Source organism: Argentina silus (assembly GCF_951799395.1).
Source record: "Argentina silus genome assembly, chromosome: 1".
NCBI lineage: Eukaryota > Metazoa > Chordata > Actinopteri > Argentiniformes > Argentinidae > Argentina > Argentina silus.
In genome coordinates this window covers 27,996,489-28,065,258 of record NC_139655.1, presented here as the reverse complement: position 1 = coordinate 28,065,258, position 68,770 = coordinate 27,996,489, and the positions used below count along the sequence as shown (strand labels likewise).

At 44.3% G+C, this 68,770-nt stretch overlaps 8 protein-coding genes across 11 annotated transcripts in view; 4 read left to right on the top strand and 4 right to left on the bottom strand.

Moving 5' to 3' along the window:
* Positions 1-11,401: 11,401 nt before the first annotated feature.
* mtrr (5-methyltetrahydrofolate-homocysteine methyltransferase reductase) lies at positions 11,402-29,671 on the bottom strand. 2 transcript variants are annotated; one of them, XM_083676009.1, is made up of 15 exons: positions 29,302-29,671; positions 28,955-29,099; positions 28,605-28,758; positions 28,319-28,436; positions 27,391-27,841; positions 26,187-26,300; positions 25,898-26,051; positions 25,621-25,709; positions 25,034-25,214; positions 21,622-21,664; positions 20,544-20,724; positions 20,151-20,269; positions 15,512-15,604; positions 12,521-12,700; positions 11,402-12,365 (listed from the first exon to the last, which is right to left on the bottom strand). In XM_083676009.1, exons 1-15 carry the CDS (start codon positions 29,394-29,396, stop codon positions 12,221-12,223), a joined length of 2,262 nt encoding a protein of 753 aa, XP_083532135.1. In that variant the 5' UTR covers positions 29,397-29,671; the 3' UTR covers positions 11,402-12,220. The 2 variants fall into 2 exon arrangements, 1 of the variants encoding a protein (XP_083532135.1); XR_014554385.1 differs by lacking the exon at positions 11,402-12,365 and adding an exon at positions 14,404-15,398 and having other exon boundaries at positions 12,579-12,700.
* A 644-nt stretch (positions 29,672-30,315) lies between these two features.
* On the top strand, positions 30,316-36,151 carry cct5 (chaperonin containing TCP1, subunit 5 (epsilon)). The gene is made up of 11 exons (XM_083672203.1): positions 30,316-30,540; positions 31,179-31,239; positions 31,671-31,835; positions 32,286-32,484; positions 33,081-33,273; positions 33,641-33,790; positions 34,001-34,120; positions 34,858-35,043; positions 35,212-35,349; positions 35,482-35,662; positions 35,831-36,151. Exons 1-11 carry the CDS (start codon positions 30,436-30,438, stop codon positions 35,956-35,958), a joined length of 1,626 nt encoding a protein of 541 aa, XP_083528329.1. The 5' UTR covers positions 30,316-30,435; the 3' UTR covers positions 35,959-36,151.
* Positions 36,152-36,590: 439 nt separating this feature from the next.
* On the bottom strand, positions 36,591-39,329 carry LOC310806193 (uncharacterized protein). Its single transcript, XM_083672218.1, has 5 exons — positions 37,823-39,329; positions 37,642-37,725; positions 37,474-37,536; positions 37,123-37,251; positions 36,591-36,976 (listed from the first exon to the last, which is right to left on the bottom strand). Exons 1-5 carry the CDS (start codon positions 38,073-38,075, stop codon positions 36,693-36,695), a joined length of 813 nt encoding a protein of 270 aa, XP_083528344.1. The 5' UTR covers positions 38,076-39,329; the 3' UTR covers positions 36,591-36,692.
* cmbl (carboxymethylenebutenolidase homolog (Pseudomonas)) lies at positions 39,037-41,418 on the bottom strand. The gene is made up of 6 exons (XM_083672228.1): positions 41,340-41,418; positions 40,626-40,840; positions 40,277-40,384; positions 39,897-40,039; positions 39,629-39,720; positions 39,037-39,530 (listed from the first exon to the last, which is right to left on the bottom strand). Exons 2-6 carry the CDS (start codon positions 40,838-40,840, stop codon positions 39,351-39,353), a joined length of 738 nt encoding a protein of 245 aa, XP_083528354.1. The 5' UTR covers positions 41,340-41,418; the 3' UTR covers positions 39,037-39,350.
* Positions 41,419-42,240: 822 nt separating this feature from the next.
* Positions 42,241-52,994, top strand: marchf6 (membrane-associated ring finger (C3HC4) 6). The gene is made up of 26 exons (XM_083668510.1): positions 42,241-42,616; positions 43,107-43,206; positions 44,730-44,803; positions 45,082-45,225; positions 45,860-45,932; positions 46,706-46,874; positions 47,005-47,200; positions 47,424-47,485; positions 47,732-47,764; positions 47,886-47,937; positions 48,052-48,110; positions 48,230-48,310; positions 48,549-48,617; positions 48,819-48,893; positions 49,074-49,208; positions 49,487-49,606; positions 49,852-49,952; positions 50,208-50,345; positions 50,524-50,749; positions 51,004-51,073; positions 51,292-51,473; positions 51,656-51,790; positions 51,968-52,057; positions 52,177-52,309; positions 52,419-52,554; positions 52,692-52,994. The coding sequence occupies exons 1-26, from the start codon at positions 42,598-42,600 to the stop codon at positions 52,774-52,776; spliced, it is 2,757 nt and encodes a 918-aa protein (XP_083524636.1). The 5' UTR covers positions 42,241-42,597; the 3' UTR covers positions 52,777-52,994.
* A 122-nt stretch (positions 52,995-53,116) lies between these two features.
* On the bottom strand, positions 53,117-54,324 carry LOC310803755 (arylamine N-acetyltransferase 2-like). The gene is made up of 2 exons (XM_083668626.1): positions 54,240-54,324; positions 53,117-53,986 (listed from the first exon to the last, which is right to left on the bottom strand). Exon 2 carries the CDS (start codon positions 53,982-53,984, stop codon positions 53,121-53,123), a length of 864 nt encoding a protein of 287 aa, XP_083524752.1. The 5' UTR covers positions 53,985-53,986; positions 54,240-54,324; the 3' UTR covers positions 53,117-53,120.
* Positions 54,325-55,507: 1,183 nt separating this feature from the next.
* Positions 55,508-65,215, top strand: LOC310807592 (palmitoyltransferase ZDHHC20-B-like; the record flags this gene model as incomplete). Of its 3 annotated transcripts, none has more annotated exons than XM_083674116.1 (14): positions 55,508-55,625; positions 56,878-56,904; positions 57,472-57,566; positions 57,743-57,863; positions 58,200-58,269; positions 58,441-58,473; positions 58,646-58,766; positions 59,425-59,460; positions 59,722-59,854; positions 60,120-60,246; positions 61,292-61,381; positions 61,544-61,668; positions 61,793-61,840; positions 62,059-65,215. In XM_083674116.1, 13 exons carry the CDS (start codon positions 55,508-55,510, stop codon positions 61,834-61,836), a joined length of 1,140 nt encoding a protein of 379 aa, XP_083530242.1. In that variant the 3' UTR covers positions 61,837-61,840; positions 62,059-65,215. The 3 variants fall into 3 exon arrangements, with proteins under 3 accessions (XP_083530242.1, XP_083530243.1, XP_083530244.1); XM_083674117.1 differs by having other exon boundaries at positions 61,793-61,866; XM_083674118.1 differs by lacking the exon at positions 59,425-59,460.
* Positions 65,216-67,936: 2,721 nt separating this feature from the next.
* LOC310804634 (organic solute transporter subunit alpha-like) overlaps positions 67,937-68,770 on the top strand; it is a 7,656-nt gene continuing 6,822 nt past the window's right edge. The window contains exon 1 of the mRNA XM_083669952.1: positions 67,937-68,234. Within this exon, the coding sequence (XP_083526078.1) occupies positions 68,162-68,234 (73 nt within the window). The 5' untranslated portion in view covers positions 67,937-68,161. The remainder of the gene's footprint in view (positions 68,235-68,770) is intronic.

Genomic DNA, 68,770 nt, shown 5'->3' with positions numbered 1-68,770 from the left:
ATTCAACTTAGCAGCCAAAAAACTATAAAATAAATAAATAAAAACAGGAAGTCACGCTGAGATAACAAAACTCTTTTCCCATGGAGACATTAGACGGTTTAGGAAGAAAAGAAAATGTTCTGCAAATGAAAATAAACACACACACATACATACACACATACACACACACACACACACACACACACACACACACACACATACACACACACACACACAAACACACACACACACGCACACACTCTCAAAGCATCTCTTACTTGTCACCTCATGCGCAGTCTTCTGTAATTGATACCTACTGCACTTCTCAGTCATGCATCAAACATTCAATATGCTTTCTATTAGCCTCAACTAAACATAAACACCCTCTTTGTCCAACTCCCAAAACAATATTACAAGGAAGTACAAGTACAATGAGCACCCAATTCATCATGCCCAGGTTGACCAGTGGTGGGTGGGCATCACTGTCATAGGGCCAATTAGCCGGGAGCCCATGATGAACAGTGCAGCACAGGGGAGAGGAGCTGAGCCATTAGGTAGGACTCATCATTAGCACAGAGAATAGAGCACAGGGGAAGGAATCCCCACTGTCTCTGGCACTGGAATATGCTGTGTCGACATGAGCTGTGTTATAGTGACAGTGACGCATGGGGAGGTTGGTGGAGGTAGAAATCAGAGGACGGGCTCATTGCAATGCATGGAATGTAATGCATGTGGAATGGTATCAAACATGTATGTAGGCCTATGGGTGTTGTATTTTAGCATCATCAAATGATATCTAAACCAACCAACTTTATTGCACATTGATCTGTTCTTTTTACCAGCTATTTTATTTTCCAAGAAAAAAAAAGTATATATCTTCGTAAATCTCTGAAAGTCTGTCTCTGTTCAAAGTCCTCATTAGCATCGAGTCATCTAAAGCTTCTTTGATGGTGGTGGACAGGAGGGTAGCCGGGAGCTGCCCTGCCCATAGCTGCTCATGACCTCATTTGGACCTGCTCTGTGCATTCGCATCAATACTGGAAAAACTTCCAGCTCAGAGACGAATGCATCTGGGAGCAGGAGCAGAGAGGTTTCCTGTTGAGAGAAATCAATACAACCCACAGAGAATGTACCTGAAGAGCGAGGGGCGTTGGAAGACTGTCTGGAAGCCTGTTGTGTTCTGGGGTCTGAGGACATTCCACAAGAGTCTTCAAACACTGCTTGGTTTTTGCCTCTTGTCCTTTATGCTTGATGACACACTCGTGCTGAGGGTGTGATGACCAAACGGCTACAATAGCCTCAGAAATGACTGAGGTGCTTTGCGCTTACCACGTAATCGCAAGGTTCCTGGTTCGATTCCGACCCTCAGCCTATCTTGCATGTCATCCCTCCTCTCTCTCCCATCCTTCCCGTCAATCTCCACTGTCTCTATCCCAATAAAGCAGAAATGCCCTAAAAACATATTTTAAAAAAATAAATAAAAATGGATAGTAACACTTAAGAAGGCAAGTGCTGTAGGTTGTCCTTTATAAGTGTCCTTTCATTCATCTTTTTTTTTTTTTTTTTTTTTTTAATCATTTGTCTATAAAGTCTCTCTGTACTACACTCACAGCAAATAGCAAAAAAAATGCTACAACGTTTGTCATCATCTCATTAGACAACAGCGCAAGTATAGGAAAAGTCATAAACCTGAATGGTCATACCTATAAACACGGTACTTATAAATCTGTCAGAAAGGGTAGCAGACAATGCATTCCTCTAGCCTGTTCCTTGGCTGGGCTCTACTTGGACTCTGAGTTGTTGTTTGGTGTGTGTGTGTGTGTGTGTGTGTGTGTGTGTGTGTGTGTGTGTGTGTGTGTGTGTGTGTGTGGATGTGATTAAATGTCGTTAGGCCCTGCAGGTCAAGGTGACGTGTAGCTTTCCCCCCTGAGACACAGGCTGATTAAAGGGGCTGTGTAATCTTTAATGGCTCTGTTGGCCAGCCATCCCTCAGTGGGCGTTTTGGCAGCCACCGGCATCCATTTTCATAGTCCTGTCATAGGCTGTCTGTCGCAGCGGTTGGAGGCTTGTGTTGTGCTGGCTGTTCGTTACGTGACTTGTGAAGGTCGTCAGATGATGATGTGTTCAGTCAACGTGGCACGGGCAGGGCAGCGGAGGTATGGTGGATGGATGGGGGGCTGGGGGGAGGGGAGGGGGGAGGGGGGAGGTGGGGGAGCGCCCTGCCAAAGAGATGGGGACAGAGAGTATGCTGGGAGGAGCGACCAAGGGCAGGGCGACATCGGACTGGCTCTCGATAATGGCTGTTTATTATTTGCAAAAACATTTGATTTATGTAATTAAAAATAGAGGGAAATGCTGAACAATATTTCTTGAGCTCCAAACTTACACTTAATCAAACGTCAACATCAAGTTAAAAATAAAGTGGTGTTAGAGAGGAGGTGTAAATTGCTATGGCTCACTTCCAAACACCACACACACACACACACACACACACACACACACACACACACACACACACACACACACACACACACACACACGCACACACTTTTCACACTCCTTTATTAATGCTGTTTGTTTTTCATCACCCTCTGAGTCTCAACCAGACGAAGACAGCGTGGTTTCAGAGAAGAAAGGGAGATTAGATCTGGAAGGGGGGGTAGGCCTGCCAGGCACACACACGCACGCACACACACACACGCACGCACACACACACACACACGCACATACACACACACGCACACACACACACACACACACACACACACACACACACACACACACACACACACACACACACACAAACACCCTCACACAAACACCCTCACACACACACACCCACACACACAGGCTATCACTCAAAGGGCCGTCATAGAGGATCTCAGTGGTAATTCAAGTAATTGCCTGCCTGCTCTGGAGTCTGAGTTTTAATCCAGCCCGACTAAATTTGCTCTCCAAAACGTGACATATTTATCTGCATGTCCCTTTTACATATGGAATGATATTGCTGGAGATACCATCACATGATCAGGTGATCAGATTGTAGTTGTTATTGTTCAATCGATTAGCTCAGTGTTTCCCAAATGGTGGGACAGTCTAACTGCTGGTACACAGCTAATTCTGAAATGTCTATTACAAAACTTACTTTTATAGACTATAATTAATATTGGGTCTATAACTAAATTTGAATTAATGAATTTTCATTTAACCTCTTCAGACCCCATTTCTAAGCCTAACAGAATAACTCCCTCCTACAAAGAACTCTCCTTTACCTTCAGGTGTTTCATGAAACTTAAATTTTTTGCTGACATCAGGAATAATTCCGTCTGACAGGCTGGATAAGGATGTTGGACCTCGCTTGACATCAAATTTCACAGCATAAAATTAGTCACATACATTTGAGTGCATTGTAATCCTCTTTTATCTCCAAGATAGGAATAAGTCCTCTTAAGTCTGGCGCAGATAATACAGTTCATCGGCAAGTCTGATTGTTAAAGGTGGCTAATATTTGTCTTCTATTATCATAAGAATAATTTCATAACTATTTCCGGCCGGATTGCCATCTCCTTGAGAAATTAGAGTTTCATTCTTCAAATCCTTTTTTGTCCTTTGCACAGATTCCAAGAGTTTGATTGAATTGAACAATTTACATAATGTTCCCCTAGGGGACACTCCAGTGTGGCAGTTTGAAAAACACACACATTCCTGAATCTCCCTCTGAAACACAGACATTGTACTCATGAAAGTCATCATCAATAATGAAAATAATTAATGAGATATTAATCGCCTCGATTTTAACTTTGAATATCACATCATTAACTAAGTGACAACCTAAAATATTCAAAACATTAAATAAAGAATAGATACTCTTTTGTACACCCAGGGACCCACCTCTGGAGTGAATTTTAGTATTCTATCACTCAGCCAGACTCTCCTACAGACACAGCATCAGGGTTTACAGAAGAGACAGTGGTGCCGGAATTACGACACAGATTTATTCTCCTCGTTCACTGCCTGAGGTGTGAGCGTTGAGAGACAATCAGAAAGTTCTGGTGTTTTGGGCAAAAGCCTTCATAACGAGCCGCATTGATATGAGATGGAGGGTGTGTTATTCATGAAAAGTAATAGAAGAACAATTTCCACGCCGCTGAAGTGGAAAGGCAGTGAGTGGTAATTCAGATGAAGAATAGTTTCAACATAAATTTCAGCCCACCTCACGGGGAGAGAGTCGAGGGAAAAGGGCGACTTCATTATTTCACCCCCCCCTATAATGGCACACTTTTAGAGCGAATCAAATGGGTGTGAATTTAGTACAGGTGGTGGTCTTTACAGAAAGGTTGAAATGTCAGGTAAAGTGAAAATTACACATAGCTGCATACAGTACATGTCAGTGTGAGGGACTTATTGATTATGGCTCTTATGGAATGTTCTTAATATCATTTCTCAAAAAGAACATGCTTTCAAGTTCATAACTTACATATGAGCTCTTGCTGTGAAGTTTGGCTCACTAGGCTTTGTTATCATACTCCTGGGACGTAGGCAGGGATGTATCTGCCCCTTTGCCCTGCATCTGCCCCTTTGCCCTGCATCTGCCCCTTTGCCCTGCCATTCACAAAGTGCCCTCCTGGATGGTGTTTTGATTTTTGTATCTATATTCTTTTTTTTCAATAGAGGGGTAGGCCCATCGCATCACAGTGCCACACCCCCTCCCCCCCCAACGAGTAATGGTCATGCTGATGTTGAAACCAATCGGCTTGGCAGGGCTCCAATAAGCCCTTGCAATTCCAGTAGTTTGTCACTGACCCCACTCACCCACTCACCCACTCACCCACCCACCCATCCACCAGCAGATAAGGAGTCTGAGCAATAACAGGCTGGTCACTTTTAGAGTCCCTGAACACAAAGCTATTTTCTTCTCTCATCCAGAGAGGCTCAACAATGGAGTGTTTAACCCAGGGCCAGTGATGGGATCAGGGACTGGGAGGAGATTGTGGTGGTGTAGGATAGGCCTATTACAGAATGTCCTTACACAGGGTTCACAATAGCATACACAATGGTTCTACCAAGGTGTTATGGAAACCGCCGACTCAACGAAGGCATTTTCAAGGCTATTGGGAGAAGCTGTGTTTTAGTTATTGAAGTGGTCAGTTACATTTACATATTTCTTCAGATAGCATTTTCAATACATCACACTGACCTCTAAACTTCATGGAAATATCCCTGTATGTAATGTATCATGCATACAGGAAGATTTCCATCAGGTTTAGAGGCCAGTGTTGTGTATTGAAATGCCACCTGAAGAAATATGTAAATGGTATAAACATAAGGTCGGAGGTTTTAGTACTTGGTTAGGCCCATGCATTGTAGTCATTATGTTGTCCCCGTTGATATTATGTTTTTCAAACTTCAACTTTCTGTACCACACACACCCACAGCAACACTAACATACACCGACACACACCGACACCGACACACCGACACACACACACACACACACACACACACACACACACACACACACCATGTAGGCTTTTGGGAGCCTGTGGGATAGAGGGCAAGTTGAGCAGTGACACCGGCAGCTAATTAGAGGCTCGCCTCATTAGTTCTCTAGTCTCCATCTTTGGCCCCAGCAATTATCCCTCGGAGGACGACAGCGGGACTCTGCTTCTCTGTTCTCACACACTCCCCTTACATCATTAAAGGCAGCACACATGTTTCGTGTGTGTGTGCGGGTGTGTGTGTGTATGTGTGTGTGTGTTTAGGGTGTGTGTGTATGTTTGTGTGTGTTTAGGGTGTATATACTGTATGCTACATACAGAGACTCAGCCTTTCTTCCCAACTAACTTTTTGTTCCCCAACAGGCAGATCAGATTTATGAGGGAGATGTGCTCATGGGCCTGCATCAGACTCTCTGATATCTGTCAGCAGCAGTGATCTATCAGTGAGCACAGACCTGCACACAAACGGCAGAATTACAGCGGTGGATGTGGTTGCTCTGAGGAGTACATCAGTGTGTGTGTGTCAGGTTGTCAGTGTTCTATCAGAGGGGTGAAACATCTCCCTGTGTGCGTGAGCACACTGAGAAATAAACCTGCTTCACTGTTGTGAGACTGGAGATTTGAGAGATATCTATGAAATGATCCACTAGATTTAGGAGATCAAGCCTAGGTAGGCCTTTAACCTGATACGCCGAAAAGCAAGCTTTACTCCAAACTATGTTTGATGCCATTCCTCATTCCATTCCATGCATTACAATGAGCCCATCCTCCGATTTCTACCTCCACCAGCCTCTCTTGGTACACAACCCTATTGGACATAGGGTTGTCCTTGTAGTTCCATATGCCATGTTTAGACATGGGTAAAATGGTGGTGTGGCACGAGACCAGCCTACGAGATACATTATTTCCAGAAGTCCTTTTCCTCCCAGTTTTTTGTTGTTGTTATTTTCCTTTTATTTGATACTCAACAGGATGAGATGTTATAACGATTGCTGTATTATCTATCATCTTGTAGCGAGATGCAATTTCACAACCACCTACCTTAGATGTAAAATGATTCATTCCCATTTGTACAATGTTTCTGGTTGTAATGGGTGTTGTGATCATGTCAACATATCTGGATTGTTTAATGGCCCAATCTCTCTGATGGACCAAACCCATCTCTCATAATGTGTGATGTAAGATCCCTTTGTGTGTTGGTACACACTGTGTGGACTATAAGCTGTGTAATTGTTTTCTGTATATATAGATTTTTCAATAAAGCAGTAATCACTGAGTGAAATCCCAACGGTGCCATTTTATGTGCTGTAATTTTATGGGGCTGTAGTTAATAACACTAACAGTTAACTCCTTTTTAAATGCATATTTAATGCATTATTTTGCCTTTGGGGAGAACCTTTTCTCATCTCTTGTATGTCACAGTGATCCAGAAGTGTGTATGTGTGTGTGTTACATTCCCCAAAACCAGCACCTAAAAATAAAGAAAACTAACACAAAAGGGGTTCACCATGGACCCACTAGATTTGACACAGATAAGGGCAGACTAAAAGAAATCCCAAACTAAAAGATCTTTGAAAGCAAACCAAACACATGGAAAACCAACACTCAGACGTAGCAAACCAGGTAACCAGAGGTGTTACAACGCATTCCTAGTTGCCCACGGCGCATGCAAGCGTCGGTGTGAAAAACAGATCTCTCCCACTATAATGAGTTTGTGAGTCCTAATCACCCGCGACAGGCAAAAGGCTCCGTATGCATCTAGGCTGTCAAGCGTGTTAACGGACGCTCTATTTCAGAGGTGGGCGTCACGTAGTTCCATCCACTGTGGTGTTGCTTGTTGTGCCATCTGACGGATCATATCAGGATAGCTTCCGTCGCTGACGCACGCAACAGAGTATATTAGGATGCGGTGATATCCTCCCAGCAGCTTGGGCTAGAAGGTCTGAACTAACCCCAGCTGAGCAGGTCTTAATTACACCAGCTGAAACACATAAGGAACTACAACAGCACAGCTGAAACACATACCGACTAATGAGGTGACTCCAACCAGTGTGTACCCCTAACTACACTCAATCTCATCACGAAACCCATACACGAAGCCATAACTGTGTGTGTGTGTGTGTGTGTATAATGTAGAGTGAGGGGTGATTTGCTAGGGGGGAGGTCTGAATGACGGTTAAGCGTCAAGGTGAAAAACAGATCTCTCCCACTATAATCAGTTTGCGAGTTTGTCAAAAGGCTCTGTGTGCGTCTAGGCTGTCAAACGCGTTAACGGACGCTCTGTCTCCATTTCAGAGGCGGGCGCCACATCGCCTTGCGGTGCCATCTGACGGATCATATCAGGACAGCCTCTGTCATTGGCAGCACGTCAACGCACACGGCAGAGTATATTAGGATGCGGTGTTAGGTTGTGTTGTCACACACCCAGGTTGCCCTCCTGCAGTGAGGTGACAGACTTCTTCTGGATTAAATGTGAGGGACATTTGCGTGCACTTATCGGCCTGTCTTTGCTTTTTCTCTCTTCTCTCTCTCTATCTCTTTCTCTCTCTCACTGTTTAAGCTCTCCACCCTGACCTCTCTCTTCTCTGTCCAACTCTTCCCCTCTTTAACTGTCTGTCTTTCTCTTCATGCCCCTCCCTCTCTTTCCCACTATCTCTCCTTCCTCCTCTCCCTCCAGTCACTCAGCTTCTCTCTCTCCCAGGTCTCTGCCCAGCATGGGGCAAGTGAGTGAGTAAACCTGACCATTAAGTTGGTCTTGATGAGTCCCTCTCCCCACGACTTTTACAGGTTATGAGGGCATGGCCAGGATTAGACTGGCTGGTTACCTACCTGCTGAGAGGGGAGGCAGCCACATCTAAAGCTCCAGGTTTAAGCATCTTCAACGATAGACTGTGTGATGAGCTGCAGGGGCTAAAGCAACACTTTGGTCTAACAGACTGTACACACACACAGTAGAACCTCTAAGTGTGTTGTTAGGGTTCTTGAAGTGAACTTTTGTATCAATGTATCAAGTGGAAAGCAGAAAAAATAACATAATTCACTGAATGAAATGTGGATGGATCTGTATTAGGCTGGTGACACTTCTCTTGAACCCTGTAAGAAGATGATTACAGTCTCAACACAAACACAATTACTGCCTCTCTCTCACTCTCTCTCTCACACACACACACGTACACACATACACACAGACACACACACTCCATCCTTCAGTCTGAGCACGTCCCTCACTGCCCAGCACACTCATCTCTAACAAATCCAATTAATCACTCATTTGCATAAGCCATTATAGCTGTCGGGACGGGGGAAGTCATAAATCTAGCCAAATAAGCATCCGTCGTCAGAAGTTTTGAGACGCTAAACAATTGATGTTCTTTTTTTGTCTTTGACTAATGAGGATTGAGTGTTTCCAGGGCTGCAACATTATTGAGAGTTGTGTCTGCTGAGTTTGGTGTTTTCCGAACCATTATGTAGAATTATGAATACTTGTAATGTGAGAGGTGTTTGTTTTCAGCCAAATAAGCATCCGTCAGTGAGATAAATTGTGATTTACCTCCTACTGGTTGTATATCAAGCAGCACTACCTGCCAGAACACATTACATGGATTGCCATGTAAAGTATTATACTGTATATAATTACAGTAGGAAGTATAGTTAACACCAAAGACATTCTTGAAATAAATAAAAACATTCTTTAAAATCTTAGAGCTGTTGAGACCATTGCATTGCTATTGAATTCATCCTCCATCTGCCAACATCAATGACACCAAATGTTTGCTCTGCTCGGCGTGAACCAGAGGTATTCATCGATAAACATGCGTCCACCGAACAATAAAAACGTTTTCACAGCGAGGAACAGGAAACTCAGGGAACTCAATAGAAGCACAACAAGCCTTTAAGAAAAACATGGATTTTTCTCCCACCCTGACAGATGCTGGAGTTTGTGTGTGTGTGTGTGTGTGTTTGTGTGCGTTTGTGTGCACAGTTGGGTCTCTCTGGAGCTAAGCTGGCTCTGGCTGTGTTTGTGTGTTTGGTTTAGATGATGGAGCAGACAGCACAGAGCTAACCCAGACATCCCCTGGTCATTTGGAAGAAAGAGCGTCGCCAGGAATTATAAAGCACACACAGGTGAGAGTTAGGCCCTGCAGTGAGATACAAGGTGTCTCTGCCAGCTGTAATAACCCACCCCAGTCCTCCAGAGGGACAGAAGTTTAAAACGGAATGAAAAACTTAAGCCTCCAAACCCAAGTTTCTCCTTTTTCATCAAGAAGTTTGCGTCAGTGACATTTTATATTGGAGGGAGAGAAAATTAAGGGATTTTTGTCTCACTGATTGTAGAGTTGGGAAAGAAATCATTGAGGCTAGAAAACCTGAATAACTTGGCAACAAAACAGTCCTACGTCACTTGGGATGCTATGGGTTTTGCATCAAAAAGTCAAAGCTGGTGTGTCAGATGTCTTCATATCTCAAAAGCGGTTGAAAGGCTGAAACTGTGCCCATATTCACCACCATCTGTTGCATAGATCTATGTATTTGGAGACATTGGCAGGCTTCAATCCCAGATGAATCTGGGAGAGATTGATCCCGTCAGCAGTGAGGAGATTCAGGTGTGGAAGGTTACTATGCACCCAGAATGTTCATTAGAAGTCTGCAGTGGCCTGTTACTGGAACCGCTTGTAAACTTGATAGAAACAAACTACATCCCCACACTGCCTCACTCAAAGAGTTCCACGTAACGACTCATTACCTTGGGCACACTTCTGCTTCATTTAAGGCGTTCATAAGAAGGGGGATCTATCACTGAACTATCCTCCACTCCACCAGCGCACAGTCCTCTGATTTAATCAGATTTCCCCTCGCTGTCTGCCGCTTACACTGCAGGGGATAAAGGCACCTTGAACCTTTTTAATTAAGAAACTGTAATTTAAAACCTCATCAGTCCTTACTGCTTGGCGGCCATGGCAGGTGAGGGGGATCTGCAGGGCTCTCTGTCTTCAGGTGAGGGTTTATTATTCAGCTGGGGATGATCGCATGCTAATAGGCTAGGTAAATAAGGTGGTTGCAAAGACTGATGCACCACTCCGAAACCACTCATCGACACTGTTCAGTGCAGGGGGCGTCGTTTTGTCAAAGACAAGGCCAAGAGACTTGATGAAACCTTTTTTCCCCTTGTGTATTGCACACTGGGTGACTTTGGCGTCATTTATTAAGTTTAAGCTTGTGTGTGCACTGGTGCTTGTGTGTGTCTGTCTCTAAAAGAGAAGAGCCTGTGATTTAACCTTCTCAGCTTAAGTACTTCCAAGAAGTTCTTCCGGCATTTTCATTCAGTCACAGAAACAACTTCATATCTCACGTGATGTCATGCAGCATCAAAATGCTTGTATCTTCATGTCAAATTCTAGAGGGCAATGTAGTCCTCTGGTAATCAAGGCCTTTCATCTGTGATCATATACAGTATGCCAATTGTGGTGGTTTTACCACCAACCTCAGGTTGAGGATGATATTATTGGTTATCATAGAGGGGTTTTTTGGGAGTTCCATCCTCATTACAAAGTGAAAAAAATAAAATAGTGTAAAATAGTGATTCATACAGTTAACTATCCTTACTGAGCCCAGGCTCAGACCATTAGACAATGGTTAAAGAGCCATATTGATTTGTCCTCCTTTGACACAGCAAAACAAGCTGCTGATTATGCTTCAACAGTGTCAAACTAATTATTCACCTCGGCACCGCCTCATGAATTGTTTTCTCTGACAGCAGATGTTGACTTGTTTACTTGGCGAAGCTGTATTGAGTAGGGTGTCATCCACTCATATAGTGCTGGCTGTGGAAATTGTAAACATGTTTTTCTTTTGCATCTTCACAAGACACTTTAAAAAAATAAATAATAAAGAGCAAGCATAAAAAGAAAGACTGCTGTGTTTGAAAATGTAATTCTGAAAAGACTCTCTGGGGTATTGTAGCATACTGGGACACCTTGGCGGAAATCCTTCAATTAACAGACTACGCCTTCATCTTCTGAGGAAAGTCACCTTGAACAATCGAATTAAAACAATCATTCCCAATCAATCAAAAGTCATTATCTCATCTTGTGTGTGTGACAGGATAACTTTCGTCCCCCAGATCACTCATACCACCATATAATGAGGGAAAACGTTTTCAGGCTTTTGAAGCAACACCAAATGTAAACTGCAAATGAACACAAGAGACAATTAAAATGTCCATCATTTGTTCAGCTCATGATACAAGGCACAGTTTCACTTGGCTGTTCATTACATTCGTTCTGGAGAACTTAATAGCCTAAGGTAACTTTACACCATCACTCCTTGCCATGCATCAATCGTCCAGAAGTCTTTTTGGTTTTTGGTGGTGGATAGGGGGAGACATTCCATACTAATAATATGTACCGTCACTGATAATCATAAATATAAAATATCAATTGTTCCCCATTATCTCCAAGTCTTTACAACTGATCCCATGGTTAGTACAGTTCAAGGAACACAGAGGTATACGAGTGTAGCTGGCAGTCTTGCATACATCCACAATAAAACAACAGCTAAAAACCCAATTGATAATCAGTCTGTGTGAGGAAAGAGTGCATTTATGCATTAGGCAAAGGAAAGAGTTGATCCCTCTAAAATGTATAGACTTTGAAATGTTGGTGGCATAGGATACACATCCTGCACCAAGGAGGGGGAGGAAGCTACTATTGGGACTGGCCCCGGTCTGTTATCCATTGGTCTCCTCAGCTCCAGATGTCCTGTAGATAGCGCTTCTCCTCTCTAAGTCCCGCTAACCTCTTCATAGCCTCCAGTTTATCCAGCTGCAGCTCGGCTCCTATCATCTCTACCAGTGTGTCGTTCACGTCTTTAGCCATGTTCTTAGCGTCCCTGGAGGAGAGGGAGAAACAGTGGGGGTTGAAGTAATCTGTCAATAAACAAAAACATGTTCTGTAAACACTTCTCTATTTACTGTTATGCATATCTCAGGTAACTGGTGAGCTGTGGAAATCGATTCTCTCGGAGGACATCAAAGCAGAGCTCACCCGCACACGTAGAGACAGCCATTTTCCCTGAGGAGGATGTTGGTGATGTGTTTGGCGTGGAGGAGCAGGTGGTGTTGGACGTATCTGGGGCTTAATGACTTCTCCCCCTGGCTGTCCCGTGAGAAACACACCTTCAGATGGGTCAGAGCGCCAGTCTCTACAAAGCCCTGCAGCTCCTCTCTGGAACAGACACACAGAGTCAGATCCAGACAGAAGAAAGGTTGTGAATAAAACTATTATTATTTCTTCCTTGTTTCAACCCTGGAGCAGTAACATGGCTGCCATTGGCATTGTGTGGTACTGCGGAAGAGCATCACTTTGTTTTTGGTTGAAATCACAAAGGCCAAACTCTCAGCCTCAGAATAACTCAAACCTCCATTCTCTAAAAAAGCAAAACACATGCCATGTCATTTGTAGACTTATCATTGGCATCTCTGTAAAGGACAGTCATTCAAATGAGGCCTCTACTGTACACATAGCTTTCACTATCGCCATCTCTGTGCCAAGGGCTTGAAACTGCTTTTCATATTCCATGGAAAAAAATAAAGATTGGGTTTAATAAAAATTGGACAGCGGTGGGTAAAAATCTAAGCACAAAAGCATTGGGCAACCGCTACATCTTATTTAATCCAAGAAGAAATGGAAAATATGGATTTCATAAGCAAGGTCGATTCTCCCTCTTACAAGCATATTTTTACAATCAATCATGTTAGCTTTGCCGTTCCATGGTGTAACCTTGCTCTCTATGACTGGTTGTTGCTTGCCAAGTCTGAGCACCGCTGTATTCCGCCTCCTTGTTTACAAGGCCTTGGGTGGGAGAGAAAAGGCTGGGGCTGCAAGGTTTACTGGAGCTCCAAGGCTTCAGGAGAATCATATTTAAGGTTTAGGAGCTACAGCTCCAGGCCAGACAGAGCTACCTTCATATGAGATGTAGCTCTGGGAACACGGTTGAAGGTCTTTTACCTGAAGAGCTTGGGTTTCTGCAGTAGCCCTCAAGACCAAGGAGTTTTCATAAAACATATATGGACATGACTGGAATAAAGCTGGTGTGATGAGAGAGATATTATTATTGCACATTTCTCTCGTTTTCATTTGATTGAATGTCATCCGTTGTTGCTACACTGGCAGTATTACCATGTTTATCATATAACCTTTATTTCCCTACGGAGACTCATTGTCAGCTAAGCTCTTTTTCTTTTTGGTGGCTCTGCAACCAAATCCCCTGATGGCCAAGATACTGAACGCTATGAAAGCAAGAGCACCAAAACAAGGGGTGGGGGGAGGAAGAGGAGAGTTGAACTGGACCTGAAGTGTCATCTGGGAATGTCTGAGCCCGAATCATAGATGGGCCCCCTGCGTGTCACAGTATGGTCAACATCCTGGTACCAGGGAGTTTTTGGTTCTGATACCCAGTTTAACCCTAGGCAGCTCCCCTGGCCTTGACATTGGTGTGTTTACACAGAAAACAACCCCAGTGATACTTCAGCAACCTCAGCAACCCACCTCCTCTCCACAGTGAAATCTGAATCCATAAAAAAAAAAGGAGAAAATCGAGGGAGAAGGCGGTAGAGAATGAGTGCAAACTACGGGGGCAGGGGTCTAGACTGAGCTGTGTGTCTGTCTCCTTGAGGAGAGCGTAGCTGACTAGAGGTCAGATTTGTCTCGCCCTCTCGCCCACAGATGTTAAGTGCTGGGGTTGATTAGGGTTGATGACGTGGCATGTTTATTTTGTGTTCAGAGAACATTCCGGACAGAATAACACTCATGTCAACATCCAAAGCTTATGACCCTTGAGTTATTTTTAACATCAAAAGGACAGCTTTATTTCTCCATCAGTTTCAGATTTCATACCCCATTCACGGCAGAAGCAGAGTTATACTTACAATACAGGACATTGAAAAATGTAGGGCACTTCCAACCAAAAACATCCTTCTTGCGCATGTCTGAATCCTCATTGAACACATCCAGCCTAATACAAACTTGCTTTCTTCCAGTAAAATGATTTGTAGGTGGTTGCGTATTTTGATTGAATAAGGCGCTTTATCTTTTTTACAGCTGACTCGACACGCATGTTGTATCAGCTTGGTCAACACCGTGGAGTGTACTGTATATTTGAAATCCCTTGTATATACACACCCATGCTGTGAACAAACCACCCTGGAGATACCTGTCAGAGAGAATGTAATTAGCAAAAAGGGAGAGAGAAACAAAGCAGAACAAAAGAGGATTCCTTTGATCTATTCCTTTATGACTGCAGAGACAAATCCATCTGGTAGGTTGTTACACTGATACACAGCTTGATTGGTGTACTGGCCTTCACTCTAAGCATTGTGTTGGTACTACTTCACTACTAGTCACTTGCAGAGTGAGTTTGGACAGTTTTAGAGCTGGAGTGGACGCCATGTTGCTTCCTCTGACCATTCATTCATTCCTTCATTCCTTCATGGCAACTAGGAATATCTGGATCCTAGTTACAATTCAATCAGTAAGGTACCGTTGAAAACACTGTTAATGGTCACTATTGCCCAGAAGGCAAACATAAACTGGATTATGTGATGAAGTCTTTGAGGATCATCATAATCCTTTTTAAGATTAGACTGAAATGGCCAATGAGCAGTGTTATACTGTATGCTTACCGTATTCCCCCTCCCTTCCTCATTACTCCCTATGCACCAGTATCTGTCACTCAGCCCATGTACTGAGGAGTGAGTTATATATCTCTGGCCATATGGGGGCAGCCAGGCCCCAATCATGTTATGTAATTCCACAGCTTTCTCAATCATGGCCGTCAAGGACAGAGAGGAATGGACGCGTTCCTGGAAACTGTGATGTCACCCAGCCAGGCTGAGACGCATTTGTTTACACAAGGTTCGGCATTCTGATTGGAGGAAAACATGCGAGGTGAATGGGATTGAGGGGATGATGTCTTCTTCAAGATGGTTGTTTGAGGAAAGAGGGGGCTGGCCCCATTTGAGGGCAAATGACACTCACCTAAACAGGAAGTCCTGGTGTTTGTGGCGGCAACCGAAGAACAGCCAGGTCTCACCAAATTCCTCCTCCGGGTTTTCCTCCCTTTCCTTCTCCCTGGAAGAAAGGAAAAAGAAGAAGGAGGGGATCTCAGTAGTCAATACAAACAAACGACAAGACAGGACAAAGAGCCCTTCCTCACAGCAGAGGTTAAATAGGCGCAGTGACACCGTTATCTACACCTTCTACATCAATACAGTAAGTGCCACAATTACCTAATGCATGGGAATGATTGCACTGCGGTGGGGATACGAGAATTATACTCTAAAATAAGATGGAAACAGTAGCTGAAATTGAAAGTAGAAATTGAGAATGCTCTGTGTGTGTGAGAGTGTGTGTGTGTGTGCGTGCGTGCGTTGGGACCACTGCTGTAAAAGTGATTCCTCTCTTAGCCAACGAGCCTGGCAGGGCTCCCAGAATCCTTTGCACTGCGGTGGCACAAAGACACAAGCACTGAGTAGAGCTGCTATCTACACAGCACACCTGCTTGGAGGGTGACAGTTCTCAACAGATAAGACACGTGCCCTCCGACCTTTACGATCCCATCAGTCAGGTGACCCCCGTAAAAGGGCAGGCGTTATCTCCCGTCCTCATCTGGACAGATTGAGGAATGTTCCAGAGAACGGACCTTTACAAAAGGTGGCCGGAGAGAGAGAGGAGCTCTGGGACAGAGATTTGTTTTCCTCTTTGTGGAGAGATGCTGCAGAGGCCCTCAAGAATAAAGATGCTACTTGCTGTGTTCCATACAAACCTATTCACACATCTGCTGAATGAGTCATGCTGGGGTCTATTCTCATTCCACGTGGAGTGTGGAAACACTTTCTGGTCTCCAAATTGCAACTGTTGACTCCTGAGGCTTCTTCAGCAGGGAGGATTGTTCACAACACTGCAGGTTTAGATGGTGGTGTAGGAAGTGGGTACAGAGAATTAACACTGACAATTTTTTATTCAAAAACATTTGATTAAATCCCACGAGTCCTTTCGCCTGACTGAACAAAGCGTGATCCAACCCTCATCAATCTTCTCGAAAGCCTATGCAGTGAGGTTCCAAATGCAAATGACGTATTTAACGAGAGAATGAAATACAAATTCCAACCTGTCTGAACATTGCGTTATTGAATAGGGAGTTTTCCGACCGCTGTCGGGACACACAGTGTGCCAGCAGCGCCACTATTAGCATCCTGCACCTGATTCTCCTATCTGCTAACAGCCTCCAGTAAACTCATTTTAGTGGGCTCCTCTCTTCTCTCTCCCCATCTGCCCTACAGGGATCAATACCAATATGAAAAACCTGGATTCCATTCAGCACCACCAAGCAGACCACACTGGCGCCTTGCCTGAATACAAATTACATCTTGCCACTCTTCCACGGTCCAGAATGCAGTCCCAGAGGTGAAACGGTGCATGATTCACAGCGCGCTCATTTGGGGTCATAAGGGCGGGGCAGTTGCCTTTTAACGCCTCTCTGATGAGCATAGGTGGTGGAAACTGTCATTCGAGCTTGGGCAAAGTCTTCATAAACACAGAAATTATCTTATTTTCTTCAATGCTTTTCTCTCTGAATGTGATTTGATGCTGGGAGTGGTGTTATGAGAGTCTTTAGACACTCTGACAAAGTGTGCCTCTGCACTGTAACTGCAGGCTTAATCACTGAGCTAGTATGATTACTTTGACTTAAGTGCTACTTCACAGTGGAACAGCATGCCAGATTTAGTGAGCATTCAATAGAATCTAAAGACACCGTGGAGAGAGTTGTTTACGAAGACAAAAATGCACAACCAACCCCGTCATCCAAAGAACAATGTCAATCTGACTTCCGGTTGATGAATGAAAATAGCATGTTCATACACAAAACTCTCTCTCACACACACACACACACACACACACCTGAATGAGATGACTAGTTGAATTTAGTAGGCTTACTCCTGTGTTAGAGAATAAAAGCAGCCTGAATGTTTTTCTGAACCACCTCACACTGAAACACTCCATCCGAACAAAAAGGTCATTTGACAGCAGTACAGTATGTAGTCTGAGGCCAAACCTAATCAGTTCCTTGATGCTCTCACAAAGAACTTTCCAACGTTAGTTTTGCAGTACAAAAAGTTTGAAATGCATGAAACAAAAGCCTTGTGCCTAAACCTAAACCCTGTCTGTTTCTGGTCCATAACAGGGGCTCAGCCAGCCTGATCTCACTCCATTACTCATCCTTAGTCTCAGACCCTACCAATCAATACCAGACAGACTGGGGTCTCCTGAAAATCTCTACACCACACCGCACAGGCTTTGACCTTTCAACTCTCTCTCTCTCTGTTTTCCACAGTTACAGAATTGGGTCTCATGGGGCAAATGCAGAAACCATGGCAAAAGGCAGACCCCCGCTGGCAATCCCACCCACGACACAAAGGATTAAGGAAGTAAGAAAGTCAGTAAGTAACTAAGTAAGTAAGTAACTAACTACAAAGTGACTTTTGAAAACATCCATGACAGATGAGGGAGGTGGAATGGCAGGCGGGGAGGGGAGGTGTGTGGGGGGGGGGGGGGGTCGAAGCGTCCTATGCTATTGTATTGCTAAAAGCCCCTTCAGGCTTTTGTGGCCGATACAGCATCATGCTGACAAAAATGGCGATTGTTATCTCTTATCAAAGCGCGACATCGGGGGTACAGCGCCTTGTTCCGAATCTCAAGTTAGGCTCTGTACAACACTCTCCCCATGACAGGCTTTTACAATCCCCTTACACAATACACACATGGCAGGGGAGTGAGGGAGGGAAAGAGAGGGAGAGAAAGAGAGGGAGAGAAAGAGAGGGAGAGAGTGGTGTGCTGCAGACACAGTTTCCTTCTCCTCCTGTGGTGAGGAGCTTTACCAAAAGGTAAATGCTTGTATACTTGCACAATAAAGGAGAGAATAGCAGTGGCGAGTGCTCTCAGGAAGGCAGCCTTTCTAAGGGCTTTCAGAAGTAAATGAAGACTGTTATGTGTGGATACTGTCCCTGATGTGTCAATCAGAGCCACCGTTAGTGAAAGAGTGTTTTAAGTGAATCACAGCACTGACAAGCTCAAGCCAGTTCAGGCAATACCACAAGTGGGAAGAGGACAGGAAAGAGCAGTCCATGTCACTAGGACTGAACCCCGTATCTCTGCCGCGACCTTGACAGTTTGGTGTAGTCGGCGAGCGGCGTTGACCGTGTCAGTGCCGTGACGCCAGCCATTCGTCAGCGCCGCTGCGTCTTACTGGTGCAGTCACCTCTCCCCACGGAGAGCCATCCGTCACCTTCCGCAACATTTATCACGCCGCAGTCAGCGCCGACACGTACAGCGGTGATTACCGACCGACGCAATATCACCTCTGAATACATCCCCCTCTGTGATCCGCACCGCAGCAGACATCAACAAACATCAGAGAGACAAGACAACTGAAGCTGACTGGAAAACAGCCTCGTTCATATGAAGTCATCCAGACACTGTCACTCTGGCTAAAGCCTTAGGGCCACTTTGTGACAATGACAAGTGCTACTGGGGTATTGGTCTGGGTTAACAGCATACTGTAGATCCACCTGGATAGGGCCTCATTCACACAAAGTCAATACTGACATGCAATGTCAGTTAGGCAGTTGATCCAGACGACCGAAAGTTAAGCACAAATCTTCATTCGTCAGACCACACCAACCAAGTCAGAAAACTGCCACTTAGGTCAACGTATGAGTATTTTCCCCTCCCAAAACGATTTCCCACGTGCCGTGACATATGACATTTCATACAGTTATAGAGCTCAGAAGTGTAACTTGGCTAGCCTGTTTGTGAAATCAGCGCCAAGAGTCAAGTAGTCACAACCTTTTGACACATTGTATGGATAATTGCTAGCTCTATCTGGCATTACTTTCCCATATTGCTCCATGAATGACTAATGTCACCACTCGGTGCTTCTATTCTTTAAGTATTTCTTTCAAGAAATACCAGGAAGCAAAGCTAGCTGATGGGGCCTTTAATGTCTTCCTTCAGTCTGAGCAGAGGGTGTTTTACAAGGCAGGGCAGGCCAGGCTAGCCCATGTGATCAGGCTAAAGGACAACCAGTCAATATCCTCTTTACGCCTCCCCGGCAATTACAGTCTATGATTTACATTAACAACACCACACTCGCCGCCTACAGGACTTTTTACATTCAAATCAATACGTATCTAGCCTCTCGTTTGACCCATAACTGTACATTACAGCCTAACTCATAAACACCAGCCTCCGGGAGTACTGGAGTTAATACCAGACGTGATTACAGCCCTGTTGGCCATATTATCATCACCAACCAAGATGCATTGGACAAAGAATGTTTTGAATCGTTGATGGGGTCTTGCAACTGATTATGTAGCTTATTGTAAAACCATGCGTCGATAACTTGTACTTGACATAGTTCATATTCATTATTGGTGGACTGTCTCACGGTGGTTGTTATAGCAACATTTGCGTAGTATCCGCATCCACACCTAACCAATGCACCAGATTGACCAATGCAAAGAGGTTCTCTTGTTTGTTTGGTAGATTTGGTTTATCTAATTTCCTTCACTGAATATAATGGTACTGTTTTATGAATCCCCCATGCAATCTGCAGTACCTTTGCTGAAGGAAGCCGATGAAGGGTGCGACTCCTGTGCCTGGTCCCACCATGATGAAGGGCACAGAGAGGTCAGAGGGGGGTCGGAAGGAGCAGTTGGGCCGCAGACTCACATGGACCTGGGTTCAAAGGTCGTAAAGGCATCAAACACATGCAAATACACATTTCAGACGTTACTTGTCGTCTTGTAGTGAAGGTTTCTAACTAACACTAAGAAATATACTGGTTAATCCACTGGGTGCTGTGATGAGACCAAAGCCCTCCAACATAGTTCAACCAACAAGTGATTGACATGTCATGGTGATCCCTCCCACTGTGATTTATTTCCATAGACATCCCCATTCGACCTTGGTTCATTGTAGGTCATGACCCAACCAACAGAGTTCTGCTCACCTTGGGAAGGGCTGAGACGGTGGAGGACTGAGCCTTCCCAGGGTGCCCCAGGATGGGGTCGACGAGGTCAGACAGCCAACCCGTGCAGAGGCCACGCCTCCCCGCTGGCCGACCAGTGCATGCTGGGAGCTCCACCACATTGAATACAAAGTGGAGCCTACCTGGGTGCCTGAGACTGGAGCTACAGCAGAGAGAGGAAGAGAGAGAGGGGGGGGGTTGTTGAGGATAAGTACACAATGCAGGGTTCTGCTACAGTACATTAGCCACAGAAAGGATATGATACTGTCAAATAATACAGTCCTGTAGAGGCTTATCAAAGGACTGGGAGCCCACATTCTGTTGGTCCTACTCAAATTAGAGTAAGGAAATGTGTTAAAATTAATGTGGTACATCATTAGATTGATGTGCTACATTAGATATTTACAATATACATATTTCAGATTAAAGTGAGAAACTAGTGCAAAGATAAAACAACCCTGTCTCCATACACAAACCCTGATGCTGTGCTCCATCTCTCTCTTTTTCCTTAACTGCCTCTCTCTTTCTCTTAGACTTTGTGTCTTCTCTAGCTTCCCTTCTCTACCTGGTGAGTGCGTCTCTGTCTGTCTCTCTCCCCCTCTCTTCCTCTCTCTCTGTCTGTCTCCCTCTCTCTCCCTCTCTCTCATTGTGAGTGTCTCCTATTCTGCAGGCCACTAGGGACCTCTATTGACCGCAGCATCAATAATGCAAGACCCTAATGCCTCAGCAGCATCTGATAAACTACAGCGATTGTGTGTGTGTGTGTGTGTGTGTGTGTGTGTGTCTCTTTCTCTTTCGCACTGAAACTAATGAGAATAGGAGGCCTGTTTTGACATTTTGTTTAAATGTTGCGGTTCCACTTGGCCCTAATGGATGGCAATAAAAGGGATAAACATTACACTAGTGACCTGAGTGTCTACTGGGAACAAATGTATTTGCATTCAAAACAGTACAACATAAACATTAGAACTCGATGTCTGTTTACGCTGACAGTCATTTAAGTGATTTGGGTTTATGTCACACATTTAAGCAACAAAGAAAGGAATATACATTGGCTTACCTGGCTGCTGAGTAAGGTCTTGGATGCAGTTTAGGCAAATGTTCTGAAATGAAAATATGACGCATGAGAGAAAATCCTCTGTAGGTAATCATATTGCTTTCATCTAGAAAATGTTTTAGATCATTGCCATTGAAGGAAAGGAGACAAAGGGACGAAACCACTTGAGACTACTGAGATGCACCCAAACTCCCAGTCCCATCTTGCACACAACACACACACACACGTCACACTTATTCTAGGGCATACTTCTATATTCATGAAATCCCAAACTCAGGGTTATAAAATCCCCAGTGTCCATGTGGTGCCTCTAGGATGTAGATTGCCGACCTTATTCCAATGTCAGACATGAAGGTGCCCTCTTTTGGGTAATGTTGGCATCTAAGCATGAAGCCTCTGTGGAATCTGGCCCAAGAAAGTGAGTGAGTGCCAGTGTGAGCTTCCCATGCACCCTAGAGAGACTGTTTTACCACACGTCTAGTGATAAACAACCTTCTGCATAAAATATTCGGTTTATCTAGGCCTACATGCACACTGTGCTGAAATGTGTGAGTTTCATCTGCTGAAATTCAAACTTTTTCAAAATGATAGATTAGATCCAAAAAATATAACTCAAACTGCACCATATGCACCAGCTGAGTTCTGACAAAAACAGTAATTTTTCTCATCAGCCCTTTAGAAAAACAAACAGCTGGACTAGATCAGCCCTCCTCTCTCTCTGACGTCTAATGAAGCCTTCCAAATGGCTCACGGTGCCTCAGTACGAGAGCACACCACTCTGAAGGCAACCATTAACACGCACAACAGAGCACTACCTCTCCTTTTGGCTGGGGTGTGAAGAGAGAGGCACTACTTAAGTCACCAATGATACAAACGACTCCACTCCATCTTAACCTCTGCAGAAGACTGTGTGTCAGTTGAGGCGACTGCAGACAAATACATGCCGAGGCATAGGCCTAATTGCTTGTGGAGGGGTAGGGAGCGTTCTGTGCATTAAGGACACACACACTGCACCAAGCCTGCCCAGCGACAGCTTTAACATGCCTGTTAACAATCTCATTCCGTTTTTACTGCCACGTCGTGCCTCTGTGCTCAGACAGCTCTGACTCTCCATCACACACCATGACAGCATGTCAAAAACACAGGAGACTCCATAGATCACTGCAAATCACTGCAGCATGATACCGTTGATATATCATGATACCCGGACTGACACAAGAAGATATTCTTGTAACCCTTTATGGTACTATCATGTTTCAAAGAGGGCTTTGTAGTCAGAACCCTTTGAAAAACAAAAAATTGGATTGCAAAGCAGATCAAACTTCTCCTTCATTCTATGACATACTTTGAAATGATACAGAATCTGAGTTTATGACCTTCTTTAGCAGAGTAAACACAGTAATTAAGCATCAGCTCTCAGTCAAGCTAATGAAACTAGCCTAGTCAATGTGCTGTAACAGTACCACTCGGAGCAGAGCTGACCATTAACCTCTGACCCGGTACAGTCCTGTCCTTGGGAAACAAGAGGGACAGCCAATGACAGACCCCCCCCCCCCCCAACAACAACAGCTGGTGCCCTGAAGCGCCTCCAGCAGCACATTTTTCACCAAGGTGCAAATGTTCCTGATTGCCAATTTCTGCATGGGTTGGTTCACTACTGAAAAGGTGCTGTAGTTTGCAAAAAGGGCCCAAAATAACTTTGACATTGGATAGGCCTATCACGGTGACACAGCTTTTTTTTTTAGAAAATGCAACTTCTAAGTGAAAATGGAACAGACCCCATTTGACTGAGATAATTGCCAGTACAAGCATTTTCAATGAGTATTGGATTGCTATTAGGCTAGTCTCTCGACGACAGACTCAGAGCGCTTTGCACGCTCCACACTCCAGAGTCTTGTCAAACATTGTTCAATGGTTACTGAGCAGTCAGAAGTGGGTGGGCTGTTGAGGTTTAAAATTAAATTACCAACAGGTCATAGCACCAATCAGATATCATAAGTGAGCACATCCTGTTTTGAAATTAAAAACTACAAACAAGCTTTTAGTTTTTAGACTGTTGAACATCTCCAACATAAACTTCTAACTAAATAGCTAGCTTCGTAAACAACTCAAGGACGAATATGAAAAACAATGTGGGGGTGGGGAGGAGCTTCCTCATCTTAGAAGAAGATCCAATTACATTGGGTCATTTATTTGGATCTCTATCTCAGAACACCAATATAAGGATAACAGGCATTCAGTCAGGGAACTCAGTCGTAGATGTACATTTTTTGTTTAATGAATATGTAAATAGATTTGGCATAAAGGATGGTTCCAACTCTGAGTATAGCTCCCCGTTGAATTAGACAACATTATGTACAAATAATATACAAGCGGGGAGCCCATAACTTCTAACCCCCCCCCCCCCCCCCCCGCTACAGAACAATATTGAATACAATATATGAAGAAATAAATAAAACAAACATAGCAGGAAGGGTCACAACCTCAAAACCCCGTAGGTAGGTAAACCCAGGCTAAACCTGCAGGTGGAAAGCTGGGGTGGTGGTGGGCATGACAACTGCTCAGCTATGATGGAGTCTGAACATGACTGGCTATTATAGCCTGTCCCATGACATGTGACATGATCTGTATGATGTGAAACAGTTGTCCGTCCTGAACGGCCAGCTGCGTCCTCCTACCGTGCCTTACTGAAACTGTGTGAAACTTCATTTATGTTGAAGATACATCACCTGTGAATAGAGGCTACAATTATGCCCATCTATGTATCTGATACTATCTATGTCTCCCCAAAGACTGGAACAAACAATTACAAGAACGGATCTATTATGAGAAAATGAAACAACTTAAAAACAAACAACTGCTCCCCAGAACAGTAATTCCAAAGTTTTTAATTAGGCCTTTTCAAGTTCTTTTGTGACCCAACAAGTAAACAAAAAACAATGAATCTAATCACAATACAGTCTTATGCCTTGGGCCAAAAGCAGTGTCTCCTGACCAATGCTGCTCTGCTCATTATGTCATTGGCAACACATGACCATGAGAGAGAGAGCACCATACTGTACAACCCATTGATCATACAGAAATAATGGTACAACCAAACTTTACTGAGACTCTACTGCCCCCTGCTGGATGAGGACATAATGTACAGAGCAGCATAATACTTGTATAATTTCTCACTCATTACAAAGCATTTTGCAGCCCATGGGTCTAAGAGGGCTATCAGTGTGAGAATAAAAACCTAAAATGGACCCGAATCTTAAACAAATTTCAACCAATTCGGAACAACATCAACATCAGTTTGCTGGTCAGACATGTCTGTCCCCTTAGGTTAGCATAGCTTTGTTAGTGAAAGGTAAATGATGCACTCTGATCGGCTCACACATAGTGACTGACAGGCGGTGGAGGGTGTTCTTACCTATGAGGAGGCTGAGAGGGGGCGAGCAGGTGGGGAAAGCTCTGAGCAGGTCCAATATGCCGAGGCTGGTGTCTCTCATATAGAGATTGTAGTCAGCTGAACCCTGTTTGCTGCACAGCTCCTGCAGTCTCCTCTTCTGACCACTGTCCCCTGTGCACTCCACTAGAGCTCTAAGGAACACCTGGGAGACAGAGAGACAGAAAGAGACAGAGAGCAAGAGGGACTGATGAAGACAATGTAAATAAAAAGAAGGAAGAATTCACAATGCACACATAGAATACATTCACACACTGCACTGTAGCACAACACAAACTGTCCTAAGTCACTTTGTTCTGTTCCTGTTCGAAGCTCCTGATAACCTGATGTTGCTGCTGCATCCAGCAAATGTTGCATCGTTCCATTGCCAAACGTGAAAACAGCAACTTGGCCGAAGTAGAAGTTGGCTGCTCCCTTGCCTACCTGTCATGAGGGCAACCCAGACTATGGTCTCTTCAACACACCCAGTTAAAGCCTAGAATGTTCCTCTCTTACCACAGTGCAGTAACTTAGACAATTGTTTTAGCTGGTAAGTGAAATTAAAACGGTACCTTTTTAGGGACACTTCTGATCTCCAGACACCAGGTGAGGAGGTACTGCAGTGTGCTGTTCTCAGGGATGTAGGAGGGGATCTGTGCAGCTGGTGGGGAAAAAACAAAACGTCCACATCACTAAATGTTCACTACCGTTGAGAATTGACGCATTCCATCTATACTTTGCACAATGATGAAACTTATGTCGTAAACATTTTATCTTTCGGACCTTCAAATACATCTACAACACTTTAAGGTGCATGTTGTTGTTAATGACTGAGGTGTTAAGGTTTACCTTTCTTCTTGGTGTCCTTGTGCAGAGAGAGCTGGACGTGGTGGCTCGTCTGGTCCTGCAGTCCCAGTCTCTCAAGCAGCTCTCCCACCTCGGAGGCTCTATTTGGGCAGAGCAAGTCAAATGAGTCCCCTGGCTGGTAGGACATGGGGAGGGCCTGCGTTCACAGTGGAAATGGGAGAATAAGAAGCTGCTTGCTTAAAAAACATGGAACCGGTTAGAACAAATCATAACATGGATTTGTATGTTTGAAATGACTAAAATATGTCTAAAGAATAGGACTGTCACTCACTGAGACATCTAGCTCTAACAGAAGGGCAGTTTTGACTGAATCATCTCTGGTCAGCTGGTCTGCTCTGGAGATGGCCACCTCATGAAGGGTTTCTTTACCGACTGGCACATTGGTCTGGGGGAGCACAACAAACGGATAGAATAATGTTGAAAGGTGATGTTAGTTTTCAAACAGATCTGAGTGTCTAGCCTGGTCACATTTCAGTCCTTTGGTCCCTTTCGCTTCCCTTAGGTGTAATCAATAAGGTGATGGCTCTTCCTAGTCATCTAGGTGAGATATAGTCTCCGCCATATTGCTTTTTCACTCACGTCTTTTCAGATCTGAACTCCAAGAGTAGGAGCTAGGGCAAGCGGCTATAGACTGAACCAGACCATGAATCAATCAAGATTCCAGTCCTTCAACCTGGCCCACCTATTCAGGGGCAGAGTTGGCTATGTTTCATCCATTTTAAATGTGCATTTGGAAACAGATAGACACTTTAAAAACTGTAACTCGCCACATAGATTAAATGTATATATGCCTAGTGCCTTCTGTAAAGGCTTGGTTTGCAATGATATTGCTTTTCAAAATACATATACTGTAAATGAAAGCATTTTGCAAAGGCCTTTTGTTTTGCTGTATTATGATGCAGTTACATTAAATAGTTACAGTACATTGCTTGCTTAAATAACAAAGAAATGTTAGCGGTATTTGAAAAACAAATAGCGAAGTAGGGGCTCCACAATGGCAATTTGAAACAGGCCCAGAGCTTTCACACGCTCCACACTCCAGAGCCTTGTCAAACATATTTTGTTAAATAGTTACTCAGCAGTCAGAAGTGGGTGGGCTGTTGATGAGGTATCACAAGCGAGCAAATCCTGTTTTGAAATGAAAAACTTCAAACAAGCTTTTTGTTTTTAGACTGTTGGACATCTCCATCGCTAACTTCAAACTACTTAGCTAGCTTCAGTAAACAACTCTAGGACGAAAATAAAAAACAACAGTGTGGGGGTGGAGGAGGAGCTTCCTCAGGCTCAAAATATGTTTCCACTGTGTTTCAAGAAGATCCAATCACATTGGATTATTTCTGGAAGATCCAATCACGTTGGATTATTTCTCAACCTCTGAATGCCGCATAAGGAATAACAGGCCTTGTATCGGAGATACATCAGCTGTAAAAATATGCTACTATTTACCCAAAGAACATCACATCAGCACTACCTACCGCTTCTATGGAGGCTTCCTGCAACGTGACATCCAGGTAAGGGGGTGGCAGTGCTGGGACATTGAGGGAGGACTCAGAGAGAGGGGGCAGGGAGCATATAAGGGAGGCCTCCACAACAGCAGGGGGCGCTACAGTGTGTCCACTCTCTGTCTTAGAGGCTGATCCTGAAACAGCCACAGGTGCCGATTTGGAATCTGTATCAGTACTCCCTCTCTCCGATGCTGCTTTGGCGGAGTCAGAACTCTGGGTTTCTGTGTCATCGAGACTCAACAGATGGAGTTTGACGTCAGTCATTGACAAATCGGTAGTTTCACTCAAAATGGTTCTCAAGTCCTTTGTCTCCGCATCCTCAACATGAGCTCTCTCAGCCTGGACAGACGTCATATTTGATAACGCTCCTTTGATCGCCTCCCACACTCCTTCAAGCCAAGGGTCCACCACCAACTCTAGCCTGTAGGGTTGTAAGGGACAGAAAGCATTAAAACATGTCAACACTGGTCAAGCCCACTGGTCCTGGGAACCCCCTATAAATCATTCAGTGTTGAGAATAAGAAGCTGCTTGCTTAAAAAACATGGAACCGGTTAGAACAAATCATAACATGGATTTGTATGTTTGAAATGACTCAAATATGTCTAAAGAATAGGACTGTCACTCACTGTTTGGGCAGTATGGGCAGAGAACAAAGTCCACACACAGATAAATGTAAGAGGGAGATCTAAAAGGTCATGGCTTGTGTGCCACATCGCACAAGAGGATAGCTACTACAAATTAGGTGAGAGGTAAAAAGGGGTTAAGGCTGTGCTTACAACGACAATCAAAGCCATTTTATACAATTTGATCCAAGTATGAGGAGATAGTATTTCAATTAGATCCTTTATAAGGCTCCACAATTTTTATTTCATTATGATAAAACCACTATGTCCTTACCCTACACCATCATCAGCATGTCCAGTAGCATAGAAATGTTTTGCACCAAGTTTCTGTAGACATCTGTCAATGGTCTTTCCATTGTTGCAGAAATTTGCATAATTTGTATCACCAAGAGCTAGAGCGAACACAGAAAAACAAGAGATAGTGGTTAAACACTGTAGTTGATTGATGAACCAGCAAAGCTGAAACAATAATCTACCATAGACATGTATGACCACAATCTGACGAATTAGGAAACATACACTACACAGACATCCAAGAACTTCTGAATCAATCCCCTTACCTAAAAGTGCATAGTGGAGGTGTGTGTAGTGGTCAGAGGGGAGGGTCTTGTTCTTGATTCTCTTCACAAACTTCAGGGCAGTGTCTGGTGGCTCCCCATCGCCAGTAGTAGACACAACAAAGACCACAGGAGCTCTCTCCTTCTCCAAGTTATACTGGTAAATAAATGGGATTGGAGGATTTTAGGACTACAATTCATTACAGTCATGCCACCAAATTCACACTTGAGCTTGTCGACCCTAGTCAGTGTAGAACAACCTCAATGCAGGATAAGGAGCATCAGGTAACATGTTGTCATCACTGGAATTAAAAGCATGCTTGAGGAACTATTTTGAGTCTTGGTAACTTTACCTTGGATTCTTGGCTCAAGCAACAGATATCAACGACCAGTCCTCGTTCCTCTGCCTCGTCAGCTATCCCCTCCGCTATGGACTGGGCTTGTCCACGCTGAGAACCGTATAGCAGCAAGAAGCGAGGCTTCACTTCAGAAAGCATTCTGAAATGCAAGTGGTGTTTTAGCTTTACAGTGGAACATTACAGAGGCAGAAATTCTCTCAAATAAAGCCTAGACTAACTAGCTGACAACATGAAAAGTGACTTTTAGTCAAAGAATACATTCAGAATGGTCTGTTTTGGTACAGCTCTCTATACTAGACAAGCGAGAACAACAACCCAATAATATTGACTAAATGTCTTACCTAGATAGCCCGAAGGTTGAAAAGCAAGTGACAGATTCCAACAGAACATGCTTTGAAGCACTATTGCATAAACCTGTGAACACGTTCACCACCATACAAAACTACCCGGACATTACGTCAGTTTTGACGCGCACGGTCACATCCCATATCCGAGGCAAGACTATGTTTTATCGATTCATGCCCAGTTATTTATCTAATGCATAACATTTGTATCAAAATGAACTGTTTTATTCAGATATGAGGGTGCTTACGAGAATGTTGCTATATTTAACACTAGTGACGACATCAGTACCGAAGCCCACAATGTGTCCAAATGGCCCAGACAGTGTGGGTTGTGTCACTGTCAGTCTTCGAGCACTGGCCAGTTACACAGGAGAGTATGGACACAGAAGCCAAATCAAATCAAAATCAAATAGTATTTGTCACATATATCGCATACAGCCGTAGTTGATATAGTGAAATGATCTTGCTCCTCGATCAACAACAGTCAATCAACGAATCAACAATAGAATAGAATATAATGATAATAAAACAAAAAGTGACAATAGTAGGGCATAGGGTGTAAGTAGCAGCAGTAATTGTTGCAATAATAACAATAGTAATACAAAGTCCCCAGGCAATGGCTGATTAGAAACCCCTTACATGCCTATGAGCGAAAAGAGCCAAATAAATTATCGTTCAAATAATTACATGTCTCAAACAAATGACCATCTCTTTCTGTCTACTTCTGCATCAAGAGGACCATTACACAGATCAGGACAGATTCACTAGATGCGCGAGACAAACGTTTAAGAAACGAGACTGGAAGAAACCATTCAATAACATTTTGAGAGGAACAAGAACAATACATATAATAAATTGTAGATTTAAATTTGAAAATGTATCTGGAAAAGATAACATTCAAACACAGAGCTAAAAATAATTATTTCTGCATACTTGAGAAATGATTTGATTATTTAATGAACTAGCTAGCAAATTAGCATACACTCTCTTGGTCTCGCCCTCCACCACGCCCCGAGAGCCTTCCAGAATTCGCCGGCAGACCCGTGCGACTTGATGCGCAGCCACACTCCACTTATTCGCCGAAAAAAAGTCTTATTTTCATAAGTAGGCAGCCATAGTCTTATAGTCAACATGTCCTCAATGGGGACTCTAGCCTTCGATGAATATGGACGACCGTTCATCATCATCAAGGATCAGGATAAGAAGACTCGGTTATCGGGCCTTGACGCACTGAAGGTACAATGGGTTTCTTCAAATCCCGTTAGTTAGCTAGTATGGCGTTTCATTCATGCGTCAGCAGTATTAATACCAATTTGCTAGGTAGACACTTGCATTTGGCTAACTAGTTATATAAATTACACTTTAACCAGTGCATAAACATGTATGTCTTAGTGCACGTTGTGGTTACTAAACGGTAGCTACCTATGCTAACAATTTGTTAGCTGATTAGCCACGGCATGCTGGCTGTCCATGTGCTTCCCTTTTCTGAGATCTTGCGTCGGTGGAGATTTAGAGACGCCAGAGCTGGCACGGCAGTTAATCCGCTAAAACATAGCAATTGACAGGACTGGCATTTACGAGCACCCATACTCTCATCCATGTTGATTATAGGTTGCTGCATTGTCTATGGCCTCCTATTGTATGGAGCTAGCACGGAATGCATGACAATGACATGGCGCAGTTTGCTAGCTACTGTCATTGCTGTATCAATGGGAAGCTAGCGAGCCTGGCTAATGATGTTTTCTGTCGAACCTCATCACTTACCATGCGCCATGCACAGCCAACTCGTGGTTCTCAATTCATAATGTTTTAATAAACTTCATATCATATCAACAGTGACACCCGTCTGTAATCACCACATTTGTGTTTTACAGTCTCACATCATGGCAGCAAAGGCGGTTGCCTCCACGCTGAGGACGTCACTAGGACCAAACGGTAAGTCCAAACAAACACTGGCTGCATTTGGAGGACTGAGAAGGTTTAACAGCTTCAAAATGTGCTGTTATAACTGGTTATAACCTCCGATATGAAAACAATGCAAATGCAACAACTGACTCTGATATATAAATCAGAGCCAATGTTGCGTTTGTGTACACAATGGACAAGTATTACGATACCTGTGCAGGAGTTGATCTTGTCCCTTTCTTTCAGAAAGAATATTCTGCCATAGGTTACAATGAACATTGTAGGTGTTTTGTGAACATCTAATCAAAGATTAGAATTTTCCACAACAACTTAAAAAACAACCTGGCTGCATTAACACTGTAAATATGTTTATATGTAATATATCTTCAAAGTGGTTAGGTAAATCTATGCATACACTTGCAATGCAATTCATTGGTCCTCTCTTGACCCACTCCTCTCAGGCCTTGACAAGATGATGGTGGACAGGGATGGTGAAGTGACCATCACCAATGACGGTGCCACTATTCTCAGCATGATGGATGTGGATCACCAGATTGCCAAGCTGATGGTGGAGCTGTCCAAGTCTCAGGATGATGAGATCGGTGATGGGACCACTGGAGTTGTTGGTAAGGATTTATATACAGCCATTTTATTATAAACCAGTAACCAACTGATACTGCTCCTCCCCTCCCTTACTCCAGTCACTCGTGCCCAGTGGAGTGCTCTGGCATTGACAGGGGAAACAGCATCATAGCCTTCTCACCTCTCTTACTGGGAACTAGCTTCCTATCCAAGACTTGTGAGAGAGCTGACAATTTCCCTTAGTGTACCAATCTGTGATGTGCTCATTAGATTAATAACCCATTTCCAGAGCCGTGCCATAATCATGCAGCCCAGGTTTTTAGCCTTTAATTTTTTTTTAAATGCAATACAAATCTGGAAGAGTATGCATCTCTCTTCTCCCATTCTGCTATTTCATCATAACTGGCAACATTTGACAAAACAGGGAGACTGCACAAGTAAAAGGTGTATAAACATGTGTGTTTGTAACCATCCAATGTCTCTCTGCACAACAGTGCTGGCTGGGGCTCTTCTGGAGCAGGCAGAGCAGCTGCTGGACCGGGGCATCCACCCCATCCGCATCTCCGACGGTTATGACCAGGCTGCACGCATTGCCATTAATCAGTTGGACAAGATCAGCGAGAGCTTCCCCTACGACCCTAGCAACACAGAGCCCCTCATCCAGACAGCCATGACAACGCTGGGCTCCAAAGTGTGAGTCTGCTTCGCCGTTTGTTGGCATAGCAATCGCCTGTGACACATTTAGGTTCAACTTGTAGACATTTTAATTCTAGATGGGTGTGGCTATTCTGCAGGTCACTTCAACTTCTTAGTCCCTTTATGGGGGATTTTTTATTGTCGATTTACACTTGATTTCATATTGCATATTATCAACATGATTGATTGAGATTGGTGATGGGACCACTGCAGTTGTTGTTAGGGATTTGTATACAGCCAGATAAACCAGTAGCTAACTGATACTGCTCCTCCCCTCCCTTACTCCAGTCACTCGTGCCCAGTTGAGTGCTCTGGCATTGACAGGGGAAACAGCATCATAGACTTCTCACCTCTCTTACTGGGACTAGCTTCCTATCCAAGACTTGTGAGAGAGCTGACAATTTCCCGTAATGTACCAACTTGTGAAGTGCTCATTAGATTAATAACCCATTTCCAGAGCAGTGCCATAATAGAGCCAGCCTGGATTTTTATTTTTATTTTTTACTTTTCATCAGTCCAATATAAACCATTAGATTCATTTACAGTCAGATGTGATGGGTATTCATATAGCCTTCTCAAATGTTCTCTTTCAGGATCAACCGCTGCCACAGACAAATGGCGGAGATTGCTGTGAAAGCCATTCTCACTGTGGCAGACTTGAACAGGAAGGACGTAGACTTTGAGCTGATTAAGATGGAGGGCAAGGTGGGAGGCAAGCTGGAGGACACACAGCTCATCAAAGGAGTCATCGTGGACAAGGAGTTCAGCCACCCACAGATGCCTAAGGTGCAAATACGGTCATGCAGTAGAGACCAGGGCTGTATTTAATTCCCGATAGTAGTTTCTTCCCATCTGCCCTTGTGCTGCGTTAACTTAGCCAAGTAACATGAACATGGGTAGAAGGAAGGAAGGAACTCTGGAATTAAAATCAGCTAGCTGCTCCTCCCCTCCCTTACTCCAGTCACTCGTGCCCAGTTGAGTGCTCTGGCATTGACAGGGGAAACAGCATCATAGCCTTCTCACCTCTCTTATTGGGACTAGCTTCCCATCCAAGACCTGTGAGGGAGCTGACAATGTCCCATAATCATAAGAACATTAGCTAAAGACCTGTAGCTGTGTTCTATCTATAAAGCTCTCCTTTCTCCTCCCTCAGCTTCTGAAAGACACAAAGATTGCCATCCTTACCTGCCCATTTGAGCCCCCAAAGCCCAAGACCAAGCACAAGTTGGATGTGACCTCAGTAGAGGACTACAAAGCTCTGCAGAAGTACGAGAAGGAAAAGTTCCTTGAGATGATCCGCACGGTCAGTAGCCACATGCTGGTCTCTTGATGGTCTGTGTTTGAATGAACATGAGTGGCAATACAGTTATAACTGATGAGAAATTCGTCATGTCTAGGAATAGTTATTTCAGTCATATTTGTGGTGTGCATGTACTTTGTTCCTTTCTGCCACCGCAAGACGGGGATAATTGTATTTGGCCTGATTTCTTTTTTTTCTTTTTTCTTCTAACAGATCAAAGATACTGGCGCTAACCTGGCCATTTGCCAGTGGGGCTTTGATGACGAGGCCAACCACCTGCTGCTCCAGAACGAGCTGCCTGCCGTCCGTTGGGTTGGAGGGCCCGAGATCGAGGTGAGAGAGAGAGAAGGGCACACTGTCACCCAGTCCCCTAGCCACTCTACCCCATAAGCCAGTGGTCACCTACACTGGCGTGGAGGCTTTTGTTTCAGCCCACTGTAACAGCTGATTCAGCTTATGATCATGTTGGCAGTTGATTGGCTGAAGCAGCTGTTTCAGTGCTGGGCTGAATTGTGGCTCCACAAGACCATGGTTGGTGACCTGAAAGGACATTATTGTAGGTGCAGAAATTCCATTATATGCCTTTGTGTTGCTCGTTCATTGTCTCTGTAGTGAATGAGGTGTCAAACAAGGCATACAGTAAACTTTGTGGCTGTCTCATTTCGAAAGGAGTCATCAGTGATTCTGTTCGATAAGATCAACTGCAAGAATATGCAATTGTTGAGAATATAGGACTAACATGACTGTATAAAGACATTGTGAAGAAGATGGCAATTTACTGCTATTGAAAGTATGAACAGATCTGGGTCACATTCATGAAGCAGAACCGCTAGTGAAGTCTCAAGATGTCTGAAACTGTGTGCCTGGCTAGTAAGCAGTATTTATGCACAGTGTCTTCAAAGCAGTTTAGAGATGACCTGGTCTGGATGTCTATACCAGCCCGTCTCAACTCTGACCAGTGTTCTCCTGTCTCCCCTGCCCCCACCCTTTGACTGTGTGCATGTGTGTGTGTGTTTGTCTCTTGGGAAAAAAAGGCTGTACATTTTTAACCTAGTCATGTTTTTCTGCAGCTGATCGCCATTGCAACAGGTGGTCGTATCGTGCCACGGTTCAGCGAGCTGACCGCAGAGAAGCTGGGCTCTGCCGGTTTGGTGAAGGAGATCTGCTTCGGTACCACCAAGGACCACATGCTGGTCATCGAGGAGTGCAAGAACTCCAGAGCCGTCACCATCTTCATCCGAGGGGGCAACAAAATGGTGTGGCTTCCATCTTGTTCATGTTGATTGCTATAGCTCTTTTGTTAGGTGTCAGATTGCTAGAAAATTTAACAGATGCAAGTGGTCATACTTCAATGCGGTTTTGTTGGTTAGATCATTTCCATTTCTATTCCATTCAATGAACATTGTTCTGTTTCTGTTGGCTAGATCATTGAGGAAGCCAAGCGTGCCCTCCATGATGCCTTGTGTGTGATCCGTAATCTGGTCAGAGACAACCGCATCGTCTATGGGGGTGGAGCCTCTGAGATCGCCTGTGCCCTCGCTGTCAACCTGGCAGCAGATAAGGTCAGAAAACCTTTTTTGGAAGTTGAATGTACTCAGACTAAAGCCTATGTCCTTCTGTCTCTTTCTCATAGGGTATTGATATTTTAGGCAGTATGCTATGGTCATATTAATATATGTCTTACCTCTCTCTAGTGCCCCTCATTGGAGCAGTATGCCATGAGGGCGTTTGCTGATTCTCTGGAGGTTATCCCCATGGCACTGGCTGAGAACAGCGGTCTGAACCCCATCCAGACCATGACGGAGGTCAGGGCCAGACAGGTCTCAGAGAACAACCCAGCCCTGGGCATCGACTGTCTCCACCTCAACACCAACGGTAATGTCAAACAAACACAATCCAGGAAGGGTCACTGTTAGCACGTTTATTCATAGTTCTTTCCCTTTTTGTCTTCTAACCCTCTTGCTGTATAACATGTACAAGCATAACCACTTTCCTAAACGTTTAATCAAAGGTATTAAATGTCTCTGTCCTCCCTCTCCTCAGACATGAAGCAGCAGCATGTGATCGAGACTCTGATTGGTAAGAAGCAGCAGATCTCTCTGGCCACTCAGGTGGTCAAGATGATCCTGAAGATCGACGACATCAGAAGCCCCGGAGAGTCTGAGGACTGAGCCCAACTGAAAGCATGCGAGGCCAGGCTGTGTTCTAGAACGGCAGTGTTCTGAAATTTATCTAGAACGGCCTTAGGCACTTTTCGAGCACTGTCCTAACCTGCGTACTGTTATTTATCATTTGATACGAAACCCCCCACCTTTGAAGCTGTTGTGCTTAAGTCATCATTAAAATGTTGGTCTGTGAAATGTCCCTGCCTAGTTGTTTTCACTTCACCCTTGATGATACACCACCATGTTTGGTGATTCATTCTTTAGTAGGTATTTCACTTGACATCATGTGACATCTTGTGTGGTTTTGCAGGAAACTTGAAAGTTAGGTAGCACTTTATTTTCACGGTACTGTTCCACTGGTTTGTTACCTGGTAGTTGTGGTAAAACAACTGGCACTTTCAAATGATTTGACACAATTGGTAGCTATCTACCTGTGTCCTATTTATGCGAGTTAGTTATAATGATACAATGATTGATAGAAAAAGAAGTAATTGTGTTTAGTTAAAACATTTCAGTTTAAATACCGAGTGTTTTCTGTACTGGAAAATAAAGTGCAACCAAAACTTAAAAAAAAATAATAATCTAAATTTAGCCCTTGTACACAATACCATCATCAGTGTTCAATAGATTTGCTGGTCAGAATTAAATGCTTTATAATGTGTTTATTATTGGCATGAGAAGAACATTTGGTGGTCAGAAAGCCCAGACTCTTGACTAGAGGTCAATAGAGCATATCCTCCTCAGAAAGGGAAGAGTAGGAAGCCACTGAAGGTGCTGAAGTTATTAGCATCATCATAAATCCCAAACCCTGAGGGGAGACGCATGTAGACTACATCCCCCTTCTCAAGCTCTAGAGTCAGCGCATTTGACAGGAACTCATGCATCCCTCTGTCAGCGTGTTCCCATAAAGTCATTACATTCTGATCATTATGGTAAAGCTTTACACCCAAACTATTTGTATTGCGCCCCTCCATGGCAGTGAATCTGAAGTAGTAGACTCCTCTCACTGGTGCTGTGAAGATACCTGAATCAGAGGAAAAGCGGGGAGAGATCAACATTCTAGAAGGTATTGGAGAAACCTGATCTGGACCACTGCTGACAGGGTGTGCTTTACAAAGAACATATTTAGGTCTTCTATGCATGTGCATGTAGAATAGAGTGATACAGTACCTGTAACTGGGTTGTAGGCTCTGCCAGTGTTGGTGATGCTTTTACTGAAGATCAATGAAGTTTCGGTATTGAAGGGTCCTATATATCCTGAGTTAGTCAAACCAGCAGAGAAGGCCACCTTTGGTCTGTCTGAACACAGGAGTGAACTGATTTGAATGTTGTTTGTTTTTTGCACATTCTACAAAACCCTAATGTTTCATACTAAGCATTTCATAGGCTAGGATCTGATTAGTGTGAGTGAGAATTATAGCTTAATCCAAAGGCAAACATGAAAACAGGGTCACATTGCAATGCATTTACAATAAATTCACCACGTTCATAATAACATTTGGAAGCTTATATCTGCTGTACCTGCATTCTCTCTCTTCAGCTCCTCTACCACCCTCTCATTAGCACTTAATCTGGTCTCCAAGACTGAAATATCACGGAAAGACATTCAAACACTTTGAAAAACTTTAAAAAGTTACATGCTAAAAACAGCTTGGTCATTGGGCTACACTGGAAGTGTCTCATCATTACCTGCATTCCTCTTCTCCACCTCTTCCACCTTTCTCTCACTGGCTGTTACTCTGGCTCCTGTCGCTGACAGCTCTGCTGCTTGTGCTAGAATCATGGTGGGGAACAGTCTGTTGATCATCTATTGGATGATAATGAAACAGTTCCAAGTTCTAATAGATCTATATTCATACGGTTACATTACCTGCATTCTCTCTCTCTAGCTCCTCTACTTTGTTTTTCTGGCATTGAAGTTCTGTCTTGGCGACACTCAGCTCCACTCTTTGTTCCCACACCATGTTTCTGAGCTCCTTCAGCTCAGTCCAGATCTCAGGGGTGATGGTGGTAGCTTCAGTCTGTTGGCCCTCGATCAAACTCTCCCTGATTCCTCGGCTCTCTCCTTGTGCCAATGCCCCAGACAGACAGATCAGCAAAACCAACTGAGTAGCACACCACATTCTGAAATAACACCTCCGACAGAAGATAGTCTATGAGGTGAAGTCCTCCTATTTATATCCACAAACCTCTTGATACAGTATGCCAATACATGAGAAATGTGACATGTGTCTCTGACGTAAAAGTTCACAAATAACACCAAGGACTCCTTGATTAAACAGAGACAAACACATACAGCATGTGATGTTCCTGAAGACCATGGGAGAACTCCACCTGGTTTAGGTAATGTTAATGAAGTAATGTTAGTAAGGTTACTCTAATGTGATACATGATTACACTTGCACATGTACATTGATATGAATATGTGATGCCATAAACAGTGTTCATATCTATTCTGTAGCCTACTGTACAAAACATTTATCAGTTCAGTTCCATCCCACTGATCTTTGGCATTACTTGTTTTTACCCTGCTGTTGATTTCAGAACACAGACAAGGTACAGTTCTTGCCATGTCCAATGGCTTTCATGGCCGATATTATACATTGAGAAGACTGTAATAACTGTGCATGAAACATCACATACTGCATTTACCATATGTGTCTGTTTTTGTAATCAAAGAGACTGTGTTGATTAAATTTGATTGATTATATTCTTAAATGGTTACATGAACGTAAGAGACTTGCATCGCAGAACAGGTCATTGAAAACAGATCAGTCGTCAGTGCAAAATCTAATCTCATATGGCTTTGGTGGTGTGGTGTGGTTCCCAAAACATTTTGTAACTGCAACCCAACTAAGCCTTTTGCAGGTAACCCACTTAATAAACATTATCCAGGGACCCACTGACCCACCAGAGATACTGCTATGAAATATGGCTCTCTGTACTTCCACTCTGTTTTCACGATAAATTGATGATGCAAAACACAATTGTGCAATAATGTTAATTGATTAATCATGATTTTGTACCATATAGTACGGATGAGGCTAGTATTCATATCAATATATTTCCTACAAAAAAAAAATAGAAAAATACATCAGCATTAGTAAGAAATAGAAATATTGAACCACCTCAGATTCCACATTGAGACATCCCCTGTTAATTTCAGTTGATCATTACACATAGTAGGCCAATGGAGCCATATATCTGAACAATTTTGCAATCTATCCTTCATATTGACACTATACACCCCACACCATTCTAATTGGCATTGTGTTGGAATCTTTGGTGTCAACATGGCCCCCTCAGAAGATTTGCACATAAAACATGATTTACCAAACCATACAATGTATTGGCCTTCTTTATGGCTGGGGTTAACTGTGTAGTGTAGATACGTAGTTTTACATATATTTTTGTAGCCAGTTGAGCATGTCTGATCTGGCCTCCTGGATGCAGCCTTTGTCTGTGGGGTTGATGTCCTCTCTCTTGCGGTGAACAAACCCATGTGTCTGACCAGGAAAGATCTTCACCTGGTAGTCCACTGTGCATTTCTCCTGCAGTCTCTGCTCAAGGACACTCACCTGGGTGAAAGAACACAGTGGGGAAAGACACAATGAGGTTCTATCACCAGATGCACTCAGATGTGCTGTAGTAGGTCAAAGAATGGACACTGACAAACCTGGTCCAATGGGATGACCTCATCCTTCTCTCCGAAGATGAACAATGTTGGGCTTTTCAACTCATACATGTCCTCTCTCTCTTTAATGATACCTGGAATCATAAAGAACGTTTACTCCACATGATGAACAGCCAGGTAGTCCATTCTAAGCCTAAGCCTAAGCCTAACCCCATAGATCTGAGAGGATTGGATGGATGTAAGCAGTATGATAATAGTGGCAAGAGGTTCTTATCATATTGGAGTGGCCTACTGATGACTATGACCTTACCGTAGACAGAGACGCCTGCCTTGACCTCTGGGTACTCCAGGGCCAGGTAGTGTGTGGCCACCCCTCCCCAACAGAACCCGACAGCCCCAATCCGCTTGGCCCCACACTGCTGCTTCAGGAACCTCAGCACTGCATCCACCTCCCTGGGGACACCAAAGGGAAAGCGAGGGTTCTAGTGGAACAAGATATTTAGGGCCAAATCTAACTTCAGATATCCACACATACATCCTCTATTGACATCAATTCATGATTTAAGTATTTAAGGTGGCTAGCTACAATCAAGTTAGGATTCACCATTTCACGCATTGGGAAATATATAATATAATAACCCATAGTGTATGTTTTGAATTCCCTTGTGGTCAAATAGAACACATGCTTACTTGTTGATGTTAGTGGGCTTCTTGTCCTCAAGCCACTGCTGAAACGTGGACCAGTCATGTGTTGGACTCCAGGGCTCCTTCCCCACATAGAAGTCTGGACAAACAGCACTGTGAGAGCATCAACAGACTAAGACAATCAGCATGGGTCAAATTCTTATAGTACGGCCAGGGTTTTTTCCTAACCATGTGACCTGACCAGGAAAAAAAGTCTTGGCCCTCATTAAGTCACATGATCAGGATGAACTAGCCCTACTTATGGCTGTTGTTTTTTATTATACAGATTTGGTGTAACCGCAGGTGGGTGTAAAAGGCATGACAAAGGGTGTCATAATCATAGTCTGTTACACACATGTATCCATTGGAAGCCAGCATATCAGCCATGTATCTGGTGTTAGGGAGCTGCCACCCATAGATGTCCTGAATGACAATCATGGCTTTGTCAGTGTCTGAGGGTGGCTTTACCACGTAAGCGTTGATGTGCTCTATTTGGACTTCTTGTCCAAGCCCTCCATACTCCATCCTGTCACCGATATCACATGGACACGGCTTTGCTTCATTTGCCATCTGTAAAGAGATGAGAAATTTCACAAACACACACACACACACACACACACACACACACACACACACACACACACACACACACACACACACACACACACACACCAAATAATAATACGGCTTGATGAGTGCTACAAACAACAAACTAGATCACAATGCAGATGACTTAAAGTTGCATAAGTTCTGGGCATTCTGGTGGTAATTGATCATCAAAGGGCATAAGCTTGCACTCTTGTGACACAGCCTTACTTAAGGGTGAATAATCACAATGTCACCATTAGAATGTACCCAATTCCTGGTCCTCCCGGTTCCAGTGCAACATGGCAACATTCTTATTCACCATAAAACATAAATCGTAAACTTTTTTGACGCCTTGCATTTGGATTCAAGTTCTACTATTCTTTTGTATGAACCTTATACAGAAAATACAGCTGAACTTTACGAGTAGAACCACTAGTTATTTCAACAAACTATTACTCTATATTAATGTTTATTCACTTACCTTGTGTTTCTGTATGTTGTTTGTCAGGTAGGCCTACTCTTACTGTTTTCTACGGATGTTCGTTGTCCCTCATATAGTAATAATACTGGGAATCGTGTGAATGGCTACTTAGAGACAAACGCCCCCCTTTGGATTGGGTGTTACGTTCACAGTCCGAAATTCAAAACCAATTAGATTGATCCTCTGAAAAATCAGCTTTATGATTGTCAAGATTGGTCAGTGACAACGCAGTCATCTGTCTAGTCGAGTGGTGAGACAATTGACTGAGTTAGTTTAAATACAGTAAGCCTTGCTCTGTTGTAGTTGCCCTTAAAAAGGCCCCGCTGGGATTCGAACCCAGGATCTCCTGTTTACTAGACAGGCGCTTTAACCATCTAAGCCACGGCGCCGTGGTTGTGTGGGAAAACTCATTAAAAAAATGATGGGAGCATGAGCTCTCATGACACGAATTGCCACCAGTGGTTGCCACAGTTCCCCGTGCTGAATGGTTGTTTAGGTTTTTCACATTATGCATTGGTTATTCGGAGCGCTAATTCAAATGGAAATTAAATATATTAAAGGAAATACTGCATAGACCAGGCTCATAAATAGTCATTCTAAAATCCAAATCATATATGAGTGCAGTGATCACTATGAGCCTCAAGATGTTGCTGTCTGAACGTGTTTGTGAGCTCTTTCAGTGTCAGTAAGATGTAGAAGAGAAGGACAATATGTGCGTTGAAATTAGTTTAATTTGTTGTATTTATAGTGTCAATGGGACAATTATTATTTTTGTAGTATAAAAAAAAACTAAAATCGTAACTGTAAGCAAAAATAAATGACTGACAGAACTGGCACTGACAACCACGTGACAATCGGTCCCGGAAGGTGTGACCACTGCCGCAAAACGATGCATACTGACGCAAGGTGTCAATGTTGTGACGGGTAGATAATTTATTTGTCTTCTTGATCGGTACAATTGCAAGAAGAGGGCCTTTTTGTTGGTTCGTTTGACAAACCAATAGATAACGATCATTCGTCCCATCTATTCAGTGGAAGAATCGATCGTGTTCTGAACTGAAGTTTAGGAACACGCAGCAAGTAAGCAAGCGCTGGTGGCAGTGGTGTTCGAAGTGGACACCATTTTATGATTGTCAAATGTATCAGACTCCAAGGATTGTCTGATCCTTCCAACATAGCTTTAATAACTGCCCTTTTATTCGTGTCGTGGATGGGCTTGCAAACTACTGTTTAGAAGAGGAGGGCGTCATCCAACAAGATGGACACGGCCGACGAAGGTATTTGCTAGCTTTTGCATTTGCTGTCACCACCTGCCAGCTATATTAGCTAGCTAGCTAGCTAGCTAGCTTGCGCAGCTGGCTTCCGTCGGCAGAACAGAAGCCAAACAGCGAGCTCGGTGCAATAAATGTTGAATGTATCTAGCCAGCAAACGCGTTAGCTACAATTTGTCCAAAAGAAGCCAGTTCAATTGGCTATCCACAACCAATCAATTATCCAAATATGAACAACGTATAGCTAGGCTAGCCTATCCGTCTCTTATTACTTAGCTATATACATGCTAGCTAGCTAACATCACGATGATAATTCAGAGTAGTTCATGGCTGGATAATGAGTACAGATGATTTAGATTTAATGTAGCTAGATTCAGGGTCGACTCTTTGTACTTAGTTTATGCTTTTTGTATATGTTTTTGTCTCTCTTTTAGAAAATCTATCTCTGTCTCACTCTCATGTTGGCCTAATAATATCTAATTTTGTCTGTGTGTAGCGGATATATGTCGCGTTTGCCGCTCAGAGGGACTCCCAGACAAGCCCCTCTACCATCCCTGTGTCTGCACTGGCAGTATTAAATTCATCCATCAGGAATGGTGAGTGTGCCTTGCTGCTATCACCTCCCTGAAGCACCCATCTAGCCTCTCTCTTCTCTGACCCTAATGTGTAATGTCCCAAAATGTTCAAAATACTTCCCAGTCCCTTGTAGTATCCCACTGTAATCACTGATCTGATTATTGGAAGCAATAGCACAGGAACTGTGCATGTATACAATTGCGGCTGCCTCATAGAGAGGAAGCAGAAGTGCATTTTCAAAATGGTTTGAACTGGTGTCTCTGTTGTCTTCATATAGTTTTCTCTGGTGACTAATGAGATGGTTGGATAGCTTTGTCATTCTAACCCGACCTGTGTCACCTGAACTACTCTGTGGACATAGTCACGCTGTAGATACGCATAAGATAATTGGAGATAATACAGAGTTCTTGTCTTACTACTCTCACTTGTCCTGTCTTTTGGGCTCAGTGGTAGGCCTACCTATTAGTGGAAGGACATTTAGATAAGCTGTCATAACACAGAAATGTATATGACACATTAATAAATACACTTGAGATATGTAATGATGGCATTTCTCAAATAGAGTATCATGGATTCTCTCTTGCTGTTGAGTGAGAGGATGCATTGAATGGTGAAACTAAAGGCCTTAGCCTGTAGCTCTATAGTGCACAGTGTGTTTGGAAACAGTTAGGCTAACTTAATCCTATAGGTTTTAGAAATGAACAGTTAGGCTAACTTAATCCTATTGGTTTTAGAAATGAACAGTTAGGCTAACTTAATCCTATTGGTTTTAGAAATGAACTCCATGCCTGCATTACGTTAGTGATCAGTTAGTGATCAGTCATTAACAGGCTCATCACAGACCTGATAATCAGTAGAGTAGTGTTTTACAACTGAAACATGATAACCATTTAAAGTCACACATGTTGGGTTCAGAAGTGCAGGAGCTGTCATTGGATTTGAGCCCTGCTGCGTCAACATCACCCTATTTCACAGAAAGCTCCAGTTGGGTCAGAAATGTGGTTCACACTGAACATTCATTGATCATATACCACATAGGGTAACTGTCGTACAAACAGTAGTGGAGTGACTAGCCGGCATAATGGTAACCAAATGGTAATCAGCCGAGTCAGTGATAGTTAAGAAGCCAAGGTTGAAGTTGGTCAGATGTTTTCAGACCTTTAAAAGGGGGGTGGATGTACTGAAGCAAATGGCAGGCAGCCAAACAGAGCTAGCCAGGCATTGTGCAGTGACCGCATGGTCCTTTTTTGCAGGCCTGAAGTCATGTTGTCCTAGACCCACCCACAGCCCAGTCTCAACATATCAACGTGTTGTACTCAGTCCATTCATTCATAAACCGTGCATCCCATGATTAGTTCTAGAAGACTGTGTGGCTTGTATGAAAGAGGCTTTTCAGTTATCTATTTTTGTCACACACACACACACACACACACACACACACACACACTGCCCCATTGAAGAATGTGAAGTGAGAGCTTGTGTTCCATGTCTGTTGTTGCCCATGTTAGCCCACACCTAACGGGCCCCTCTTGTTGTTTCACAGCTTGGTCCAGTGGCTGAAGCACAGCAGGAAGGAGTATTGTGAATTATGCAAGCACAGATTTGCTTTCACACCAAGTGAGTACCTGTGGCTTACAGTACCTGTGGCTTACATTTCTGTTGCAGTGCCCATGGATCTGAGGTCAGGTGTACTTAAACATGTTGCACTTTGTCTGATGCATTAAGCATAAGGAAGTGCTCATATCTGTACCTTCCAGACCAAAACGAGTTTTCCTGGTTGGATGTTGTGGTCAGGAAAAATGCCTTGCCCTCGTCATGAACAAGCATGTTACTGTTATTGAGTAACTTGAAACATGACCGCACCTGATTGTCATACCTCCATTGCTTGTTTCCAGTTTATTCCCCAGACATGCCCTCCCGTCTGCCCATCCAGGACATCTGTGCTGGACTGCTGACCAGCGTGGGCACGGCCATCCGCTACTGGTTTCACTACACACTGGTGGCCTTCGCATGGCTGGGGGTGGTCCCTCTCACTGCATGTGAGTCCAGTGACACACGCTGTCACCCTGAGTAGTGCATTACATAGGCTACTCACACATTCTCATGCACACATGCTTATGGCGTTACAGGATAAAGATAATTCAAACCAGAGTAGCCTTATATAATAGCCTATGTTGTGATTTCTCTGATTTTCTGATCCCATGGTTTGTTTGTATACTTTAGTATCGACTCAATGGGGACAGAGAAAGAAAAAAAAGTATCAAATGCTTTACTCGCTGCTTTTGGTTTGTGTAAAACACAAATAAATACATTTTAAAAAGTCTGAATGTCACCATATCTTTCATCTCACACAGCTCCCAATGAAAGATCTCAACAGAACATTGGTGGTTTCAGAAACACTGCATTCGAACCATGCTTGTTTTGATCCTCTGAGTGACATAATACTCACATTCACTTTTATTCACTTTTACTCACATTCACACCTTCTTCCCATTTTGTCAGAATGCATTCTCCCTTAAAGTTAGGATGCAGCCCTTGAAGAACAGTAATTACCTCAAAGAACGGCCAAAGGAAGGATGCATTTTGAAGATATTCAGACAGGTCTGCTGCTACCATGTTAGTGTTTCCTCCCTTTGTTAAATGACCCATGGCTCCATCTCATCTCCTCCGTAGGTCGCATCTACAAGTGTCTGTTTACCGGCTCTGTGAGCTCGCTCCTGACGCTGCCATTGGACATGCTCTCCACGTGAGTCACAGTTTCGCACTACCCCACTGTACTGTAGTGTTCTAGAAGATGGGAACTTCTATTCTGTTTGTGTGTTACCCATACCCCATCCCACACTCTAACCAGCGTCCATATCACTACCCTTACCCTACCCCTCACCCTAATCAGGATCCATATCACTACCCCTCACCCTAATCAGGATCCATATCACTACCCCTCACCCTAATCAGGATCCATATCACTACCCCTCACCCTAATCTGGGTCTGCATCCCTTTCCCTTAGTTGTCTTTATCTCTTTAGCTGCTAGTATTTATTTTTTCTTTTGTTTCTTTTTCTCTCAGAGGTTTCTTGCTAGAACTCAGGTACATATACATGCAAATATTAAGTGTCACGTGATTTTGTATATTGTTGTGATTTATAGTATGTGTAACTGTAACTCAGCTGCTTTCTTGGCCAGGTCTCCCTCAAAAAAGAGATCATGTATCTCAAGGGACTTCCTGGTTAAATAACGGTTAAAGGTAGACTGGGATATGACGACCATAGCGAAACGAGCAGTGTGAAGCTGCCAGAGACTTTCAAAATCGGCAATGCAACAGACATTACACTGTAGAGAGTGGACGCTCTCGTTCACTACAATACCTTTGATGAAAGTTGCTCTGTTTTCATGGGCGTGAAAGTCGTATCCCAGAGTCTACCTTTAAATAAAGATGAAAATAAAAATACAGGGGTGTTTCAGGGAAGTAAAGTCTTAACCCCTGTATGTCTGTCTGTCTTTATGTCTGCCCTCCTCTAGAGATAACCTGCTGGCAGACTGTCTGCAGGGTTGTTTCGTGGTGACCTGCACCCTGTGTGCGTTTATCAGCCTGGTGTGGCTCAGGGAGCAGATTGTGCATGGTGGCGCCCCCCACTGGCTTGAACACCACCAGCAGCAGCAGCCCAACGCAGCCGGCCAACCCAATGAGGTAACACACACACACATACATACATACACACATACACACACACACACACGCACACATTCGTCCCATCCCATGCGTCTCTCCTCTACCGTCCCTATTCTGATTGGCTGCCCCTTCTCCCCTTGTATTCCAGGCGCAGGGTGCAGGTCAGGGAGCAGCTGATGACCCCCCGGGGGTTCCCCCCGCCCCAGCTGACCCCCCAGCTCAGAATGAGGCAGATCCAGAGCCCCCTGACGCCCCTCCGGACCAGGGGGAGGACCCAGAGCTGGACAACGAGGAAGAGGAGGGTGCGGCTGCCGAAGATGCCGACGCCAACAATGGAGCACAAGGTAGGAGACTGGGGGCGGGGCCACAGGGATAGACATCAAACATGATGAGGAGGATGACGACGATGATGATGGTAGAGCATGGGGTGCCAAAAAACTGTAATCGTGGTATGGAGGAATAGATGATATTTATAGCAGGTTATGATGATGACAGGGATGCTTGATGACGATGATTGGTAACTATTAGAATACTAGAGGTTTTCCTCACGGTTCTCTCTGTCTGCAGATGACATGAACTGGAACGCACTGGAGTGGGATCGAGCTGCAGAGGAGCTCACTTGGGAGAGGGTGAGTCTCACCTCACTGATCTCACAGCGTCCGTCACAACAGACAGACCGATCCACGTCTTATTTAGATCACCTGATGTCATTCCATTCACGTGTGTGTGTGTGTGTGTGTGTGTATATATATATATATATGACAATCACACAATCTAGTCTTACACCAGCGATCTCCAACACATCCGTCTCATCCACATAACTGACCGGTCCATGGCTTCTATCCTCATGTCATTTCTCTCTCTCTCTCGCCCAGATGCTTGGACTCGATGGCTCCTTGGTGTTCTTAGTAAGTCAATATAAAAGTCTTAGATTTGCACAATTATATCTCTATCATAATAGTGCGTTTGCGATGATTGATTGAGATATGATTCATTGAGATAACATTTCCAATGTTTCTTGTTCTCCAGGAGCATGTGTTTTGGGTGGTATCTCTGAACACTCTCTTTATTCTGGTCTTCGGTAAGTAGACTGTAGATTCATTCTTTCTCTCTTTCTGATACCCTTCGGAGAACATACTTACGAAGCCCTGTTGTTAGTCTTGTGTGGTCTGATGCATCTCTGTTTCTCTTTCAGCGTTCTGTCCCTACCACATCGGGCACTTCTCTGTCGTAGGACTTGGCTTTGAGGAATATGTACGAAATATTATTTTATCATCCCATTTCCGATGCTCTGTGCATAACAATATCATTGGTGGCATCCTAGATTGATATCCCCTTTTCTCTATTGAAACAAGCTTGTCTTCTTCCTCTAGGTCCAAGCCTCCCACTTTGAGGGCCTCATCACGACCATCGTGGGCTACATCCTGCTGGCCATGACTCTCATCCTCTGTCATGTATCCTTCCACCTACCCAACAGATATCAATCTCTGTGTGGCCGAGCAGTGTTGCCATAGAGACACAGAGTAGTGCACGGCAGATGAGGCCACGGGTATTCTATGTAGAAATCCAAAGCTACACAGCTGCAATTAAAGTTGTTGCTTTTCTAGGTTGATGTAGTTCTCTTTCAGCATGTTGCCATGTGAAACAGTTGCTATGTGTAGTATTGTTTTTTCCTGAACTGTTGTTTCTCAGGGACTGGCAGCTCTGGTCAGGTTCCAACGCTCCCGCCGCCTGCTGGGAGTCTGCTACATTGTTGTCAAGGTAACTTCTTCAGCTCATTTATTATATCGGCTTTTCATATTCCTGAAGAAAAACAAAGACTGGCCTAACTGAAAAGGAGACATATAATTCATAGATGAGGGACCCATTCCAAACATTGAATCGTTAACATTAAATTATTATTTGCTTGGCCCTTTTTTTGTTGTTTAAGTTTAATGGGGTGTGAATATGTTCATGTTTCAGGTCTCTTTGCTGGTTGTCGTGGAGATTGGTGTTTTCCCGCTCATCTGTGGCTGGTGGCTCGACATCTGCTCTTTGGTAAGTAGGTATTTATTATCTTTTCCTCAACGAGAGCGGCACATGCGTCGTCCATGTGAGCTCAGAGCCTTTACTCTTCTGAAGACCGATGTGTCCTCATTCTTGCTACAATGGTTTTGCATTGGAAACGGTTACCTTTTGTGTGTGAGTCATTTAATGAAACCATCCTGCCCTCTGCAGGAGATGTTTGACGCCTCGCTGAAGGACAGAGAGCTTAGTTTTAAATCGGCGCCCGGCACCACCATGTTCCTGCACTGGCTTGTGGGAATGGTCTACGTCTTCTACTTTGCCTCCTTTATCCTCCTGCTGAGAGAGGTAGGGAGCAGGTCACCCAAGGGTCAAATACACAACTGCATTTCAATCAAAATGGAAACAAGCAAAAAGCATTCTACTCGCATTCTACTCGCACTCTACTCTACTCGAAACGTTGTCTCGTTCATCCCTCGCTCACCTCCCTCCCAGTCGAATGTTAGTTGTAGTATTCTATGTATTTTATTTAAAAAAATCTCGGTCTGACAGGTTATCCAGCTAATGCTGTTTCCCGTGCTCCCATAGTGGTTCACAGAGCTGTGTTTGGCTCCTCCGTCCCTTAGGTGCTGAGGCCTGGAGTCCTGTGGTTTCTGAGAAACCTCAACGATCCCGATTTTAATCCGGTTCAGGAGATGATCCACCTGCCCATCTACAGACACCTCCGGAGGTTCATCCTGTCAGTGGTACGTGTTCAGAGACCCATCTGAGATACGGTTGACTACTTCTTCCCTGTTCCATCTCAATACCAGAAAAGAAGTGTGGAGGAAATATTGGTGCTGAGATGTTATTCGGAGAGGGTTACTCCTCAGGTCTTCTATAACCTCAGTTTGAGAAGAGATCCTCTCACCATAGACAAACTTGACAAGAGTACCATTTTATGAGTCTGTATGTGACTGAAGATAGCCGACCTCTCCTGTCCTGCCCTCAGGTGGTGTTTGGGTCCATTGTGCTCCTCATGCTGTGGCTGCCCATTAGGATGATCAAACTCCTCCTCCCCACCTTCCTCCCCTACAACGTCATGCTCTACAGGTAACGTCAGGTGTCTCAACTTCCTGGATTTGTTTAATGCAAGCCTCAAGGTGACACAACGACCAACAGCAATGCCACCTTGCCTGGCTCCTGAAGCTGAGCTTGAATGGTTTAGTTGAGTGCTGGTGGCAGGGTGGTATCAAACCTGGGTTGGATTGGTACATACCACAATGGTACAAAACCAGCTTGGAGACCACTACTGTGCCCTAAGCCTTCCTCTCTCTCTCTCTCTCTCTCTCTCTCCCCCCCCTCCAGTGATGCCCCTGTCAGTGAGCTGTCTCTGGAGCTGCTGCTCCTGCAGGTGGTACTGCCTGCTCTCCTGGAGCAGGGACACACACGCCAGTGGCTCAAAGGCCTGGTCAGAGCCTGGACCGTCAGTGCCGGATACCTACTGTGAGTCAGGGTTAACTCAGCCTGCATTTGCACTTGTGTACTTCTACACTTATTACCACACCAAGTGTTTAAACAACACCGTGGCCAGGATAATACTGGTCATTGATGTCTTCCCAGGATTTCCATGTAGGTGCATCCCTATTACTAACTCTCTCTACCCCATCTTCGGTCTCTACAGAGACCTCCACTCCTACCTACTAGGGGAACAGGAGGAGAACGACGCCAACCAGCCTGTCAACAACAACAACAACAATCCTCCTCCGGGCCACCATAACAACAACAACAACCCAAACCCTGCTCCCGCAGTGGGGGAGGGGCTACATGCGGCCCATCAGGCTATCTTACAGCAGGGGGGTCCAGTAGGCTTCCAGCCTTACCACCGGCCCCTCAGGTTCCCCTTCAGGGTGAGTCACCACTACACCCTACATACTTCCCCCTACAACAGCCTACCACCAGCCCTACAGCCTACCACCAGCCCTACAGCCTACCACCAGCCCTACAGCCCTACAGCCTACCACCAGCCCTACAGCCCTACAGCCTACCACCAGCCCTACAGCCTACCACCAGCCCTACAGCCTACCACCAGCCCTACTACCTCTTACTATCTCTATTCCCTCTATGAACCCTTTAAAGTTGCCGTCTCTCCTCCTGTCCACAGATCGTGCTGCTGATTGCATTCATGTGTGTAACGCTGCTGGTGGCCAGCCTGCTGTGCCTGACAATGCCAGGTGAGATATGGACACACACTCCTCACACTCAGGACTTTGAATGGAATACAAATGAACTGGAAATAAACGTCATGGAACTCAAGGGTGTACTGGAGTTCAGCAATAATCTTTATTGTCTAGATAAAACCCCTTTATGATAGCTATGACTTCCTTAATGCAAGGTAAGGCTTTGCTAAGGTGTGTGTGTGTGTGTGTGTGTGTGTGTGCGCGCGCTGCAGTGTTTGCAGGGCGTTGGCTGATGTCGTTCTGGACGGGCAGCTCTAAGATCCATGAGTTGTACACAGCGGCATGCGGCCTGTATGTGTGCTGGCTGTCCATCCGCGGCATCACGGTCCTTCTGGCCTGGATGCCCCAGGGACGCACCGTCATCATGCTCAAAGTCCAGGAGTGGACCTTCATGGTAAGGCCTACTCTGCTGATGTGTGTAATGAGCTACAAAGATGTCATATTCTAACATCCGATCAACTCAAAGTGTGTGTGTGTGAGAGAGAGAGAATGCCTGTGGTTGTGACTCAGTACTTTACCTACTGTGTTGGCCAATATGAATTATGTTTCCCTTCCATTCATGTTTTGTGTGTGTAGATCCTGAAGACGGTAGTGGTGGCGTTGCTGGTAGCTGGGGTCATCCCCTTACTGCTGGGTCTGCTGTTTGAGCTGGTCATTGTGGCCCCACTACGTGTGCCCCTGGACCAGACACCACTCTTCTACCCTTGGCAGGTGTGTGTGTCTGTGTGTTCCCACCCGTGTTTATGTAATGGCAAGGATCACTATTTTTATAATATGGTTCATTGTGTGAGTGGATCCTCCTTGCCACCCGTACGTGTGTGCGTGTGTGCGCACAACAGATTTGAATCCGAACCCCTCTCTCTCTCTCTCTTCATCTCTCTCCTGTAGGACTGGGCTCTGGGAGTGCTCCATGCCAAAATAATTGCTGCCATTACCCTCATGGGCCCCCAGTGGTGGTTGAAGACTGTCATTGAGCAGGTGGGTTAGAGTGACTGAGCCTTTGTAATGGAAGACAAAGACCGATTTGGCTCTCACAGCTTTTGAACCTTTGCTTTTAACTTGTTTTAAAGTGACCATATTTAAAACTGTTGTCTCAGGTTTACGCAAACGGCATCCGCAACATCGATCTCCACTTCATCATCCGCAAGCTGGCGGCCCCTGTCATTTCAGTCCTGCTGCTTTCACTCTGTGTGCCCTACGTCATCGCTACTGGGGTGGTACCTGCTGTAGGTGAGTATCACTCACCTGTGAGTGTCTGCCCTAGATCATAGTGTGTGTGTGTGTGTGTGTGTGTGTGTGTGTGCGCGTGTGTATAACTGTGTGTCTATCCCTCTTTCAGGTGTGACCCCCGAGATGCAGATCCTTATGCAGAGGAGGATCTACCCAGTCCTCCTGATGGTGGTCTCTCTCATAGGCATCCTCTCCTTCCAGATCCGCCAGTTCAAACGCCTTTACGAACACATTAAGAATGACAAGTAAGACTCTCTGTAAACCTATCCGGTTCATTTACATTCTCAGTATTTTGTTTGTTTGTTTGTATTGTATGGCCTATATGTATGAATGATGCATAGCTCTAACTTGTTTTGTTCCTCTCACCTCTTCTATTCTGCAGGTACTTGGTTGGTCAGCGACTTGTCAACTATGAACGCAAGGCGAGAGCAAGTTCAGTCCCGCCCCCTAATCCTATCCCAGAGTAGAGTCAAGTTTGTGTGAGAGGTCAACACATCAGCAACCACCCCCCTCTTGTCTTGTTCATGCCTTGCTTTGTAAAGTGCTGCCTGAGATTTGTACATCTGTAAATACTTTGGATGCAGACTTGGTTGTCTAAAATTGGACAGACATGGATTAATGCAATGACCATTGTACATCTTAAAAGTGTATGTATATTAATTTATTAAATCAAACTGACAATTTAGCCTTTTGAGTCCTGTTTTTATCATTGACAAGATGTCAAGTGAAGGATGAGTATGATTTAAAACAAATAGAACACCACGGAATGAGACATGATGTACTACAGTATAAATTGTTACATGGCCAATAGTTAATACATGATTGGGGGTGGTATGATATCTTCATCCTTTGGAATAAGTGGAGATCCCAGAACTATTCCAAAGTAGTCCTTTAGAATGTCTGGAATCTCCTCATCCCTCAGCTCCCTGGTGGTTTTTGTTATCTTCTCTTCCATTTCAGAGGGGAACGTGGTGGTGATCAGTTTGTGGCCCATGTAGGTGAATCTTCCAGTTGGCCTCAATATGGAACAGAGGGACTTGCAGAAGAAGATAGAACTTGGAGAGCTCTGATGGTAGTCACACATTTCAGTGAAGTCCTCTCGTCCTCGTGGGTCAAGTGTGAACTTGTATATCTCAGTCCAGCTTCCATCTTCCCCTCCATCTTCCTCCCCTAGCCACTCCAGATAGTGTATATTCTTCTCTTTTCTAATGCGGTACACTCGGTGACCCTGCGTTTGAGGCCCGTCCATCTCTAATGAAACGGGTAGCTCGAAACCTGCCCCGCCAAAACCCACGTCACACAACCACCGCTGCCCCTCGAGGGTCACCATGGTGATGAAATGGTCGAACGGAGGCCCGTAGCGCCCGGTGATGGAGTTCCTCACCTGCCCTGAAAGGAGAGTGACCTCGAAACCCATATTTAACAAAAGCCAGGAGAACAGCCCGTTGTTTTCAAAGCAGAATCCCCCGCGGCGCTGGTTGACGATTTTGTCGTATAGGAGTGGAAGCGCCAGGCTCACGCGCCCGCCACTGTGCACGGTGAGGTTCTCGAATGGCACGGTCATTAGGTGACAGCGGTGCACGCGCCGTAGCTCATCCAGCTTTGCGGTTGGCACTGGCAGTGGCTCATCTGGTTGCACATAGCCAATGCGGAGCAAATATTTCTGGGGGTCCATGTCTACACAGGGCATAAAACACGAAAGCATTTTTCTTATTGTGTGTAGTAGTCCTATATTACAGGTGCATCTTTTATTTGGTGCTGGTCTGTGTCAGGTGATAACTGACAACTGTACCGGCTCAGCCCATAAAATACTCACTTTCGCTTCTACAAAACCACAAACTGTTTTTCTTTACATTTTCTAAAGCCCATAGGGAACGAGGCTACACAATGCAGAATACATTTTGCTTACTTTGCGTTTTATTAATCTTACCTTAATAAATTGGCATCCGACCTCGGGCAAACAGTGTAATCAAAAGCACTGTACTTTTGTGCTCTTCAGATCCGACACGGAAATTGTACATTCCTGTTACTTATCTTGAACTTTGTTTTCCATGATACTGTATGCTGTCTTTTTTCGCCTCCTGGTGGACAGTACCGTTTTCTACACGCAAGAAAAATTGAGTAACGGGGCTTGAACCATTGATATATTGAACAGCAAGCCTATGCAGATGAAAGTGCCAGCATCCTGTAGGCTTGCAGGACCATACTAGCTGACACTACATGACCACATCTGCATTTATGTATTGATGTATTTAATTAATAAGTAGGGACAGAATCAATAACGTTGACATGTTGAAATGAACAGTTGCAGAATATTTATTGTTGCACTCCCTCGATGTTGATTTCATATCATATATGACCTATGATGTATTCCCTCCAGCTCTGCCTCGTGATGCAGCAGAGGGTCTTGCAGAAAGTGACTGCACTTGGCGAGCTCTGAAGGTTGTCACATCACATAGCTTGAAAGTCTTCTCTGTTGCATGGGTCACGTGTGAACGTATATCTCTCTCCAGGGCCTCTTCTTCGTTTCCTCCTTCTGGGATGTAAATCAATGTGTTTACCAGGCAAATGTATTCTTACAATGTAGACGCTAGTTATGTTCTCTCCTCTTCCCAAATGTTCCTTGATAATCTCAGTCACTGTTTCCCAAATGGTGGGGCCAGAAGGACAGAACACCAGTGAGACATGAGGCTCAAGTCTGTGGTTGCAGACAGTCTCTCTTTGGTCATAGCCTGTTATGATCTGTGTTGTGAGTCATAGGCCAACATGCTTTGAGATGAGTCACTCACAACACAATAACATTTGGCAAGTTGGCATAGTTCATAAAAGCAGCATACAGACCTCTGGTCTCCGGATCAATATCTTTGAAATTCCACTGTGAATATGGGTCATATTGATGTATATTATGGATTTAGTGAGATTTAGAGGAGAGAATATCATTTCCTGTAGGAGTAGTTTACTACACAGTTGATTGAATTGTCGGGTTGAGAAAATGTGTCGCAAAATGTATGTAATGTATTATTTACATTATTTACACTCCAAATCCTCCATCCTGAGCACCTGTGCAGATAACAGAAATATGCACGGTGTTTGCGCACTCTGTCGAGAGGCGAAACTAACTGCACTAAAAACTGCACAAGCGTCCCAGTGACGTCAGTAAAATACACTCCCTTCGGTTTGGGACTCGGGACAGTAAAGATGGCGCCTACCCACGTACTGAGATGCTGTCAACGGGGCTTAGCCTGGATACCTGTTATTTTTATCGCCCTGGTTGTGTGCTGGTCCTACTATGCGTATGTTGTGGAGCTGTGTATTTGTAAGTAGCCTCAAAAATTGTTTCAGTGTCGTAGCTAGCTAATGCTTTGGATCACTGTTGTTCTCGCTAACGTAACTAGCCAGATGGGCAGGAAGTGAATGGAATGCACGGTTGCAGCTAGTAGCTAGCTAAACAATGGTTTGACAGCTAGCTGGCTACACATGTTCAACATTACGTTTGTTGACAAAGCCAAGAACACATTTTCGTGAAAATACAGTTATAGCTACAATGGTTTACAATGTCTTACACTACAGGGCTGTCACAATGATCTCCCTCTGCTCAAGTGCCAGGAGCAGGGCTCTGGACTGGTTAGACTTTGAGGGAAAGCTACCTGTCTGCCCAGGTAGATCGATTGCTAGTATTAGCCAGCTGATCTAGCCACGTTGTTACCAGTTTAGCTGTCAGCTTGCCATGAGTCATGACTTTAACGAGCACAAAGTTTCAGCCAAGTGAGCAAGAGCAACACTTCATTGAATAGTCCTCATGTCACGTGTATTGGCTGTCATCATAGTCAACTAGCCTTCTTTTCACGGTATGTCAACAGCTTTTGTAGCCACTGGTAGTCAAATTACCCTGTCTCAGCAGTTCTCAAACTTAGGTTCGGGACCCCATGTGGGATCCTCTGATTTCAAATTAGGGGGCCCCTGAGAAAATCTAAGCTCCATGATTTGATAAATAAGACTCAAACATTTCTATTAGACAGAAGACAAACAATGTCTGTGTGTTGTGCCTGTTTTGGGGTTCAAATCCAACCAATTAGAGCATGTTTTAGGGGGTTAAAATAGACGTGGACATAATTATTCTGTGTTGACATGGCCTGCAACCAAGTTGTTGGGGTCACAGGGAATTATTGATGTCAATTGCCTTATCAGGTGGTGCCCAAGCTAAGCCCTTCTATTGCCTTTCAGCTAGATTGGCGTATCCTTTTGTTCTTATTCTCTTCTTTCCTGCTACGATACATTACAGAATATCCTGTAGTTAATCATTAGTTCATGAAGGCGGGGACACCAGGAAGGACATTATGCAAGTCCAAGCCTCTACTTGTGATGCTACCCTGTAGGAAGTAGGTGTTATGTGGTAGTTTATGGACAGTTTCCTCTTTTGTATTGCACTGGAACCAGAGAAAAAATACAAACGTACACTGGCTGCTTATTAGTGACAGATAAACACCAGCTTCTGATATACTCCTGTGTCACTCCTGCCAGACATAAATACCTCTAACATTTATCCTTTTGTCCTTTTTCTCCTACAGGCACCATCCCAAGCATAGGAGAGAAGAGTAAGTGGAGTGGAGGATTGGATGAGATTGATTTTTTTACGGAATGAATGGCTTTTACTGAAATGAGCCCATTTGCGGTTCATTGCGAATCTGGACTGAGCCAGTACTGGAGGCCCAAGTCCAAATGTGCTTTCTTTACTCTGGCTGGACTGGACTCAGATTGGCACAGACACTGCTCTCTGGGCTTTAAGAGGCTCAGGAGAGAGTCAGTGGATATTAACTGAGAGAAAACACAGGCAGGCAGACACACACACACATAAACACACGGCTCATACTGCCCATCCACTGACTGTACACTGAGCTCTCTAGGCTTAGGTGCTTAATGTACAGTGCTTAATGTAACATCACTTTCTGAGTCAGTAATAAAAAATGACAGACCTCCACTGCTTGGATGCAACCTGAGCAGCTTAGATAAGGCTTGACGTGTCTGTATTCAGATGGGCTGTTAGCAGGGACATACAGTAAACCAGGATTTGGTTAATTTCAAGTGGAGAAAATATTTTACAATATTATATTTTGACTGTTTCTGCCATGTTGTTGGTCTGAACTAGCTCTCTCTCTACACAGTCATCTACATTGTCTTCTTCCACATCTCCTTCGTCATGTTTGTGTGGTCCTACTGGAAGACCATCTTCACCAGTCCTGCCAACCCTTCCAAAGAGGTAACCTGACCAGCCACCTCCCATATGGCATGGTGCAGGTACACTGTTGGTTCAATTATGTACACGCTGACAAATAAATCCTCAATTGAAGAAGCCTCTTTTATGTGGCTGTCTGTCTCCCCCCTCCCCCTCCCCCCTCCATTCCCTCTACTCCCTTTTCTCCCTCCCTCTCCTAGTTCTGCCTGCCTAAAGCAGACAAGGAGCAGTATGAGAAGGAGGAGAGGCCGGAGTCCCAGCAGGAGATCCTGTGGAGGGCTGCCACCAGCCTCCCTCTCTACACACGCACCGGGGCAGGAGGTGTGTGTGTGTGTGTGTGTGTGTGTGTGTGTGTGTGTGTGTGTGTGTGTGTGTGTGTGTGTGTGTGTGTGTGTGTGTGTGTGTGTGTGTGTGTGTGTGTGTGTGTGTGTGCGTGTGCGTCTGTCTCTGTCTCTGTCTCTGTCTCTGTCTCTGTCTCTGTCTCTGTCTCTGTGTCTGTGTCTGTGTCTGTCTCTGTCTCTGTCTCTGTGTCTGTCTCTGTCTCTGTCCGCAGCACATGGCTTTTCTCAGTCTACTGATCGATTCCCTGGCCTTGGTATACTTGCTATATTGAGGGTTGAGTACAGCTGACCAAATGTATTGATGTGTTGTGTGCAGCTATCCGGTACTGTGACCGTTGTCAGGTGATCAAACCGGACCGGTGCCACCACTGCTCAGCCTGTGACATGTGAGTCAGCCATTTCCTCCTCCCTCTCTCTCTCTCTCTCTCTCTCTCTCTCTCTACCTTCAGTTGTTTTGGACTTACAAACCAATTTAACACCCCTCCTCTCGCCCTCTTTTTCCCTCATGTGTCTCCCCCCCACCCCCCCCATCTCTCCTTCCCTTCCTCTCTAACAAGGTGTGTGCTGAAGATGGATCACCATTGCCCTTGGTATGTTGTCTCTGTCCTCACATCGGTGCCAGAGAAATGAACGTGAAATGAATAATACATGTACCCTAATGGCCTTCAGATATTAAAAGCCGTAATGCTGCTGTGTATTTACAGCCTGTCATAGTTATGGGGCAGTGTTTTTAAGTGATATATTCCTCTGTGTGCCTCTTAGGGTTAACAACTGTGTGGGATTCTCCAACTACAAGTTCTTCATCCTTTTTCTGGCCTACTCGCTCGTCTACTGTTTGTTCATTGCAGCCACCGTACTGCAGTACTTCATCAAGTTCTGGACAGTGAGTAATGGAGCTCATCCCAACCCTTACCCCGCACTCACTGACACCTCAGGCTGTCTCTGTTCTGGCATCAATTGCTTTGGTCTGGCTCACCCCTCACCGTGTGCGTGTGTGTGCGCGTCTGTGTGTGTGTGTGTGTGTATGTATGTATGTGTGTGTACGTGCACGTCGAATGCTGTTTTGCAGTTCCCCCTCTCTTTTCTCCCTTCTACCACCCTTCATGTTCTCTCTCTCTCTCTCTAACACACACAGACAGGGTCATTGTCCTCTGTTCTTTTCCTCCCTCCCTCCCTCTCTCTCTCTCAGGATGCTCCTCCCTTCACACTCCACTCTCCACTCTCGGTGCCATCACACCACCGTGCACCAACACCACCTCTCCACTCCTATGTTCACACATTCTCCCCCCTTTTCATCCAAGCCACGACTCCACCTGTAAATGTGTGCCCTCTATTTATGCCCCGCCCCAGTCTCTCCATCTCTCTCTCTCTCTCTCTCTCTCTCTCACCACCTCTCACACCATCTGGCCTTGACTCCTATTTGCCCCCTTACCTCATCCTTGACCTTTCACCCCCAGCCCCCCCCCCCTCGTCTCCTTGCCCTCTGTTTCCCTCTGTCGTCTCCTGGTGTCTAACCAGTCTTGTCTCTGTTTGTACTAAAGCTTTGCCGGAGGAAATCGGCAGAGAATTGCCCAAAGGTAACCAACCTCCACCCCCCACCCTCCCCAAAGCATTAGTGTGGCTCTCAGCGTCGTGGTGTACCTGTGGACCATGTCATGATGTGCTCGCAGTGATTGTGTTGTGATGTGGTTACCATGATGCCCGTTTCTCCCTCTTTCTCTCTCTCTCTGTCTCTCTCTCTCTCAATCTCAATCTCTCTCCCTCCCTCTCTTTCTCTCTCCTCTCCTTCCCTGTGTGGTTATGATGTCTCCTCTTCTCTTCTGCCATCTCCTCCCCAGAATGAGCTGCCAGACAGTCACGCCAAATTCCATGTGTTGTTTCTCTTTTTTGTGGCGGCCATGTTCTGCATCAGCATTCTGTCCCTCTTCAGCTACCACCTGTGGCTCGTAGGGAAGAACAGGTCCACCATAGGTAACGCACACACACACACTACTCACCTGCATCCATCAACCCTTACCCACACCACCAGTCTCACCACTGCACACTCAGGGGATTCAGGACCTTGATCAGAGATGCATTAAAATCTTTCTTGCCTCATTTCCTCTGTTCGGACCTGATTTGACTGTCAAATATCAGTGGGAGGAAGGGAGGATTTGAAAGTGTCTGAACAAGGCCCTGGTGTGTGACATGGTACAGTAACCTCTCTATTTCTTTTCCTTCTCTCTCTCTCTCTCAGAGGCGTTCAGGGCTCCTGTCTTTAGGACAGGCTCTGATAAGAATGGCTTCTCTTTGGGGTTCACTAAGAATATCGCTCAGGTGTTTGGAGACCAGAAGAAGTACTGGCTGCTGCCCATCGTCACTAGGTGAGAGATTATATGAAATGGAACTGGGTCACAACTGTTTTTCTTTGCCATAATAACTTGATCCAATAAGCTGCTGCATCAATTGAAAACATGTTTGGGCGTAGCATAGCTTGAGTCCGGGGAAGGTGGGTTCAGAAGTGCAAGTTGAAAGACTTTTTTTTTTTTTTTTTTTTCATTGCACCGCTTTCAGATGCACCCTTGGTTCTTCAACTCCGTTTAGCACAGAAACGATGTAGAATTGCATGAAATGCACTTACAGAAGACCCTATTTTCCTGGGAGAGGACTCGCAGACCCTCCACCCAAATTCTGATTAGGAATTTTTTAGGCCAATGATTCTGCCATACGCTAGTTTAAGCTAAAACGACGCCTCTGCAGTGCTTCTTCAATGACTTGAACACAAGCTCATTAGTAAGTTTTGGTTAAGGACATTAATGTCGTAAAGAAAAGGGAGGGTCAATATTGCTGTTTGAAAATGGGTTCATTGATTAGGTTTACTGATTGATTAGCACCAACCTGTTTGTGGGTTATAGGGACAGACAGCTGTTCTCTTAGTTGCCCTTTAGGTAAGCACCCTGCTACTGAATATGATGCTCCCTGCTACTGAAGGCCAGTGGAGAGTGCAGAGGAGAGGTGTGACATGACATGTTCTACAAATGAGATAGCTGCTGAGGTTGTGTGGCAGCCAGTCATTGATAGTAATTGTGTGTTTTGGAAATATCCTGGAAAATTATTTTGTGGAAAGAGTGGGAACCCTGACAAAGCTAAAGTTGTTGCCAGGGCGCTCAGTGGCGTAGCACACTAAGGCGCATACCATATCATCACAAGGTCCCTGGTTCGATTCCGGCCATCGACATATCCTGCATGTCATCCCTCCTCTCTCACCCATCCTTCCTGTCAATCTCTACAGTCTCTTTCCCAATAAAGCAGAAATGCCCTAAAAATATATATATATATTTTTTTTAAAAAGACTTGTCGGTGCCTTTCTAAGATTGTACTACCTCATATCTAACGCTGAGTTTCTCCTCCTCTCCTTTTGTGGTGCAGTCAGGGAGATGGGCTGATATTCCCCACGCGATTGGTCAGTGTTGATCCTGAGCAGCCTTCAGTCACCCTGCATCCAGAGGCTAATAAAAGGTGATAAATGGATGTGGATGGTAGAGTGGGCAGTGAGTTGGAGTGTTGTCTGCCTGTCTCGACATTTTAGTTGTGGATTTAGTCTTGTCTTGGATTACATGACAGAAACAATAGATAACACATAATATGAAGCCTGAACATGGTTTTATGGATTTTCTTCAGTGTTGAAGATGTCCCAAGATGTGTTGAAGCAAGCCCCCTCAGCGAATCACAGAATCGTCTCCTTGGCAACGACCAACATGCCAACAACATAGCAGAACATGTGGAGAATGACACTCTGAAATCAGGTAGGTTCCACTAATCTGGATCTTGGATGGATCATATCACAACAGCACAATTAACAAGTCAAGCGTCTAAATGTCTTTGATTGTGACCTCTGACCCTTCAACCCTGAACCCTCCTGTGTTCCAGCTGAGAGTGAGACCATCACAATCTCCATGGAGAGCGAGTCATAACCAGGTGAGCCAATCAGACTGGCTATTACAGTAAGCGTTCCTCACCTATTCATACTTTCATGCATGATGCTTTCTGGGAGGTTGCTTACTAAATGTCTGAAAGCTCAAATGATTTGAACTTCAGAACATTTTAGTCCTTGGAAGGAAATGAACAGGAAACATTCCAGATGATCTCAGTTTCTTTCTCTTTACTTCTCTTTCTCTGTCCTCTTTCCCCCTCAGGAGACAAACTCAGCCATCTAAAATGATGCCTTAAGCAACGCCACACTTCTGTTTGTCATCATGGAAACAGCCTCCCAACGCATCCCTGTCGCTACGAAAATGACCCACTCAGCATAGCCATGGAAATGCACTCCTTTCACTCATCGCCATGGATACAACCTAGGGCCTCGTCTTTTAGCATTAGCCTCCCCTCGCCCGTTCATCAATGAGTTTCACACATCCGCACATACACTCACAACCTTGCATGCAGTTGCACAACACCACACAGCCTACTCAAATAGTTTTTTTGTTTACTGATCATGAAGCCTCGTAACTCAAGAGTTCATTCAGGACTGCTAATGGATGCGAGCATCTCGTGATTATGGCAGGAAAAGAGTAATCAATCTCCAACACCAAGCGTGGAGATTCTCTGTGCCAAAAGCTGACTGGGTGCTACATGGACCTGGAGCTTAGGAATGGTCTTTACTGGGAGAAGACCTTATCTTACTGGGAGAAGACCTTATCTTACTGGGAGGAGAGTTGAAAGAAATGGTTTTGTACAGATGATTTTTCACCCAATGTTTATAGAATGGAAGTGTGGAAGCCAAGAGATGCCATCAAGACTGATAGAACTACATATGGAAGAAGCCTTTTTTTGTTTACTCCTTAGAATGTTTTGGTGCGTTTGTGGATTGTACCATCGATGAATAATTTCAAGGGGTGCCTACGCGGAACCAAAGCTTGGATTATACCACAGAAAACCCCAATTAAGGGGATGCTGGACTAAACCATTGCTGAAGTGAAATGAGTGACTCTAGCTGGGTTTCGGATGTTTGTTTGTTTGTGTTTGATAATGTCAGAGCACAAGATGGCACATTTGCACTTTCTAGATTAAGTTTCAATGTCCATCAGACAATGTGCCACTTTTTATCATGTCCAAAAAACAACCCAAAACACATTGATTAGAAATGCGTAATTGTCCTGTGAGCTGTGTGTGTGTCTGTTTGTGTGTGTCTGTTTGTGTGTGTATGTCTGTGAATGTGTGTGTGAGTGTGTGTTTAGTGGTTAATTGGGTTTTTCCATTGCATTCACATGCTGCTTATTCAACCTAAAGGTCTTCTCATGTGAGAGTATGCTGTATGCTCCATACATACTTGCATTACGTCACTTTGTGGGACCTCTAGCCTACCTGTTCTATCTCATGGTCAGTTTATGATCGATGATTGTTTGAACGTGTCAGATCACAACCTCTTCTCCTTCTACGAGGTCACTGTTAGTTGCCAAATAAAGGGCTGCCCTATCAGGAGCTCTGACCTCTGAACCCGGAAGTGTTTACAACACGTGAGCGATACCTCTCCGCTCTCTCATTGGCCAGTGTCATGGGAACCAAATGAAATCGCTCATTGTTGCGGTGAGATGTTTTTGTAAGGTTTACCTGTGTCCCAACTCTTGCAAGTGGGGCACCCTGCAGTACTGGTGCTGGCCAGTAGGTGGTGATACACTCCTAGCTGTTTACCTTCATTCAGCCACACGGCGTGTCTGTACAGTACTTTGTTCACTAAGAAGAGGTGCCTCACTCAGCTCATATTCCTATCACCCGGTTTAGGTCTACAGTAGACCAGTATGTACATTTAAATGCAGTAAAAGTGTTTTTAACTCTATCGTCTAAGGAGCTGTGTAAAGCATTAATGGTAAGGTGTAGTGTGTCTGTCAGTGTGTGTAACATCTGTGATTGAAATGTGATGCACAGGGCCTAACGGAATCTGCAGATGCCATAGTTTCTTCTTTCTGAGAAATGATAAGGCCAGATGTCAAAACCAACCAATGGGTTATTCCTATCCAACCAGACACTACTCCTGAAGAGCTCCAGTTGAAATTAGTGTGAGGGACAACAGCTGGAACGGTTTTGACACAAAACCGCCTTCGTAGATTCCGTCTAGCCTTCGTGAAGAACAAGTTTACAGTTTAAAGGTGTGGAGTGAGTTAGTGGTGTGTTGGTGAGTGTTGTGACTATCGTACTGAATGTACTACTGAGGGACAGTGAGGCTAATTCAGAAAGGTGTCTTTTGAAGTCTTTGAATAGCCAGCCTTTTGAACTCTCCCTTATAGTTTTTGTTTCCCTTTTTCAATGTTTTTCTTTTTTCTTTTTATTGTTTTCCTTTTTATATTGTAAAGAAAATCATCTTTACAGGGGTATTCGCAAAACACAATACCCCCCCCACACACACACCCTGTTTAAGTATGGCCTTATGATGCCAGCAGTAGTCTCTGTTTGTTAAACTCTTCCTGCTTATTAGCCAATGAAGCTGAGAGAGGATTGTCACTCAGAGCATGGTAGCCTTGGTAACACTGAGGTTTGAGTACTCCTATAATCGTTGGCTGGGAGTTATCCCTACATTCCACAGATCTGTTCTCTATGGCTTGCTGTGTTCTAAATCCCAGCCAAATCAATCCCTGTCCAGTATGGCCACTGATTATGAAATATCCAACCTGTTGTTTTGCTACCTATGGGTCAGCCTCCATCTTCTATCTCTCTTGGCTACTTGAACATATTGGGGCATATTGCTTGGCGCTAACTTGAGTGCTCTTTTTTAATTTTTATCTTTGTGGGAGAAATGCCTCATTCGATATATACATATGGCCTTTACATGAGATTTTTCTATGCCTATTCTGTGTACATACATTTCACTAATGCTCAAAAGCATGGCGCTTAACTGTAAATGTTATTATAGTGATATATGGGGGGGGGGGGGGGGTTATGGTATTAAAACAGCCATATTTCTTTTGAACTTCAACTACTCATTTAGTTTTTATCAAACAGACTGTCCGAACATGTTCCACACTTATATAACTGAAGCCATAGTGACTCCTGAGAAGGCAGAAGTTTCTGATCATTTTTGTCTAACTATGGTGATTTAACTAACCCACGCTCATGTTATTCTGCATGTAAGTGCAGATGTATTTGTACTCCTGCTTACTGCAAGCTTCAATGTTGTTTTTTTGTTTTTTTTACAATGTCATGTTTTACAATGTGTGTATATATTGATAATGTAAAAAGATGACCGCATATATTTTTCTTGTCTGATTAATTTGACCCTATTTTGTGAATGAAGTACATGCGTGCCTCTATATACTATTAACGTGAAAAAATAACAATAAATGTTTTTTTTAAACCTCCTTTCTGACTCTGATCATCCTTATTTGTTCATTTACTATTGTTCAATTTGTCATTTTTTAGAGAAACATCAAGCATTGTATAGAAACACAGTAACTGCTTAGGCTAGGTCTTCAGTGCCAGTGAGCTCACAGACTATCTATAGCAGATGTGTGTCTGTGATGTCTTTGATTAAGGCTATAGAGAGAAAGGGAGAAGGACAGGACTAGTTTTACCAAAAAAAGGTCAGTAAACCACTCAGGCCCTTAACCTCTGCTGGTGTGATGGAGGTGGATGGCTTTACCTTTCCTATTGGCTTTTCTTAACGTTCATCTACACAGCTTTCATATTTATACTCACATTTGAATAGATGATTTGTATCCACAGTAGCTTTGACCTGTGACTCCTCCATTAGCCACTGATAGGTGAGAAAGAACAATATCCTGGATCATGATCTTCATCATCGCTATCTTTCTACATCTGGACAGATGTGTCAGCTCCATACAGTATGATATGATAGTTGGTATGACGATGCCAGCTCATGTAACAGGATATGAAACAGCAGGACTGGGAGGAGGAGGGGAGTGATGCAACATGACTGGTACTGATGTACTAATGACTAAGGCATATATAGTATGTGCATCGACATGAATTGATGTGTTGGTAATTGTGTGTGTGTGTGTGTGTGTGTGAGAGAGAGGTGTCGGTAGCACTAGACTGCATAGAGAGTATCCAAGTTGGTGGATGGTTTCAGTAGTGTGTGTGTATGCGTGCTTGCGTGATGTGGACTCTCGGGGGTGAATGACTTCTGTGTTGCTGATCTGGGTGACAGGCAGAGCTTCTAAAAAGAGTCAACACCCCTCCCCAATAGAACACCATTGAACACCAGACCCACTGAAAACCCAACAAGGCCTCGTTAGCCATCCAACTATGACTACAATGAATGGATTCCATTCTATGCTGCCTAAACCCCCATTGAGTTCATGTTACACTTCTATGGGGATATGTATTGATTGTCATGTTCTGTTTTATGGACTTGAATGTGCCCATCACCATAAATACATTTCCCTTGTGACAAAGTCAAGTTCCTCATCCTAACATTCCTCCACACATTCCATCTTGACTGAGGTAGTTGTCTTTCTTCTTGTTTCTCTTTCTCTTTTTTGTCTTCAGTATTCTCAGTGAGTCTCGCCTCTGGCTAGGAGAATCCATGCCAGGGAATAAGGTAAGGTGTGCCACAGGTGTGGTTATGGACACACATCTGTCTGGGCTTGAGTGCAGTGATTCAGTCCATATTCCCAAAGCGTTTTTCAGATCATAATACATAAGATTATATTCATTCGTGGACAAGGGGTACCTGAGAGAGAGAGAGACTGTGTGTGTGTGTGTGTGTGTGTGTGTGTGTGTGTGTGTGTGTGTGTGTGTATGTGTGTGTGTGTGTGTGTGTGTGTGTGTGTGTGTGTGTGTGTGTGTGTGCGTGCGTGCGTGCGTGCGTGCGTGCGTGCGTGCGTGCGTGCGTGCGTGCGTGCGTGCGTGCGTGCACAATGTCAATCATTATAGGTGTGTTTGCACATGCAGCTTAGAAGAGAGAGTTTTAGGTTTCATCCCCAAGTGGTGTAAGAAGCACAAACAAATGTTATCTGAGCCTTTGAACAATCCAAGGTTGCTGTTGCAAAATAAGGCAACCATGTTTGGGTAACATCCAATACTGTGTGTGTAGTGAGCAGAAGAAAAGATCAGGCAATCACATGTGGAAGCACCAGAAAAAAAAAGAGATAGAAGAGAGAGAGGGAAACAAGGATAGGTAATAGATGAAGTAGTGTTTTAGTCACAAGTTAGAACATTGCTGAATGTTGTCTTTGAGTTGGTAGGAGGACAGAGCCCACAGCTATGAATCAGAATGAGGGGGTAGCTGTGTTTCATATTATGAGATGGAACAAGCTAAAACCTCTGATAAACGATTACCATGAACCGTAGGGGACATACCAGGCATGACAATACATGCATTAAAACAATTCTTATTATTTGGACTGGAAACAAAGAACAAACTAACAAACAGATCCAAACCTTACAGTAGGCTAAGTCTATAGGATAGCCTTATTCTTAGCCTACTTGCATTGACGTTGAGTCAAAACATTTTGGTTCTTTTTGTCAATCTGTAACCCTTTTTTTTTTTTTTTTTAAATCTTTACCTATCAGTTCTACTGTCGATAAATGACGTACATTTCTGTGGGAAGTGAAGGGCCAAAATTGAAGCGCCTAAATACATCACATGATAGTGAGCCTGTTTCCATGGCAGTGTGAGGCATGTGACGAGGAATGCTTCCCCCACTCCCCTTCTTTCATCCACCCTCTCTCCCCTAGTCCACTTTTGTGTCTCCATCAGGCCTTACTGTGTCATTAACACACACAAACCCATTTTCCTTGTCTTTTTTCTTACTTTCCATTAGGAAAGACATGCGGTCTTACCGTTACTATAGCATAAGAGTAAGGCCCGACTTATTGTGAAAGAAATATAATTCTTCAGAACGTGCGTGTGAAAGAGCGCGCACGCGCAGCGCATTCACTGGGTCGCAAAAGAGAGCGCGGATGCAGACTGTTTGATACACAGTGTTTAAGCGCTTGGCATGATTGCACAATTGGCCCTTTTGAGGAGTCCCCCTACGCCGATTAGAAACACAACTGTGATTTGTCAGAAAGCGACCGTCCAGTGCGAAACAGAAGGCGGGTCCTACTAGTTCAACAATTCCTCTGGAACCCGGTGATTCTTCTTCGCCCCTAAATCTGTTCGGAATCGGTGCGCTCGCTCTCAAGAGAAGCTGATGTCCCCCGCGCACGCCTCAATAATTCATTAATTTTCAATCACTTCTGCTGACTTGCTGTGTGTGGATGTGGGTGGGATAGAGCGCTCTTTGTGATACCCTACTCCCGGCTCTCAACAGTTGCTTGTGAACATCCAAACGACTCAGGATGGACGTGTCCAACCGAACCATCGATCCGAGATGCACACAACAACCTCCGCTGGCCATCGACATCATTCTACGTGAGTGCCTCGTCGCCGCCATCGACTGTCGCCTATCGACTGCTCAATATCGATAACAACGCCTCTATTCAAGATTAACTATGCAAAACTATTTTGTAATGTAAAGTTACTTTTCCTGAGATTTTTGTCTGATAAATGTTGCACCTGTCGTGCAGACACTGTAACTACATTGCCCATACACCCATTGTACTCAACATTATGTGGGCTCAATGGAAGCTGGTATATTGATTTACAGAATTGGCAACATGATTTATTCCGCCGCCATTGAGACTGTTGAGATTTAACTTCTTATGAAATCTAATCCTTTCACCTCAGTTCATGTCGCATGATATAATTCAATTCATACTCCAATGATTCTGACAGACCCAATTTTAGTTAGTGCCCTGAGGAGGCTAATTAGGCATATGTGTATGTTTAGGTGATACAGTATGTCAACATAACACACAATGTTATATTGTGATAATAACATACCATGGTCTTGAAGAGGCCGTTGTGTAGGCCACAGAATAAAACCATTCGAGCGAATCATTACTGTA

Excerpts from the sequence above, each read along its gene's own strand:
- mtrr (XM_083676009.1), bottom strand. The coding sequence starts at position 29,396 with ATGGTGGTGAACGTGTTCACAGGTTTATGCAATAGTGCTTCAAAGCAT. Across the intron at positions 12,701-15,511 it reads CACCAGGACTTCCTGTTTAG|AGAGGAGCTGCAGGGCTTTG; the intron begins GTGAGTGTCATT and ends TGTCTGTTCCAG. Across the intron at positions 12,366-12,520 it reads GGCTGTCTCTACGTGTGCGG|GGACGCTAAGAACATGGCTA; the intron begins GTGAGCTCTGCT and ends CCTCTCCTCCAG.
- cct5 (XM_083672203.1), top strand. The coding sequence starts at position 30,436 with ATGTCCTCAATGGGGACTCTAGCCTTCGATGAATATGGACGACCGTTC. Across the intron at positions 30,541-31,178 it reads CGGGCCTTGACGCACTGAAG|TCTCACATCATGGCAGCAAA; the intron begins GTACAATGGGTT and ends TGTGTTTTACAG. Across the intron at positions 34,121-34,857 it reads TTGGAGGGCCCGAGATCGAG|CTGATCGCCATTGCAACAGG; the intron begins GTGAGAGAGAGA and ends GTTTTTCTGCAG.
- LOC310806193 (XM_083672218.1), bottom strand. The coding sequence starts at position 38,075 with ATGTGGTGTGCTACTCAGTTGGTTTTGCTGATCTGTCTGTCTGGGGCA. Across the intron at positions 37,537-37,641 it reads GGTGGAGAAGAGGAATGCAG|TCTTGGAGACCAGATTAAGT; the intron begins GTAATGATGAGA and ends GTGATATTTCAG. Across the intron at positions 37,252-37,473 it reads GCTGAAGAGAGAGAATGCAG|ACAGACCAAAGGTGGCCTTC; the intron begins GTACAGCAGATA and ends TCCTGTGTTCAG.
- cmbl (XM_083672228.1), bottom strand. The coding sequence starts at position 40,840 with ATGGCAAATGAAGCAAAGCCGTGTCCATGTGATATCGGTGACAGGATG. Across the intron at positions 40,385-40,625 it reads CTGGCTTCCAATGGATACAT|TGCTGTTTGTCCAGACTTCT; the intron begins GTGTGTAACAGA and ends ATGCTCTCACAG. Across the intron at positions 40,040-40,276 it reads AAGCCCACTAACATCAACAA|GGAGGTGGATGCAGTGCTGA; the intron begins GTAAGCATGTGT and ends TGGTGTCCCCAG.
- marchf6 (XM_083668510.1), top strand. Across the intron at positions 47,486-47,731 it reads AGGAGCTCACTTGGGAGAGG|ATGCTTGGACTCGATGGCTC; the intron begins GTGAGTCTCACC and ends TCTCTCGCCCAG. Across the intron at positions 52,310-52,418 it reads TGGGGTGGTACCTGCTGTAG|GTGTGACCCCCGAGATGCAG; the intron begins GTGAGTATCACT and ends TCCCTCTTTCAG.
- LOC310803755 (XM_083668626.1), bottom strand. The coding sequence starts at position 53,984 with ATGGACCCCCAGAAATATTTGCTCCGCATTGGCTATGTGCAACCAGAT.